This window comes from Telopea speciosissima, chromosome 9, assembly GCF_018873765.1.
Source record: "Telopea speciosissima isolate NSW1024214 ecotype Mountain lineage chromosome 9, Tspe_v1, whole genome shotgun sequence".
Taxonomy (NCBI): domain Eukaryota; kingdom Viridiplantae; phylum Streptophyta; class Magnoliopsida; order Proteales; family Proteaceae; genus Telopea; species Telopea speciosissima.
The window spans coordinates 28,718,462-28,790,550 of NC_057924.1; the positions used below are offsets into that span (position 1 = coordinate 28,718,462).

The 72,089-nt window shown below is 42.0% G+C and overlaps 2 protein-coding genes across 2 annotated transcripts; both read right to left on the reverse strand.

Moving 5' to 3' along the window:
- Nucleotides 1-23,220: 23,220 nt before the first annotated feature.
- On the reverse strand, nucleotides 23,221-25,537 carry LOC122638810. Its single transcript, XM_043831657.1, has 3 exons — nucleotides 24,982-25,537; nucleotides 24,364-24,821; nucleotides 23,221-24,225 (listed from the first exon to the last, which is right to left on the reverse strand). Exons 1-3 carry the CDS (start codon nucleotides 25,535-25,537, stop codon nucleotides 23,221-23,223), a joined length of 2,019 nt encoding a protein of 672 aa, XP_043687592.1.
- Nucleotides 25,538-25,687: 150 nt separating this feature from the next.
- Nucleotides 25,688-26,431, reverse strand: LOC122638811. Its single transcript, XM_043831658.1, has one exon. It carries the CDS (start codon nucleotides 26,429-26,431, stop codon nucleotides 25,688-25,690), a length of 744 nt encoding a protein of 247 aa, XP_043687593.1.
- Between the last annotated feature and the right edge of the window lie 45,658 nt (nucleotides 26,432-72,089).

Consider the following 72,089-nt stretch of genomic DNA (forward strand, 5'->3'; position numbering starts at 1 on the left):
AAAGGAAGCAATCAAAGAGGGGTTTGGGTCTAATATATGAGATTTAGATTTAGGGAGCATGAGCTGACATTTTAATTAAGTTAAACATCGATAACATTTGAAATCTAAAATGGTTTCCTGTTCAGAAACTTTAAAGAAAAGATTTTACAGGAAGAGATAGGGTTGCATGTTCATGGGTTTGGGTTCCTAAGCCTGAATACATGAAGGATTGAGCATGGGGTTTAAGAGGTTGACAATCTGAACTATAAAAGGGTAAGAATAAAAACTTAAAGAGAGGTTTCATGATCTGAAATTTTAAAGGAATACAAACAACAAGAAGGTTGGGCTGCATGCTTAAGGATTTGGGTTCTCAAGCTAAAATAACATGGGAAATTGGGCATGATGGTCAAGGGATTGGTGTTCCCATGGTCTGAACTTGAAATGGTACAAATCAGAACCTAAAGGGAGGTACAGGGAAAGGGAATTTCATGCGGTGTAGGGTTTACCTTGGATTTTCAAGGTCCAAGTGCTCTAAACCCATCTCTTCTTCTTCTTCTCCTCTTCTTCCTTCCTCCTCTCTTGCTTTCTTTCTCTTTTTCTCTCCAACGATAGGAATAGTAGAACAATGTAAATGGGGCTGGCCTCCCCCCTATTTATAGATCTTGTGGTACTAGGGTCTATTTGGCTTGGTACTCGCCTAACTCAAAATGCATTTTTAGCTGGATTCTTGCCCATTTTAGCCATATGGGTGGGGCCCACATGGATTCCAAGATAAGGGTGGTTCCTAAAATTCCAAGGTACATATTGGTGTTTGCAAGCAATATACTCAGTTCCCACAAGCTTAGAATGGAAAAATACAGGTTTCAACATCTCTAGAGCTTGCACTGGAGCTTTGGGCCAATCATCCAGTGCATCATCTAGAGAATGCAGCACTGCTGACTTTTTGATGTGGCTTCCACAGGGGTTGGTTCCTCCACATGGTACCTTCTAAGAAAATTCAGCTCTATAAGTCTAGTTTCTAAAAAAATTGGAATCAAAGGAATGAGGTTCGGATGCTGAAATTTTATTATTTTTATTAAACAAATGTCAATCTGTCCAACAGAAGGATTCGATTTTGGACAGCAACTTGAAGTGAAATTTCAGCTCACTTAGAGACTTAATTGGACAATGGTTCCTTCTAAGGAAATGTAGCTCTATGAGTCTAGTTTTTAAAAAAAATTGGAACTAAGGCAAATGAAGTTCGGATTATGGAGTTATATCATTTTAACTAAATGGGGGTCAATCTGCCAAAGCAGCAGAATTGGTATTTGTGTTGAGATTTAACATGCATGTATGAAATTGAGTTCTCATCTTCAAATCAAACATGTAAGTTGATGTTTGGTCTGAAAATGCTTTGACTCGAACATTCAAGGTGATGAGGGTCATCATTAGTTTAACCTAGAACTAGGATTAGGTCCTATGGTTGGGTTTAAGCATGCATGCAAAGAAATTGGGTTTATAATTAACCCAAAACAAGATAAAACATATGCAAGCATGATGGGTGTTAACTTCTCATCTTTAATTCCAGAATACCAACCAATCCTATGTTTAAAAATAGGTTGGGAGAAAGAATTTAACTAGGTTGGGGTCTTTACCTTAGAAATTGGGAGCCATATGATAAGATTTCGAGCTTAGCTTCTCACACTCAAGCTAAGTTTAGGAGCCTAGGCCTCTCTTTTATTCTTCTTTCTTCCTTAATGAAATAGTGCCGAATCACCCCGTTGTCTTCTTAATGGCATGTAGGTTCTCACCAACGGGGCTACCTCGTTAAATTTAACCATGGGATCAATGCAGCACATTATGCTGGTAGCTTTGACCTCGGGTTCAAGACCTTCAACAAAAGTTCAAATTAGCCTATATTTTTTGGCACAGGTTTAACATTCCCCCAACCTTATAAAAATTTCATCCTTGAAATTAAATGTGTCTGGAGATTCAAGTTGATGAGGATACTTTGACCGCCTTTCATCTTCTCGTCAATCGGACATCCCTTGATCGGGAAGACTACTCCACACAACCGTTACAACAAGATAATCCGGTTGTGGAGATTATGCTCCTCACACCCCATAATTCTCTCCGGATTTCTTTTGACAGGTCATGGCGACAGCAAGCCCAAGTGGTTCCTGAGTGAAGATATGAGTCGAGTCTGGGAGGTACTTCTTCAACATCGATACATGGAATACGTCATGGACTTTTGCCAATCATTACGCCATTGTTCGTGATTCTTGGATTTAACTTCCTTTTCTTATTGAACCGCATACCTGATCGCCCACGGCGCACTTCAGGTCCTTCTGTCTCGTATCAGCACAAGTCATTGCTTCGATTGAGCTACAAAGGTTTGGTTCTCAAACATATCCACCTCCCAATAAGTGATTTAATTCGCTCTCGGGTTTGGTTCATCTACTATTCAGCTTAACTATGAGGGTCTACGGGAAATCGAACTCAAAAATGTACCTTAAGCAATCATAATTTCGAACTATGTCTATGTATTTCATCTAGTAACTACACTCCTATAGTCTTGGGTCGTAAGGCATAAGTCTAAATTACCTGTGTTCGCACGACTTTTCCTATAAATACTTTCACTTCTGGTTTTCCAATATTTACTCAACTTTAGGATGAATTGGGATATTGGTGGAATCCCTATTGTTCACTCCCAATAACAGAGGAGACATTCGGTGACCCATTACCCCCTTCATACCTATTGTTGAGCAAGGTTTTGTCAAATCCTTCAGTTTCAATTTCTTTCTGTTCTCGACTGTTCTTGGTTATGCCAACACCCATTTCCGTCCTTTTCACCAACTTAAATTCTTCACATCTATTATTCACTTCTAACCACCTAGTATAGTTCACACTCTCCTGAATCCTACCTGGAATGTTTTATTCATTTGGTTTGTGGTATAACGATTTACGAAGAGCTAACTATGCACCTACAGTCTTTCACTATCTTTCAAAAAATCCAGATATGAGTATGGAATTTCCAAATGGACAGGGTCCATATGCTTCTTTTAAATTCACAACGTTTCAAGTAAGTACTAACCACTAATTTATGTTTTAAGTTATTCGAGGGCACAATTATCTTATCAACAAACTTAGTAGAAAGAAAGAGTGTGAGATGCTGCAATCAAATAATACTCAAATAGGTGAGGATGATACGGATAGAGTACCTATCATCATTCTGAATTCGCCTCAGCTTCCCCTGTGGTCAAGGCATATACTTGCCCTTGAACTCTGTCTCTATGGGGCTAGAAGACCGAGTAGCAGATTGGGATTGTGAAGGTGGACTGAATCTCCTACTGGCACAGTCCCTTGGTATGTGCCTAGGCTTGTTGCACATGAAACACCTAGTAAGTGCAGTGGGTTGAGGAGAGGCCTCACTCACTTGACTCAATGCCGGCTGAGGAGGTTGAAAAGTTTGTTCCATTTCTGGCCTACTATCCTATTGTGGCTGCTCCGGATAGATGACATTCAGACACGGCACGTACTGGGCTCCACGATACTGGCAAGCCCTGGCCATATGCCCCCACCGATTATAGAAGAGATATTGATTGTTTGACTTAGACGGCCCCAAGGCACAGTGGTGAACTGTGTCGATTGGCTAGGTCAATTTGTATCCTCCCCATCAGAGCATGCTAAAGTCGAATCAGGATAGGGTCCTATGGGTGTCTTATGAGGTTCTCCAAAATCTTGTGAGTTCATAGGTCTCTTCCTAGACCCATGTTGTGTTACACCATCAACTCCTTGTCCATCCTCCACAGACTTATTGGGTACAGGTGGTGTGTTAAATACAGGAGAAGTCCCTGGTACGGCATGTGCCCGCTTTGCAGCTTGAAGGTGTGCATTCATGTAAGTCATAAACTGTTTCTGCTGCTGTTGTATTGCGGTTACTAACTGAGTGGTCATATTGGCTAGCAACTCTTATTGTTGTTGCTGGATTTGCAATAGGATTTTTTATTGTTGTTACATGATCTGCATCATATTGGCCACGATGGTAGCCACCTCATTAGCAGTCATAACAGGGGGAGGTGTAGGTGCATGAGCTGGAGGGGCCTCAGGTGCAGATATAGGTGGAACTTTTATGTTCTGAGCAACAGGTTCATTGGGAGGATTAACTGGAAGGGTAACAGGAGGACATGCTCCATAAGAAATATTCCTGTTGCATCAAGTTTTCAGCATGATTGCTTTTTGAATTATTTGAATGGAACGATTTGGAACAAGAAGTTTGAAATGCATGGATGCGACGTTCTTAAGGCAGTGTTAAGCAAAATATGCACCCACATGCCCCCAATTCAGGAACTGGCCATCTTACTCCATCGACGTTGATACAGGTTGTTTGAGTCTGGAAGTATTCTATTTTCCTTTTAAGTACACAAAAGTCCCTGGCTGTCAGGGTTCGATTATAGTACAGCTGAATCTATAGTTATCTATGATTCATTGATTATCATTTCGAGCTTAAGGTTCAACTCAAGAGAAGACCTAGTTTTAAAATTTCTAGAATATAAATCTTCCATTTTATGTTCGTGTTTGTGTCTGCTTATTAGTTGTACTTCTATTTATGCTATATTTGTAAATAGAACTTTCGATTCCCTTCCTGAATGTAAAAGCGTATGTCTCTTCAATTATGATGTTATCAGCTTTTGCACCTAGCTAGTCTCCTATTGTAGTCTTCTATTTCTTAAAATTTGTGTTTTCTTGAAATTTTTATTTCTTTGTCTCTAGACCATCCACCATCCTACTTTCGTTGTTTGTGAATGTAAATAGAGCTTCTTGCTCTGATATCACTCTGTCACACCCAAAACCACCCCTGGGAGGATTTAGGCAAGTGAACCAGATATCCTCCGACATCCGCCAATCCCCAAGGATCCAGAAGTAATACTTACATATTACAAACCTTGTAATGAGGGTAAAAAGATAATAAATGAATATCAGAATGCAACGGAAGATCAAATTACCCACAGATGATTTATATCAATTATAATAAAATTCCAAATACCTATACACTCCAAGTCATCCTCAAGATGACAAAGATGTTTTGATGATAACAAATAAGACCACCCTTGGACTAATGCTTGTGTTTAAAGTTATTTAGATTTGAAGCATAGCACCAAGTGAGGGGGAGCGTATACAAATACACAAGAGCATACAAGAAGAACATTGCTCAAAGACATTTCAAGACTTGAAAGTTTAAACTTGAAGACTAAAGGCATTAAGGATTTTGAAGATTGAAGATTTGAAGACTTTGTATTTAAACTTGTGTAATAATTAAGTCACAATTGATGTAATGCACACACGCACGCATTCATCCATTTAGAATGTCCTTAGGTGGTTAATTGACCCCTTAGACATTGGACTTTTTGGTGTTGGAACCCTCCCAAATCATCCCCATATCATTACTGGACCATTTACCCTGAAAATGCTCAATCCGGCATACCGGATTCCCATCTGGCATACCAGATTAATGGGAATCTCAGGAAAAGTGGTCACAGTGGCTCACTTAAGCAAGCTAGATAAGGATCCAGCATACCGGATCCTATTTGCCTGCTTTTTGCCTTGATCCAGCATACTAGATCAGTGTAATACTGAGCTTAATTTGACCGTTATTCCTGTGTTTAAAATGGAAATTAGGTGATCCGACATTCCGGATTCCCATCCAGCATACCGGATTATATATGGCTTCTGGAATCCGATCCTTACTTAGATTCCTAATTAATTCAAGCCTCTTAGACTATCAATACCCACTTGTTTTAGGCTCTAATCATCACTATTATTCATAATCAAGAGCCTCCAAAAACAAGTCAATCTCAAATGAGAATTCAAGTACCAATCCAAAGCATCAAGTCTCACTTAGCTCCCTTCATACAACTTCCATTAAAGCTTCATAGTTTGAAAGGTAGCAAAGCTTCACTAAGGTTGAGGTAACTTTAATCTTAGTATTATTTACATTTTACATGTTGTTTTGAGTTCTCTTGCTCAGAATCAAGAGTAGGATGAGTCCTCTTGCTCAATAATCAAGATTAGCTGTTGTTGAGTTCTCTTGCTCATTTCTCAAGAGTTGTACGAGTCCTCTTAATCTTACTCAAGATTTAACATAGTGAAATTCTCTCTAAGGTGAGAGGAGTGGATGTAGGCAAGCTTGACCGAACCACTATAAATCCTTTGTGTCATTTCTAATTATTGTTTGTCTTAACTTTGGTGTTTTATTTTAATTTTCGTATAAGTTTTTATAATTCCCTAAGTTCACCTATTCACCCCCCTCTAGGTGAATTCACATTTGGTATCAAAACAGGAGCTCAAGACCGTGATTATTTTTTTTAATCCAACAAAGAGTTTTAAGACCATGGGATCCTCTGTCAACCGCAAGGTTGAAGGATATAACATTACCCGACCTCCTTTATTTGAAGGTGAAGGATTCTCCTATTGGAAGAATCGCTTCAAGAACTTCGTATGCGCCAATAATATTAATGCATGGGAAGTCATTGAGAATGGACCATACTCTGTAGACAAGCCCACGGAGTAGTGGACCCTAGCTGAAAAAGTAAAGGTTCAACTCAACTATGTAGCTATAAGCTATATTCAGTATGTCTTAGGGGAAAAAGAATATAACCGGACATGTATGTGTGACTCCGCTAAGGAGATATTTGATAAACTTATTATTACTTATGAAGGTACTTCTGAAGTAAAACAATCTAAAATTGATATGTTAGTTAATGAATATGAGCTGTTTAAAATGAAAAATGATGAAGACATATATGCCATGTTTACTCGCTTTACTAACATTGTGAACAAGTTGAAAGGTTTAGGAAAGGTTTATTCCAATGGTGTGAACGTTCGAAAGATTTTGAGATCTCTCTAAAAAAGAATGGAGACCCAAGACTACAGCAATAAAGGAATCAAAGGACATTGACAAGCTAAGTCTAGATGAGCAGTTGGGATCACTCCAAACTCATGAGATGGAGCTCAAACAAGACACCAAGGAGGATGAGCCTAAAGAACCAAAGAAGAAATTTGTTGCATTCAAAACCTATGACTTCAGCGATGATGATGGAGAACTCTCGGATGATGAGATTGCCTATCTATCCAAGAAATTTTCAAGATTCTTGAAGAACAAGGGCAAAACTTCTTTCAACTAGAGAAGATTTTCCAAGGACCAAAAAGGTAAGAGTATTTCTAAGGATAACACTAATACTTCTTCAAAAGATAATATAGGAAACTAGAACACTTTAGAGGAGATTACCCTAAAATGAAGAAATACAAGAAGACCTACAAAGCTGAACACACCTTTGATTCAAGTGATGAAGAAGAGGATAATGAAGAATCACAAGAAGAAGAGGAACAATCAAATCTTGCTTTAATGGCTACTGAAGATGAAGAAACCCAAAATGAGGTAACCCCTACTTCTCCTTCTCATAAAGATAAGGACTTTTTAGAATTGGAAGAATCTTTTGAAGATCTTTACCAAAGTAGTATGGAACTAGCTACTACTAAGAAAAATCTTTTAAAGGAGATAAACACCCTAAAAGACCAAAACACAACTCTAACTTCTCAAATAAATATCTTGGAAGAAAAAAAAGAGAAATTGTGTAAAGCCTTAGAGTCATTTACAAATGGTCAAAAGACTCTTGATATCTTACTTGAAAATGCCTCCAAAGCACCCTTCAACAAGGAAGGAGTAGGCTATAATATGAACAAATATTCAAATTACACCAAAGAGGTAAGTTCAAGTAAAATAACAAGTGAGAAAGTAAAGAAAAAATTTTGCAACTATTGTAGAAAGAAAGGACACTCAATTAAGGAATGTTATGCTAGAAAGAAAACTCCTCAATTTAGCAAATCAAATCCCAAAGGGAAGACTCCGTATAACCCTCAAATTGTTGTATGCAATAATTATAACAAAAAGGGACATACTATTTGGGAATGTCATCATATGAATTGATCCTTCCACCATCTTAGACGACCTTATAATGGTCAAAATAGAAGGAATCATCCAAAGGTACCAAAACCAACTAGAACTCCAACTAAGGTGCAAACACCACCTAATAACCAAGGTTCATATAGAATACCTCAAAACCAAAGACCTTGGAACCCTCAATCATACACAAGTTGGTATGGGAACTAAAAGGCAAATGATCACCAAATGATGTGGAGACCAAGAGGAATGTATAATACTAACAATGATGGACCCAACACTCAATGGGGACCAAAGTTTTATTAAGCATTCTTGTCTTGTAGGTGCACTTAAGCAACATGAAATGGTATATTGATAGTGGTTGCTCGAAGCACATAACTTCCAACCCAAAGCTGTTTTCGGAACTCAAGAAACAAAAAGGAGGATGGGTATCTTTTGGAGACAACAGCAAAGGAAGAATCATTGAAAATGGATCGATAAAATTTGGAGGTACAGTAATTTCTAACGTCAGCCTAGTTGATAACCTTAAGTACAACTTACTTAGTATAAGTCAACTATGCAATAATGGCTATTTTGTTAATTTTAATGCCTCCAAGTGTGAGATTAAAGATTCTAATGATAACATGATTCTTGAGGGTTGTAGGAAGAATAATATTTATATCTGTACTTTTAATGTCAACTTGCATGATGGTTGTCTCATATTTAAGTTTGATGATGCAACCTTATGGCATAGGAAATTGGGACATATTAATCCTAAGATTATTAAATCCCTCTCTTCCAAGAACTTGGTGAGAAACTTACCTAAGTTGAATTTTGATAAGCAACACACTTGTAGGGTATGTCAAAAAAGTAAACTTACAAAAGCTTCTCATAAGGCCATTAATTCTGTTGCTATTTCAAGACCTCTACAATTACTTCACTTAGACTTGTTTGGACCTATACAAACCACAAGCCTTGAAGGTAAGAAGTACACCTTTGTTATTGTAGATGATTACTCCCAATTCACATGGACCCTCTTTCTCAAACATAAATATGATGCATTTGCGAAAATTGTAGCTCTTTTCAAGAGAATACAAAATCAAAAGGGTTACTTGATCACTTCTATAAAAAGTGACCATGGAGGTGAATTTGATAATATAGAAGAATTTGGTGAGTTTTGTCGAAACCAAGGTATAACTCATAACTTCTCGGCCCCTAGAACACCACAATCAAATGGTGTGGTTGAAAGAAAGAATAGAATGATCCAAGAAATGGCTAGGACAATGCTCAATGAGTATTCCTTGCCTAAGTATCTTTGGGCCGAAGCTGTTCACACAGCTTGTTATGTGTTAAATCGGATTTTGATAAGACCTATCTTGTTAAAGACCCCTTATGAATTATTTTATAACAAATTGCCTAAAGTTGATTATTTCAAAGTATTTGGTTGTGGTTGTTTCATTCTTAATACTAAGGATAACTTAGGGAATTTTGAAGAAAAAGCTGATGATGGTATCTTTCTAGGCTACTCCATAAATAGTAGAGCATATAGAGTGTTTAATAAAAGAACACTAGTTGTGGAAGAGTCTATGAATGTTTGATTTGATGAATCTATGGCAAAAGAAAGGTATAAAGACCTAGAAGAAGATGATGAAGATGAAGTGCTTGAAATTAGGAAAAGAGTTGAAAAAGTTACTTAATATGAACCTAATGATCAAGTACATCAACTTCCTAAAGAGATTAGAACTGTTAAAGACCACCCTCTTGACCTTATCATTGGAAACCTAGATAAAGGTATACAAACTAGGAGTAAAATCCAAACTGTTTGTTCCAATGTAGCCTTCATTTCTACTATTGAACCCAACAACATTAAAGAAGCACTTTTGGATAGTAATTGGATAATTGCTATACAAGAAGAGCTTAACCAATTTGAAAGGAATCAAGTTTGGGACTTAGTGCCAACACCCTCGAACTCCAAGATTATTGGAACTAGATGGGTATTCAGAAATAAACTTGATGAAGATGGTAACATAACTAGAAACAAGGCTAGATTGGTTGCCTAAGGCTATAACCAACAAGAAGGCATTGACTTCGATGAGATCTATGCTCCTGTAGCCAGACTTGAATCAATTAGAATGTTGCTTGCATTTGCTTTTCATAAGAATATCATGTTACATCAAATGGACGTGAAGAGTGCATTTTTAAATAGCTTCATCAATGAAGAAGTACACGTCATCCAACCACCTGGATTCGAAGACCCAAAGTTTTCAGACCATGTATACAAGCTAAAGAAAGCCTTGTATGGCTTGAAACAAACTCCAAGAGCATGGTATGACAAGCTAAGTAAGTTTTTGATCGATGATGGTTTTACAATGGGTAAGATAGATACAACTCTCTTTGTAAAACATAAGAATAAAGACTTAATTCTTGTTTAAATTTATGTAGATGACATCATATTTGGATCTACAAATGAATCTCTCTGTCTTGATTTTAGTCAGAGTATGAGTAGTGAATTTGAGATGAGTCTTATGGGTGAATTGAATTTCTTTTTAGGACTTCAAATAAAACAAACCCCTAATGGGATTTTCATCAGTCAAACTAAATATCTTAAGGAACTATTAAAGAAGTTTGACATCAATGGACAGAAGTCATCTAGTACTCCAATGAGTACATCTATAACTCTATCTAAGGATGAAGATGGAATCCCAGTTGACCTGACCAAATATAGAGGTATGATAGGTAGTTTACTTTACCTAACGGCTAGTAGACCAGACATAATATTTAGTGTCTGTGCTTGTACTAGGTTCTAAGCCAAACCTATGCAATCCCATTTGAGTACTGTAAAGAGGATATTTAAGTACTTGAAAGGAACTCCAAGCATTGGCCTATGGTACCTTATGGACAATAACTTTAACCTTATTAGCTTCTCTGACGCCGACTTTGCCGGTTGTCATGTTGATCGTAAGAGTACAAGTGGATCTTGTCACTTCTTAGGATTATGTTTGATTTCGTGGTTTAGTAAGAAGCAAAATGCAGTTGCTCTATCTACCACTGAAGCTGAATACATCACCGCAGGACGATGTTGTGCACAAGTGCTATGGATGAGGCAAACTCTCCAAGACTATGGAGTTAAATTTGACACTTCCTTAATCCAATGTGATAACACAAGTGCAATTAATCTTAGCAGGAATCCAATTTTACACTCTCGAGCTAAGCACATTTACATTTGTCATCACTTTCTACGTGATACAGCTCAAAGAGGTGAAATCCGACTTGACTATATTGAGACTGAGAAGCAACTTGCGGACATCTTCACAAAACCCTTAAGTGAAGAAAGATTTTGCTCTCTTAGAAGAGAACTTGGTTTGTGTGACCCATTTGAATAACTGAAAATGATTTTTTTTTTTTTAAAACCATTACTGTTTTTTCACTATTTTTGCCTGAAACGGTATACCGGATCAGCATATCTGGCAGTTTTTTTACCGTTAATGCTTGAAACGGTATATCGGATGATCAATCGATATACCGGATAATTGGATTTCTGCCCATTTTATAGCTGTTACATTGGATTTCAAGCCTATATAAATCTCTCATTTTGTCATTTTCTGAATTACTATTCACTCCACCTTCACTCTCTTATCTCAATCTATCTTGCAACTTAAATTTCTCTTTCTCTCTCTTCAAACCTCTCTTGCAATATGAGTAGAAGAGGCAAGGATGTTATGCCCGACAGGCAACAACCATCCAAAAGGGGAAGAACCAGAAGCTCCTCGAGACAACCATATGCTCCAGGGGAAGATCGTCTCTTTCGCTCTCCAGAATGTCGTGTTAATTGGCCCCTCTACCTTGCTCAAAAAATCAAAGAAGGCCGTGAAGTCGACATTTTTTCCTTCAATAGTATTCGACTTGAGGATATGTTCAAAGATATTGGTTGGGAACCCTTTCTCAACATGGCTGAACCTTGCTACCCTCAATTGGTCAAATACTTTTACACCAATCTTTACTTCAGCGGGGCGGAAGATTCTTTGAAACTCCACTCTTATGTGAAGAGTGTTCACATAGAGCTTTCCATTGCCGATTTTGCTCGCCATCTTGGACTCTATTATGATGGACCTTGCATCTTTTGGACTCCAAAAAGCACTATCTTTAGGGACTTCATCAACCATGAAGAAGTCTACTCCTCCATCTTGAAGCAATATGATCCTCAAGCGGCAACCGTGGTAACTGGAAGACTTCGCCTTATTCCCCATGTCATTTCTTATACTATTCAACATAATTTTATTCCTCGGGGAGGCGATCGAAATAAGTGTCTCACCCCTCAAGCTTACCTCACTTATTGTGTGTATACCAATACACCCACTTGTCTTCCATATTTCATTATGAGGTATATGGAATCGTGTGCTCACCCCCAAAAGCATACCAATCTTTCTTATGGCCAGCTTCTCACTCGTCTCTTTCGAGTCTCTGATATTGATCTCACTCGAGAAGAAGAATCCATTTTGACCTTCCAACACATCACTCGTAATAGCTTTCATACTATTGCTATTCCTCCTCCCTCTGATGTGTTTGTTGAAGAAGAAGAAGATTTGGATGCAAATGTGCCTCCTCCTCGTCAAGATCTAGAAGGCATTCCGGCATCCTTACAAGAATGGGTTACAAGCATCAATGATTACATGGACGAAGTAAATACTCGTATCATGGAACTTGAATTTGGTCAATAACGAATTCAAGGGGATGTGACATCTCTCCGCAATGATGTGAGGACCAGATTTGACTCTTTAAATGTGCGCCAAGATAAAATCCTCAATGCTATTCATTCACTTGCTTTCAATCTTCATCATCTCTCTCTTGACACACCGGGAGCCACTCCTCAAGGAGTTCAACCACCTTTTTTCGGTGCCTCAAGCTCTATTCCACCCCTTCCACCCTTTGATCATAATGCATAATGTGAAATGCCCCTCTTTTTGACAATGACAAAGGGGGAGAAGTATTGGTCTTGGAATAAATAAATTGTAATGGATCCACATTGTTTAATATGAATGATGAAATTGTTCTTATACATTGTCTCTTATTTCTTTGCATTGTTATTTGCTCCACTATTTTATTTACATGGAGTATTTGTCATCATCAAAAAGGGAGAGATTGTTAGGGAAATGCAAATGGCCCTATACACTCCAAGTCATCCTTAAGATGACAAAGATGTTTTGATGATAACAAATAAGACCACCTTTGGACTAATGCTTGTGTTTAAAGTTATTTAGATTTGAAGCATAGCACCAAGTGAGGGGGTGCGTATACAAATACACAAGAGCATACAAGAAGAACATTGCTCAAAGACATTTCAAGACTTGAAAGTTTAAACTTGAAGACTAAAGGCATTAAGCACTTTGAAGATTGAAGATTTGAAGACTTTGTATTTAAACTTGTGTAATAGTTAAGTCACAATTGATGTAATGCACACATGCATGAATAAATCCATTTAGAATGTCCTTAGGTGGATAATTGACCCCTTAGACATTGGACTTTTTGGTGCTGAAACCCTCCCAAATCATCCCCTTATCATTACTGGACCATTTATCCTGAAAATGCCCAATCCGGCATACCGAATTAATGGGAATCTCAGAAAAAGTGGTCACAATGGCTCACTTAAGCAAGCTGGATAAGGATCCAGCATACTGGATCCTATTTGCCTGCTTTTTACCCTGATCCGGCATACCGGATAAGTATAATACTGAGCTTAATTTTACCGTTATTTCTGTGTTTAAAAATGGAAATTAAGTGATCCGGCATACCGGATTCCCATCCAGCATGCCGGATTATATATGGCTTATGGAATCTTATCCTTACTTAGATTCCTAATTAATTCAAGCCTCTTAGACTATAAATACCCACTTGTTTTAGGCTCTAATCATCACTATTAATTACAATCAAGAGCCTCCAAAAACAAGTCAATCTCAAGTGAGAATTCAAGTACCAATTCAAAGCATCAAGTCTCACTGGGCTCCCTTCATACAACTTGCATTAAAGCTTCATAGTTTGAAAGGCAGCAAAGCTTCACTAAGGTTGAGGTAACTTTAATCTTAGTATTTATTTACATTTTACATGTTGTTTTGAGTTCTCTTGCTCGGAATCAAAAGTAGGATGAGTCCTCTTGCTCAATAATCAAGATTAGTTGTTGTTAAGTTCTCTTGCTCATTTCTTAAGAGTTGTACTAGTCCTCTTGCTTTTACTCAAGATTTGACATAGTGAAATTCTCTCTAAGGTGAGCGGAGTGGATGTAGGCAAGCTTGGCCGAACCACTATAAATCCTTTGTGTCATTTATAATTATTGCTTGTCTTAACTTTGGTGTTTTATTTTAATTTTCGCATAAGTTTTTATAATTCCCTAGGTTCACCTATTCATCCTCCCTCTAGGTGAATTCACAATACCATATACATATCCATTTATGTTCGAAAAGTACATTGTCATGGTAATTATACTCCTTGAAAGAGAGAAACTCAAATAATAACAACACTTTCGTAGATCAACAACATGAGGAAGATCTACAGTTCCATCAATAGCTTCATCGTCCATTGGCAACCCAGTACCTGCAAAATCACCTAAAAGAGAATATACAAGAGTGTGAGCTCCACCAAGCCCATGAATGAAATATAACCATGCATGCACATGCAAGCACAACCAAATGTATATGAAATGAGGTTCTTTATTATTATTAAGCCACCTAGCATCAAAACTAAGACAGGTAAAAGTGCTATTACAATCCCCAATACATGTATCCCTGGTGTGGGCCTCTAACCCCTTCCTGTGATACACCCATTGAGTTATCGAAAAAGACTGGTTGGCTCCAGTATCCCTTCTCATGGTTAGCCTGACCAGTCCTCTAGGTTACCACTGTGCTACCACCAACCCTATTAACTGATTGGCCATCAAACATACCTGTCCTAGTGGCATGATGAGCCGACTGACCGAGTAATGCCCTTCAGGACATTGGCCTCACACTTTATGGTATCCAACGCCCAAATCCCTGTTGGTAAGGTATCGTAGCACGGGTGATGATACCCGAACCAAATGCATTCTATATGACATACTATGAGTCAGGTGGTGTCAACTGTATCCCATTCAACGGGCTACCACTGGCCTCATTTCTAAGCCGGCTACGGCATCCAATCTAGCATTTTCACTTGTATAACATTGGCATTTATAAGCAATTAAAATAAATAAAATAGTAAATATTTTTGTTATTGTTGTCATGACTCATCAGTCATACTACACCTACATCAATGGTGTAATTCCACTCACCTTGTGCAAATCCGGTTTGTTCTTCAACCGGCTCGGTCTCAGTTGGTGTCTGACACTGCACCTCGTGTTCGGGGTTATAACCTATGTTAAGACCATTAGAAAATGTCAAACACTGTCTCAAAAGGGTCTTAGAGTTCCAGGATTGGTTTAGGTTTGCTTATTCATTGTTCAGCAATTTTGGAAAATAGTAGCATGGTTCCTTTCCCAGGTTTGGCTTAGGTTACAGTGTGGGTTTCTGACCACTTTTTCAATCCACTGATACACTCAGGGTATGGTTATCAACAAGGATGGTTGGGGCAAGGCTTTGAAGTGATTTTCATGCACCCTATACTGTCCTAGGCCTGCGGCTGATGGTCCAATAGGCTAAGTTCAGTTTTGACCAAGTACAGCAACATTGGATGATTCACTGGACGTTTGGACCAAACATCCAGTGCATCATCCAGTCCCTATTGGACACGGGTTTCCTTGCTTAGGACTTTGTTTTTTGTTGTTGGATTCTTCCCATCTTTGATTTGGGATGATTTCAGGGGGTAGCATTACTTATAATTAAGCTAATGCAATGGCTTTATGGATTCCTAAATAGGGTTTACTAATTGGTTGATGGGTTGGGTTCAAACACCAAGTAATTTAAGCATGCAAGGCTGAGATCGATCATGCAGCCCCTCTTATTCCTATAAGTCACATAATAACAGTTATATATACCTATTACAGCAATGATCCTAAGCCATAACATGCTAAACATTGCATGCATGTAGAGATACATGCTCCTAGCTTATCATTTATGACAATTTACATATTTAAATGAAAAGATTGAACATGCATGCATAGGAATGAGTTCTATCTTACAAACCCATGGTTTGAACTCATTAATTACATGTTTAATTAGACATTTTCATGACTGCAACTTAGCATACATGATAAGTTCAAGTTCTGCAAATTTAAAGGAAGCAATCAAAGAGGGGTTTGGGTCTAATCTATGAGATTCAGATTTAGGGAGCATGAGCTGACATTTTAATTAAGTTAAACATCAATAACATCTAAAATCTAAAATGGTTTCATATTTAGAAACTTTCAAGAAAAGATTTTATAGCAAGAGATTGGGTTGCATGTTCATGGGTTTGGGTTCCTAAGCTTGAATACATGAAGGATTGAGCATGGGGTTTGAGAGGTTGACAATCTAAACTATAAAAGGGCAAGAATCAGAACTTACAGAGATGTTTCATGTTCTGAAATTTTAAAGGAATACAAAAAACAAGAAGGTTGGGCTGCATGCTTAAGGATTTGGGTTCCCAAGCTAAAATAACATGGGAAATTGGGCATGGGGGTCAAGGGATTAGTGATCCCATGGTCTAAACTTGAAATGGTACAAATCAGAACCTAAAGAGAGTTACAAGAGAAGGGAATTTCGTGGGGTGCAGGGCTTACCTTGGATTTTCAAGGTCCAAGTGCTCCAAAGCCTTCTCTTCTTCTTCTTCTCCTCTTCTTCCTTCCTTCATCCTCTCTTTCTTTCTTTCTCTTTTTCTCTCCAACGTTAGGAATAGTAGGAACAACTGAAATGGGGCTGGCCCCCCTATTTATAGATCTTATGGTACTAGAGTCTATTTGGCTTGGTAGTCCCCTAACTCAAAATGCATTTTTAGCTGGATTCTTGCCCATTTTAGCCATATGGGTGGGGCCCATATGGATTCCAAGATAGGGGGTGGTTCCTAAAATTCCAAGGTACATATAGGAGGTGTTTGCAAGTAAGATACTCAGTTCCCACAACCTTAGAATGGAAAAATACATGTTTCAGCATCTCTAGAGCTTTGGGCCAATCGTCCAGTGCATCATCCAGAGAATGCAGTACTGCTGACTTTTTGTTGTGGCTTCCACAGGGGTTGGTTCCTCCACATGGTACCTCCTAAGAAAATGCAACTCTATAAGTCTAGTTTCTAAAAAAATTGGAATCAAAGAAAATGAGGTTCGAATGATGGAGTTATATTATTTTTATTAAACAAAGGTCAATCTTTCCAACAGAAGGATTCGATTTTGGACAGAAACTTGAAGTGAAATTTCAGCTCACTTAGAGACATAATTGGACAATGGTTTCTTCTAAGGAAATGTAGCTCTATGAGTCTAGTTTCTAAAAAAATTGGAACCAAGGCAAATGAAATTTGGATTATGGAGTTATATCATTTTAACTAAGCTGGGGTCAATCTGCCAGAGTAGCAAAATTTATATTTGTGTTGAGATTTAACATGCATGTATGGAATTGAGTTCTGATCATCAAATCAAACATGCAAGTTGATGTTTGGTCTGAAAATGCTTTAACTCAAACATTCAAGGTGATGAGAGTCATCATTAGTTTAACCTAGAACTAGGATTAGGTCCTATGATTGGGTTTAAGCATGCATGCAAAGGAATTGGGTTTATAATTAACCCAAAACAAGATAGAACATATGCAAGCATGATGGGTGTTAACTTCTTATCTTTAGTTCCAGAATACCAACCAACCCTATGTTTAAGACTAGGTTGGGAGAAAGAATTTAACTAGGTTGGGGTCTTTACCTTAGAAAGTGGGAGCAATTTGATAGGATTCTGAGCTTGGCTTCTCACACTCAAGCTAACTTTTGGAGCCTAGGCCTCTCTTTTATTCTTCTTTCTTCCTTAATGAAACAATGTTGAATGACCCTATTGTTAATGTTTTCGCCTATTAACCTTCCCTAAATATTTCAAAGGCCTAATGTATCATGTACTTGGGTAGGGCCCTAGAAATCAAGGGATGGTACCTACCTTAGGTTGTACATTTGATGGCGAACTTTATAATTATAAGGAGTTGGTGTTCGCCTTCTTAATGGTATGTAGGTTCTCACCACGGGGCTACCTCATTAAATTCAACCATGGGATCAATGCACCATAGTGTACTGGTAGCTTTGACCTCGGTTTCCAGACCCTCAACAAAAATTCAAATTAACCCGTATGTTTGGACACGGGTTTAACACTTGGTATCAGAGCGTGGAGCTCTATTTGCAGTCGCAAGCGATGGAAGTAATAAAAATGAAATTTAGGATCAAGAAACTAAAATTTTTGAAGAATGTAAAAACAAATGGGGGTAGAAGAACACCATAGGAGACTAGTCAGTGCAAAAGCCAACAATATATATATATATATATATATATTGTTTCTCTCTTTTCCTTTTATCAGTTGTATTTTTTTTTAGTCCTGAAAACCTTATGTAAAAGCTTATGCTCTGGATTAATATATTACATCAGGTTTTCAAGAATAAAAAAACATACAAGTGAGAAAAGGAAAAGAGAAACAAGGCATAAGAATAACTAGAAAACTTCAAAAAATCTTAATGCCTAGGTCTACTCCTGAGGTGGGTCTTATGCTTGTGGCGGTGGACATGAATCAACCCAAAAATGGGCATCCCAGAAATCCAGCCTCCACTCCATTGTACCCAATTTGCCCTCCACTCTCACGAAGCCCTGATCCATCCGAATAGATATATTAACAAGCCCCATACCCAAGTTGCAAGGCGAGCCATCATGTCCTTCCAACCAAATGCTCCAACCGATAACAATGGTCCATGAGATGATGAGGCCCCAGCATGACTACCAACAGTAGCACCTTGATGTGGCCCTCCCTCCACATTGCTACCAGCCTTGTCAAACAATTGCATTCTTTTTAGAGTCATTGTGTTGGTTGGCTCTGTCCTCTCTCCACCTACTTCCTCCCCAGTGAAGTTAACCCTAAAGTGTTGAAAGACTTTGGAAAGAAGTCTCCCATAAGGTAGATTATTGTCCTCTGGATTCTTCGCACGGTATATCATAGTCTTCAGAAGAAAGTAGGGAAAACAAATCTTGGGCCCTCCTCTGCCCGCCATATATAGATAATATATAATGTAAGCCCTGAGAATGGCAATACCACTCCGATTCCCACGCTTTGGGCACACATTGTATTGGACAACAGGGCTCCAAATCCTTGGAGATGGTTTGTACTCCACCTCAGTGTCACACTCCTATCCCAAAACAAGGGCAATGTGATGGGAATACCCCTGTATTCCACACCTAACCACAGGATCGACACTTTGGAGTGCATGTTCACTGAAATTCCATAAGTAATAATTATAGGACAAATCAGAGTTGCAGCGGAAGTAATCAAAGATAATAATAATAATAAGATACTATTTGAATTCTAAATGATATCATAAGTACATATGTGGCATTTTATTCCAAGCAATCTAGATATTTCAAATCCCATTATATCCTATAAGCAAATATAAAGTATAAATGAGTACCACAATGCATCATCTAAAAGTTAATTACACATCCACAAAATTCTCTCATAATAAAATAATGTCTCATAGCCACTGGGCCTCTAGCCCAAACTACTAAGCCCCATGAGTATCCATTTCGCAAGTTTGCTCTTCATCATAGCCTTCCTTGGTGGGTCTCCCATAAATGCATGACCGGGCATAAGTGTCCAGCCAAGTATGGCCATCGGGACTCCTCATCAGTCTCCATATATTCTTGTACCATCATCTAAAAACAAATATTCCCGAGGGATGAGCTTCAACAAGCCCAGTGAGCGATTAAATCATACACAAACATACATCAATAAAGCATGCTAAAGTATGCTCATCACATATGATGCATGAATGCATTTGTTCATTTTGTCCCCAACAATAAGATTCTAAGTCAGGTAGAGTACTACTATAACACAGGTAGCATCATCAACAAACAATGTCGTAATCTAGATGAAATTTTGACAATGTCAAAACTCATGCCACAATGGAAGCCTGCGCGATCGGACCTCTTCACTAGGTTGTCCGCAAACCCCCGATATAAATCAAGTCCTGGTGTTCAGCCCGAACTATGGTCGGCGCCTGAACTTCACGGTGGGCTACCCCAAAAACACGATTGGGACCCATGGGCTTACCCGACACTTAAACCACTATCGGTAAGGGCGATAGTACTGGATAAGTTATATCCTAGCCAACAATCAACTACTGAGGTGCAAAGGTATACGCATGTGTAGCCTAGATAATAATAATATGGCAGATGTGATGCCAAAATACTGGTCAGCCGGTCATAACCCAACCCAATCCATCATACACGAATCATAATCATTATACATTCACAACACTCTCCTCACAACACTCACATGGCGATCACAAGTCTAGCGCCCACTCATGGCACTTGCATCCCAACACATATTCATATTTTATACCATTTATATCATCATTTATATAGTATCCAAAATTAAAGTTTCAGCCAAATATCAACTAACATAATTGTATCTCATCATGTTCACATTATTCCATAAGGCATAGCATGCATAGTAATCATACCACATCATTATGCATATCCTAAACACATGCCTAATGAGAAACATTCCATAAAATAGTTCATAAGTTCAATCCACTCACAATCGTCGAAGCATAAGTAATCATGGGTTCCGTGTAGTGCACGTCCTACGTCATAGGTGTACATTACCCTAAGATGTTATTAAGTAAACATATAATAGGTGAGAGAGGGTCTGAGTACCAAGTCAAGAGTCAAAACTCCAAGTCAACATCAAATGGCCTGAGCGGACGATAGATAGTACAGATTGTGCACATCGTCTGTAGGCCAGTGGACTGTACAGTCAGTGGGTTCACTGGGAAACAATGGATGATGCTTTGTTTTCTGAGCGGTATCATCCGCTTGTTGTATCGTCCGCTCAAGCCAAATTGGCAGCAATTTGGCTTGAGCTCGATTCATCTCTTGGCCAGTGGCCATGGGGCCTACAGGAGTCTATGAGAGGATGCTCCTAGCCTCCAAGGAAGCTATTATACCTAGGGATTTGATCCAATTAGAATTCCCTATGAGGGTTTGGGTTCTAAGCATCCAAATCCCCAAATTGGAGGCTCTTACATGGGGTTTCATGGTGGTTTGGCCATGAGTCAAGGAATTAGCCATTTGAGGTCTTCAATTGGCATAAAAATAATTCAATAGAAGTTCTCACTACTGTAAAGCAAGAAGCCCTCAGCTTAGGATAGAGATTAAGTGTTATTCCAATCAAATGCTAAGGAGATTAGGCTAGGAACTACATAGTCTAGCTTACTTACAATGAGGTGAGCTTGGCACAGCAAGGATGTAAGATTCTAAGCTGGATTTGAGCTTCAATCCACCTCTTCCACGAGCTCTAACTCCAAGGTAGGTGTATGGCAACCTAGAGGGAGTGAGATGAGCTCAAGGGTAGCTCAAAATGGGGTTGAGGTTCTTCTCTTTTACTTCGTCTTCTTCTCTTCTCCTTCTTCTTCCCTCCAAGCTGAGCTCTCTGAGTTTTCCTCTCTTCCTTAAGGTTTAGAAATGAGAGAAATGAGAGGAGGGGTAGGGTTTGGCTCAGGTTAACTAAGGAAGCTAGGGTGTATTTGGTTTGGGGGTGTTTTAATGCCCAAAATGTATTTTAAACACATAGGATCCCAAATGGGATGTAGAGTACCTATCTTGGGGTTAAGATAGTCACATTAGGTCATAAGGGAGTTGAGCTAACCTAGGGTGGAGCCCTAGGCTCGAGCCTTGATGATCTAAGACAAGACCATACGAATTTTGGGCATTTTACACAGAGCGAACGATAGGTCTACGAATGATATGCACCGTCCACTGGCTTCTGTTGCATGATCCACAAAGAGTAATTCAAGGGCAATTCCACTCCAATAGGAGTGGGGTCTTCTCGAGGGGGCTCATACACACATGGGGAGTATAATTAGGTATTATTAATGTGCAAACATTACATATAACTCATTAAGGTGTTGTTAGATTAGCATGGTTGGGGTACGGGTGTAATACTCAGACTTGGGGATTCGGTCAGTGCCTATGAGTTCTTGGTACGCTTGCTGGCGAGTTTCCAATGGAATGATGATCAAGGTGTCAATCCTTGGTCTGAAATAGAACTACTCCCCATCCATAGAAATAACCAATATAGTAGCCAACCGTCGTGAGGTAAGCAAAATGTGAACTCCTTTAACCTTACTCCTCAATCATAACCAGGGTGTCCATCACTTGTTGCAACACACAAATTGCAAGAAAAATGCCTCACCAAATTCAGGTAACAAGGAAATTCAAGTGACAACATGGGTGCCCAACCCAATGCGTTGAACCACTCATAAACCTTAAACCTCCTGAGATCCTCTACCTTGATCTCCTTACCATTCTCCACTTTCTTCAATCAGTAGTCATCCTATTTCTGTGAGTTTGGGTAACTTGAGAATCAAAACTCATCAAATTCACCCATTTCCTCTTCTTCTTCTGATGAAATATGGTATATCTCATCCTCGGATGATGAGGATGATGATGATGATGATGAAGGTGGCTCTTGCCGTCGGTGTTTGCTAGCCAAGGCGTTTCTTAAAGCACCACCGGCTCTACTTGAATACATGGCTATAAGAAAACAATAAGAGATAAAAAGAGTTAGAAGTTTTACAAATATATATATATATATATATATATATATACTAGCAAACTCGCACGTGCAAATGCACGTGTGGCATCATATATCTTGGGAAGATAGATTTTAGTAGAGGGGGAAATTGAAGAGAGAGAGAGAGAGAGATAGTAATCCATCTCAAGGTTGCCAAAACAATGGAGAAGAATATACATTCAAGGTGAGGCACTGGCAAGTGAACCCGCCTTGCTAGCTGCAAACAGATTTGTAAGTCCTCTACTGAGAACCTCTTCCGCCAGAACGAACAAGAGAGGAGAGAGGAGGTCCCCCTGCCTAAGCCCTCTTGTGGATTTGAATACCCAGTAGGCCCTGTGTCTAGCAGAATAGAGAACCAGTAATTTTGCAAGGTCTTTTCAATAAGGCGAATCCACTCCGTGCAAAAGCCGAACCTGCATAACACCTCCACCAAAAAACCCCACTCCAGTCGATCATAGGCCTTAGCCATATCCAGCTTCAAGATTACATTTCCACCTCGAGTGCTTCTATTAATCTCCTGGGTCACCTCCTGAACTAAGGCAATGCTTTCATGTATACATCGACCTTTAACAAAAGCTCCTTACTCCTTAGAGATAACATGCAGGAGCAGAACAGCCAGCCTAGAAGCCAAAACCTTGGCAATAATCTTATAAGAGAAATTGCATAAGCTTATCGGTCTAAAGTCTGCCATAGTTTCAGGTACCCCCTTCTTGGGGATGAGCGTGAGATGAGAAGACGTGAAGCTGCGAGGGACAAAACCTCCCTCAAAGAAATCTCTAACCGCTACCCAGACATCTGCTCCTACAATATCCCAACAAGCTGTAAAAAAATGCCCTGTGAATCCATCTGGACCTGGAGCACTATCCTTAGAAAGAGCGAAAACAGCCTCCTTAACCTCTTCAAAATGAGGCGAAGCCGTAAGCATCATGTTCTCCTCCGCCGAGATAATCACTGGGATGGCACTCAACATTTCCTCATTGTTCGTGGTTTGGCCCGAAGCAAAGCTATCCCTGAAGAATCTTATAGCTTTCGCCTTAACCACCTCCCAGTCCTGAATCCACTCCCCCTGCCCATTTTTAATTTTCCCAATGCCACTCCGTTTACATTTCACATTTACCACTGCATGGAAAAATTTTGTGTTTCTTTCCCCCTCCTTTAACCATTTAACTCTAGACTTCTCCTTCCAGAAAATCTCTTCCTGTAACAGGGTTAGATTTAAATTATTGCGGGTGCCCTGAAGTGCATTTTGAGCCTGCTCAGTAGGATCCGACTCAAAGTCAAACTCAGCTCTGGACACCGTATCCTCCGCACCATGGACATTCTGGTGGATGTTGCTAAAACACTCCCTATTCCATTCTTCGAGCCTGCCTCGAAGAAACTTTAACTTTAAAAACAACACAGAGAGAGGGGTCCCTACAAAACTCGCTCTCCAACAGTCTGCCACAAAGTCTCTGAATGACAGGTGATGGATCCACATTTGTTGGAACCTGAAAGGAGCATAAAAACGCGTCTGAGTTGTAGAAAGCTCCACACAAATAGGGGCATGATCCGAGCAGGTCCTGTTCAAATGTTGAACCCTCGACACCTGGAAAGAAGCAAGCTAAGCAAGATTACAGAGCACTCTATCTAGCCTGGCCCTAATCAAATTACCCCCTCCCTGCCCATTAGACCACGTAAAGCAGTTCCCCTCAAAGCCTGCATCCACTAAAGCACATCTACTCACAAAAGAACCAAAATCCTCCATCGAAGCCCCACAGGGAGGACCACCTCCAAGCTTCTCCTGGGGGTCCAAAACTGCGTTAAAGTCACCACAAACCGCCCAGGGGTAGTCCACTGAGACCAGCGCATTACCAAGAGCCTCCCAGACTAGCCTCCTATCCTCCAAGGAGCAAGGGGCATGGACCATAGTAAGACCGAATCTACCACTAGACCCAGTGGTTTCACAGGCCAAAGACACGAAGTGGGCCTGAATTCCCACCACCTCCACCTTGACATGTTCCTTCCAAAAGATCCACAGTCTATTCGCACCCTCCGGGCCATTATTCACACATTGCTGCATATTTAAACTTCTCATAACCTGAGATGCATTGTCAAAAGAGATCTTCGGCTCAGCAATTGCAACCAAATCCAGTTTGTACTCCTTAACCAACGGCTTCAACCTTCTAACCGTGGGCTTGTTGCCTATACCGCGATAGTTCCAGAATAAAAAATTCATTCTAAATATCAGGCAGGTTTCCTAATCCCTGGGCCCATGCTTCGGGTGATGCGACGCCCCTCGAGGGCTGGCTGAGATGTCGATACAGTGACCAGTGGGGCTCACCATACCCCTACTGATTATCACTCAGGAACCTGCTCACTCCATTAACCCTTCTCTGTAAGGAGCACCCAAAAGCTCTTAACGCTTGAAGCGTGGTCTGTCGGTCGCCCTCAATAGGGGGGCCCACCTCCAACCAAGTATCATCCTTAGGAGCCCCTGCACAGCCACGAAACTGAGCACACGGCGGCCTCTGTAGCAAACCAAGCTCATGCGAGTCTTCCACACCCTGGTCGAGAACAGTGCATAACTCCCCTTCTACGCACTCCGTCTGTAGCAGGCCCACGCCTTCCTTCTCTCCTACCTTAGAAGTCGACCCCTCAATACAAACACCATGATCCTGTGCCAACACCAACCAGGGCTCAGCCCTCTCCATACTAGTAGGATGCGACCGCGTGCATCCCTCCTCAAGAACAGCTTCAGGTAACGATTCTCTGTTAACCCCATCCCTCTGCACACCTGCCTGATTCCCAAGCGTGCGCAAGTCATTCTGCAGACGCGTGAACACAGTTGAGTGAGCCACCATTTCCCTATTGTCCACACCCGGAGTGCACCTCTCCATGCCCTCGACATTGTGTTCCATCTCCTCGCCCAACCCCCCATGGTTCACACCACCCCAGCCTTCAACCCCAATCGCCTCAAGGGGATCCCCCTCGCCAATGCCCCTCTAAACCACCTCCGTGTTTAAACCTTTCTCCTTATCGCTGACCAAGCCTCAATCAATACCCTTACCTTAGCCCCTCCTACAACTCGCCGCATAATGACCCACCTTGAAACACACACTGCAGTACACCGGAATGTGCTCGTATACGACCTTCTGGAAAAAACCTTCCGTTCCACAGCCAACCCAAACTCTATCCGGATGATGCTCTTGCAAGTCAAGCTCCACGCAAACTCTTGCCGCAACCGTGCACGAGCAACCCGCAGTCGCTCCATCTACCTTGATGGGTTTTCCAATCGCACCTGCCACAGAGAGCAGGAAATTGCCTTGATACAGGTTCACCGACATCCCCGGGAAAGAGATCCACACCGGGACGATGGGGGACTCATTGCCCGGCCTGAAGTGCCGAGTCCACTTGAAGAACCTAAACAGATACCCCTTTATGTGTAATTGTTCCTTCAACCAGACCTTCACGAAGTCGGAGCGATCCACAAATCGAAGCAGGAGGTGTCGCTGATCTAAACTGGAGATTGCCACATCCGCAGCCAAGTGAAGAGAAGCCTGAAACCCCGCCTTCACATCAAATAAGGATGGCCTTCCATATGTGCACTTGGCAATAAGGGAATGCCTAAAGGGGATTTTTGATCGGTCAATCACTTCTTGGGTGAAGATCATGGCCGGGCAGCCCATATGAGTGGAGGGACACCTCATGGGAACCATCGCAGGCTCAAGCGCCAAACCTCTGGACACCATAGATGCATACAAAGTGCGTTGCATGGAAGAATTAGGCCACTCCTCCCGAGGAGGATCCCCCATGGTCAACCCTGAGTCGCCTTGCGGCTAGGGTTTCCTGAAAGAGACGAAAGTCTTATCCTGTGCCTATAGAGCCCCACTTTAGCTAACATGCGCCAAAATCTCAGTTAGAACCTTCCATACTTGGAATATATACAGATTTACCAGACATGACACAAATGAGTATACATCAAACATTCATTTGGAAAGTAGAAAAGAAATATGAGATTGACCATAGTTTAAGTCATACAGTGACTATAACTTTTTTTCAAGGGTGGTTGTGAATGTAACAATCAGAAAGTTCCATCTGGCAAGACTTTGGTTCCAGAATAGGAAGGGCCTACCTAGGACTTGAATCACTTGGCATTTTGCATTAGCGCAACTTGGGATCGAATGTGTTTCAATTCCCATGATTCAAGGGTATTTTCTTAGTAGATTAGGATATAGTTTAGTTATAGGTGGCATTTTAGATTCCAATACTAATGGGCAAACTTTCATGTTTCATAGGTGTTAATACATCATTATAACGAATGAATTAAAATTACAGGATGCGCCTAAAACCCAATCAGAACCTCATATCAAACCCATTAGAAACAGAATTAGAAGAAACTAACAAACAAATTATAACTGAAATCAGAAATCTACGTGAATTCCGGTTTAGGAGAGGGAAAAGACACAACATATATGAGAAGTAATTTTTAAAAAAAAAAACAAAAAAAAAGAAAAAGAAAAAGACAAACCCATCTAAATGCTCAACCTATAAATCAGAAACTTCCAAAAATGAGCATGACAAGAAAAGGGAATCCATGGATGCACTGGTCGGATTCACAATTCTAGATCAAAGAGAAACATTCATCACAATTATAATTTTCGCAAATTGCTTCAGTAATTGATTGAGCCCCAAACCATATCAAAGCAAACTTTAATAACCTCTGGAATTGTACCTGACTTCTGAAGTAGAACTGTAGGGGAGTAAGTTAGAGAGAGGGATGGGGAAGGAGAGATAATAGAGACTTGAATAGGAAAAAAAGCCAGAAAACTTACATGTTGGATTCTGGTAACAGTGGGGAGATTGCAGCCGTGAAGCGGTGGCGACGAATATTACAACCCGCACATGCACGGATCATGCTGCGCTGATGGTGAAAGCCTGAAACAAATCAACTCTATCTTTGGCTTTCAAGATTTCTCGAGAGTTCGTTCGGTTTGGGAGTTGCAGCGGCAATAACAAGAACCCTAAAGATGACGGTCGCAGAGAGGAGCCCTGACTGAGGCGGGATTTCCAGCAGCGGAATAACCGTTGGGGAATCTGTCGAACGTTGCGGTTGAAGGATTGCAACGGAGTGTTTGGCATCGTTCTAGACTTCTGATTGAGAGAAAGAGGGAGGGGGACAACAGGGATTGTGTTTGGTTAACGGGTGCGATTGTTGAAAAGAGTCAATATTTCCAAACTGGGGGTAATAATTGTGTGGAGCTGCATATATATACATGCACATCTATGTACATATATATATACATATACATCACACAAATTTATTTTTTTTGTTTTTTTAAGTTCCACGGCACCGTGGACTTGGGCGGCACCGCTGCTCCATGGCATCGGGGTCACAGCACCATGGCCATGAGCACGGCACTATGGAGAATCCTCCACAGCACCGTGGGGGACTTTCCACGGTGCCGTGGAGGTTTCCACGGCGTCGTGGTCACGGCCCTGTCAGTCTTTAAATAGAGGCCCCCCCTCTATAACCTCCACGGCGTCGTGGTCACAGCCCTGTCAGTCTTTAAATAGAGGCCCCCCCTCTATTTCTAACCCTGTTTTTGCTGCCAGACCCTGCCAATTTTTTTTTGTATTTTTCCTATTTTCGAGTGAGACTTCTTCATGGCTTTCCGCAGACGTCCTCGACAGTCATCGCACGGTCCACTGCTAGATACGACCGACACAGATGATCAGGCGGGGTGGTACCCATCCACGGCGACCTTGAGGGACACTTCTCGACATATCTGCTGCGCCATCTGGGGGCAGTCACATGTGGTAAGCACACTTATCCTAACTTGTATTTACTAGCATTTATTTAATTATGTAGCGTTTGTTAAATACCACAGTAGAATACGGACTTAGGCATTCTAAGACACGCAAATCGAGGCAAAGCCGTGCAATACCAAAGTGGGTAATTTTTATGCGTAGATTGAGGCAAAACCCTAAAACACCAACTTACGCATTTTTTAGGCTCGTGAATTGAGGCAAAGTCATCAGATACCGAACCGGATATCTTTTGATGTGCAAATTGAGGCAAAACCCTGAAACACCAATTTAGGCATTTTTAGGCATGCAAATCGAGGCAAAACCCTAAAACACATACTTAGGCGTTTGCACGCAAATCGAGGTAAGACCGTCAGATACCAAACTAGGTATCTTTTGGCATGCGGATCAAGATAAAAATCCTAAAACACCAGCATGCATTTTTAGGTATGCAAACCGAGGTAAAGTCATCAGAAACCAAGCCGGGTATCTTTTGATGCACAAATCGAGGTAAAGTCGTCAGATACTAAACGGGTATCTTTTAGCATACAAATCGAGGCAAGGTTGTCAGCTACCAAATCGAATATCTTTTGGCCCATAAATCGAGGCAAGGCTATCAAATACCAAACTAGATATCATTTGGGGCACAAATCGAGGCGAAACCCTAAAACACCAGCTTAGGCATTTTTAGGCACGCAAATTGAGGCAAGGTCGTCAGATACGTCTTAGTTGGTGTTTTGGGGACTCGCCTCGATTTGTGTGCCAAAAGATACTTGATTTGGTATCTGACGGCTTTACCTCAATTTACGTACCAAAAGATACTCAGTTTGGTATCTGATGGCTTTTACTTCGGTTTGTGTGCCTAAAAATGCCTAAGATGGTGTTTTAGGATTTCACCTCGATTCGTGTGCCCAAAGATATCCGGTTTGGTATCTGACGGTCTTGCCTCGATTTGTGTGCCAAAAGATACCCGATTTGGTATCTGACGGCCTTGCCTCTATTTACGTGCCAAAGATACCCAACGTGTTATATGACGATGACTTGACCTCGATTCGTGCACTAAAAGATACCAATTTGATATCTGACGGCTTTACCTCGTTTCACGTACCTAAAAATGCCTAAGTTGGTGTTTTAGGGTTTTGCCTCGATCCGTGCACCAAAAGATACCCGATTTGGTATCTGATGGCTTTACCTCGATTTGCATGCCTAAAAATACCTAAGTTGGTGTTTTAGGGTTTTGCCTCGATTCAGGCGCCAAAAGATACCCTGTTTGGAATCTGACAGCCTTGCCACGATTCATGCAAAAGATACCTTGTTTGGAATCTGACAACCTTGCCTCGATTTGCATGCCTAAAAATGCCTAAGTTAGTGTTCTAGGGTTTTGCCTCGATTTGTGTGCCAAAAGATACCCGATTTGGTATCTGACAGCCTCACCTCGATTTGTGCGCCAAAAGATACCCGATTTGGTATCTGATAGCTTTACCTCAATTTGCTCACCAAAAGATATCCGGTTTGGTATCTGATGGCTTTACCTTGATTTGTGTGCCTAAAAAATGTCTAAGTTGGTGTTTTAGGGTTTTGCCTCAATTCATGCGCCAAAAGATACCCTGTTTGATATCTGACGACCTTGCCTTGATTTGCATGCCTAAAAATGCCTAAGTAGTGTTTTAGGGGTTCGCCTCAATTTACGTTCCTAAAAATGCCTAAGTCAGTGTTTTGGGGTCTCGCCTCGATTTGCGTGTCATAAGATATCCGATTTGGTATCTGGCAACCTTACCTCAACTTACACGCCAAAAGATACCTGGTTTGATATATGATGGTCTTGCCTCAATTTATGTGCCAAAAGATACCCGATTTGGTATCTGACGGCTTTACCTTGATTTGCACTCCAAAAGATACCCGATTTGGTATCTGACGACTTTACCTCGGTATGGGTGCCTAAAAATGCCTAAGTTGTTGTTTTAGGGTTTCGCCTCAATTCGCACGCTAAAAGATACCCGGTTTGTTATCTGACGGCCTTGCCTCGATTTGCATGCCTAAAAATTGGTGTTTTAGGGTTTTGCCTCGATTTGTGTGCCAAAAGATAACCAGTTTGGTATCTGACGGCTTTACCTCGATTTACATGCCAAAAGATACCGGATTTGGTATTTGACGACTTTACCTCGGTATGGGTGCCTAAAAATGCCTAAGTTGTTGTTTTAGGGTTTCGCCTCAATTCGCATGCCAAAAGATACCCGATTTGTTATCTGACGGCCTTGCCTCGATTTGCATGCCTAAAAATTGGTGTTTTAGGGTTTTGCCTCGATTTATGTGTCAAAAGATATCCGGTTTGGTATCTGACGACTTTCAACTCGATTTGCGTGCCTAAAAATGCCTAAGTCAGTGTTTTGGGGTCTTGTCTCGATTTGCATGCTAAAAGATACCATGTTTGATATCTTATGGCCTCGCCTCGGTTTGGTATCTGATGGTCTTACCTCGATTTGCATGCATAAAATGCCAAAGTTGGTGTTTTAGGGTTTTGCCTCAATTTGCGGGCCAAAAGATACTAGGTTTGGTATCTGATGGCTTTTGCCTCAATTTGCATGCCTAAAAATGCCGAAGTCGGTGTTTTGGGGTCTCGCCTCAATTTGTGTGCCAGAAGATACCCAGTTTGGTATTTGACGGCCTCGTCTCGATTTATGTGCCTAAAATGCCATGTTTTTCATTCACGAGCTCGGTGGAGCTCGTACTCTATTATATTTGTTTTTCTATTAGATGATCCTACAGGTGGATGTTACTGTGGCGGGGAGACTTATCTCCCGGAGGCAAGCTTTGGTGGTTATGACTCTATTGGTATGGACTCAAACGGAGGTCATACCGTTGGTGCGAGTGTTCTCGGTGATAGCTGAGGATGACCCGTGAAGGGTGTTGCTGCTAACTCTTTTTGTTTTGGGGGACTCCTTTTGTTTTTGTCAGAGTTTTTCCCCATTTTATTTTACAACTTTATTTTTGGGGCTTGGGTTATCTTGCCCTGTTTATGTTTTTTTGTTTAAGCGATGTATATGGTAGAGATAGGTACTACTGTTTCTGTGGGTGTGAGAGAGAGAAAGAACAAACATAGTACTGTATATATATTTTCTTTTCCTGTACTTCTACTCTTTTTAAATGTTTTAATGCAAATATAGCTTTCCGCAGCACTCTGAGTTTTACATGATGTATTATGATGGATGTGTGTGTCTGTAAATGGATTAACTGCTTTTAGATCCGTGGGATTTGGCAGATTGCTGACGTGCAATTCGGGTCACCTACCAAATCCTCCCAGGGGGTGGTTTGTGGTGTGACAGAGCTTGGTATTAGAGCGAGAAGCTCTTTCTACATTCACAAATAGCGGAATAGGATTAATAACTTACAAGAAAGTAAAACATATAATAATTAAAAGTTACAGGGGGCAAATGTAAATAAAAGATAGAACATAAACATTAAGCTTTAATCAGGACTTAAATATGGCCGAAGATACCCGGTTTGGTATCTGACGGCCTCGATTTTCATGCCAAAAGATATTTGATTTGGTATATGATGGCCTTACCTCAATTTGCGTGCCTAAAAATGCCTAAGTTGGTGTTTTAGGGTTTTGCCTCGATTTATGCATCAAAAGATATCTGGTTTGATATCTAACGGATATGCCTCGATTTATGCACCAAAAGATATCTGGTTTGGTATCTAACGGATATGCCTCGATTTGCATGCCAAAAGATACACGGTTTGGTATCTAACGATTTTACCTCTATTTGTGCGCCAAAAGATAACCGATTTGATATTTGACGATTTTACCTCAGTTGCGTACCTAAAAATGCCTAAGTTGGTGTTACAGGGTTTCACCTCGATCCGCATGCCAAAAGATACTTGGTTTGGTATCTGACGGATTTCTCCTCGATTTACATGCCTAAAAAAGCCTAAGTTGGTGTTTTAGGGTCTCGCCTCAATTTGCATGCCAAAAGATACTCGATTTGGTATCAGACAACTTTACCTCAATTTGTGTGCCAAAAGATACCCGGTTTGGTATCTGATGGCTTACCTCAGTTTACGTGCCTAAAAATATCTAAGTTGGTGTTTTAGGGTTTCATCTCGATTCGTGCATCAAAAGATATCCGGTTTGGTATCTGACGGCCTTGCCTCGATTTTACGTGCCTAAAAATGCCTAAGTTGGTGTTTTAGAATTTTGCCTCGATTTGTGCACCAAAAGATACCTGATTTGAATCTACCACTGGATATCTTTTGGCACACAAATCGAGGCGAGATCCCAAAACATCTACTTTGGCATTTTTAGGCACTAAATCGAAGCAAAAGCCGTCAGATATCAAACTGGGTATCTTTCGGAGCACAAATCAAGGCAAAACCCTAAAACACCAACTTAGGCATTTTTAGGCATGCAAATCGAGGCAAGGCTGTCAGATACCAAACCGAGGCGAGGCCGTAAGATACCAAACCAGGTATCTTTTGACGCATAAATTGAGTCGAGACCCCAAAACACCGACTTAAGCATTTTTAGGCACGTAAATCTAGTCAAAAGCCGTCAGATACCAAATCGGGTATCTTTTGGCATAGAAATCGAGGCAAAACCCTAAAACACCAAATTTGCATGCACATGCAATCACAACCATATGAGTCCTACATGAGGTGTAGTTCATTTTATTTATTTGCCACCTAACATCACAACTAAGGCAGGTTAGTGCTACTACAATCCCTATACATGTATCCTTGGTGCGGGCTTTTAACCCCTTCCCGCGATACACCCATTGAGTTGTCAGGGAGGACTAGTCAGCTCCCACATCAGTCACCAAGGTCAGCCCGACCAACCCTCTGTGATTAACCTCTAAGGCATCCATCCTTTTTATCACTTTTCTTTTCTCTGGCATATAGCCCATAATCACCTTTTCGGTGCAATAACATATCTTTCTTTCTTTTCTTTTCTTTTCTTTTCTTTTTCTCTTTCATATGGTCACTCTCACAGGCATCCAACATCTTGACCCCTGTTGGCAAGGGTGCGTAGCACGGGTGATGAAACTCTAGCCCAATGCATTTATATGGCATCATATAAGTCGGGTGGTGTCAACCGTATCCCATACTACGGGCTACCACAGGCCTCATTTCCAAGCCGGCTACGGCATCTAGTCTAACAATTCACATACAGCATTCAATGTCCATTCATAGACTCTAGCAGTCAACATAACTTTGTTTCAGATTCTAAAATTTATGAAATAAGTAAATAGCATAGTATTATTATATTATAATTCATTTCAACATATTAGTTATGTTACACTTACATACACGGTGTAATTTTACTCACCTTGATCTGGTCCTACTGGTTCAGTTGTTGGTTCAGTTCCGGCCGGTGTCTGGCTGTGCACCTCGAGCACGGGATCAAATCCTAATTTATTAGATCAAAAGTATGTGTCAATTAATATTCAAAGTTGTTTTAATAACCTAGTGCTGGTCTAGGCTCACTGGTCTGACTCGGTGTTCAGTCTGGTGTTACTTGGAATTCTCTGGGTCTTGCACTAGGCTTTCAGGTCTATGTCCCGGTGCATCATCCAGAGATGTGGAATAAGATCTGATTTGGTATATGGCAGTATAGTCAGTTGTACATGATCTAGATAGTTATACAAAATAGTTCCCAGGTCAGCAGTTCAGCTGGACCATCCCTGGCATGGTTACCTGGCCCTGTGGGACCCACTTGGGTACCCAAGGTATGGATATCAACAAACATATGTGGAGAGGGGTATTTTGGTCATTTACCACCTCCACAGACAATAAATAGTCCACTAGTGAAGGCCCATAGAGACTGGACAGCAGTACAGCCTAAAACATATCTCTGGGCGTTTCACTGGGTGATTGGGCCAATCGCCCAAAGCCTGCTTGAGACGAGTTCTGGGCTATTTTCTTGGATTTTACTGCATGGGCAGCCATGGGATCGATCTGGCATGCATGTATGATGGTTATGGACCACATTTGGAGTGGAATCCAATGGTTCCAATGGTTTTTGGCTTGGTTCACCCATTTGGAAACCAGGAGCTGTCCTGACAGCTCAGAGAACAGCAGCCTAGGCTGTGTTCCAACTCAGAGCCACGGTTTGGGCTGCATGCATGGGCAGTTTTACGTACACAGGATGCTGTTCCTACACTAATCTAAGCAAGGATCATCTTGCATGTACAGATCCATGCCCAGACTACCTGTTCTGGGTGTAACTGGGCAGTGCAGTCTGGCATAGAGAGTGGTTTCAGTCCCAGCTGTAAAACAGTAATGAAATCATGTATAAAATGCTCAGATCTTACATGTAACAACTTTGCATGTCAGATCTGATGCATCGCAAGGCAAGTCCAAGGTGTCCTGGGCTTTACTTAGCCAGAAACACCATCTCAGAGCAGGGATCCATAAGAAAATACTGAGAACAGTAGCATCAGGTGGTAAGGTTCATTACCTGGGGATGGATGTGCTGCAGGGACAGAGTGCAGGTAGACAGCTCAGTGATCCTCCTCCTCCCTTTCTTCTTCTTCTCCTTCTCTTCTTCTTCCTCTCTCTTCTCTTCCTCTCTTTCTCTCCTTTTCTGTTTTCATCTGGGGCAGTAAACGAATTATGTACTGCCCCCCTTCTAATTATAGTGTTGGCCCCTACTGGGGTCTGTTTGGTTTTGGGCCCCTCCTTCCAGAATGCATTTTTAACTAAATTATGGCCATTCTAGCTGCTCAGGTGGGGCCACATGATTTTAGGGGTGGGTAATGGTTCCTAAAATTTTCATCTACCCCTAGAGGGTGTTCATGGTCTATATGGGTGGTCCCCACATGTTTGGAGTCCAAAATACACAACTCAGCCACTCTGGGCGATTCTCTGGGTGATTGGGCCAATCGCAGTGCATCGCCTAGAGAATACAACAATGCAGTAAAGGCCCTGTGCTTGCACAGGTGCTTGGCCCAGGGCTTGGGCTTTGTACCAACACCTCATCCAGGGTTTAATACACATCTATACACGTGTGGGCCCCACATTTATGGATAAGAGAGAGAGTACTTGGGGTTGATGCAGTACATCATGTTGTGGGCAGTGCAGCTGCATGGGCTTGCAATCCATCTTTTGATAGGTATATAGGCGGACATCCTCGAGGGTTCAACCAATGCAGTGATGCTGCATAGTGTGCTTGGGTGACTAGTCAAAGGTCCCTGCCCTTCATCCAAAATTCCAGTCAGTTAGGGGCAGGCTTAACATTTATAGGGGGTGCCCCGTGGAGGACTTATCCATGGTGTCGTGAATGAACTCAGCAAGCTGACATCGTAGCCCTCCGCGGCGGCGTGGTTTTGTACCCTACTGCCGTTGAAAGCCTCCATGGGGCCATGGGGAACTGTCCATGACGTCGTGGATCGTGTGGTCCCCCTCTTCGTACTTTTTGAGCCTTAAATGGGCTTTCTTGGGGTTTTGGGTGTGTCTAGGCCTGTGGGCCTTGTTACTTGGGATTTAAGAAAAGGGGGAATGGTGTGATGTTCATTGTCCGTGTCCCGTTGTCATCATTGCCAGAGGTGGTGGCAAAATTTCAGTGTCTACAGTTTGCCCCTCTTTAGTCGAGGCCTGTGCCAACAACTGAAGGGTAAAGACAAAAGACTAATTGATTTTGTCACCAAGAGCATGTACTGCTAACGCCTTGCTCAAGGGCGGCAGAGTTGCGAAAACCACGTGATGAAATCTTTCGATAAACCTCAAAAGAAAAGGAATCAAACAGGCGGCCATAATCCTTTGTTAAACCACAAAGGAAAAAAACATGCGATTAATCACGATGAGATCTTTCGATATTCCTTGAAAGGGAAATCACTCTTGTGGGCATCTACCTAGAAACTTATGGTGTTGAAAATCCGGGCGTCTACGCATGCGGGCATGCATATGTGTGTATTTTATTTCATTTTATTCATTTTTATTTATTTTATTTTATTGTTATGCACATTTATATATACTAGCAAACTCGCACGTGCAAATGCACGTGTGGCACCATATATCTTGGGAAGATAGATTTTAGTAGAGGGGGGAATTGCAGAGAGAGAGAGAGAAAGAGATATAGTGATCCATCTCAGAGTTTCCAAAACAATGGAGAAAAATATACATTCAAGGTGAGGCACTGCGAAGCGAAGAATCCAATAGCTTTCTGTAAATCGCACCACTAACTCCTTCGGAGTGTGAAGCGATCATTCTTTAATTTTTTGGACTTGGGTTTTTCTAAAAAGTGTCCTTATCTCTTATTAGACGTGTGGATGCAATGTTGCATTTTATGACCGACGAATCGATACCTATTTCGATATATGTTTTTTTTTGGTTTAAACCAGACCGGGTGGGTAGTTTGGGGTTATTTGGGGGCATTTCTGTACTTTTTTGGGTTTTGTGTTTTCTAAAAAGTGTCCTTATCTCTTATTACACGTATGGATGCGATGTTGAGGGTCGTGACCTTCGAATCGATACCTATTTTAGAATATGTTCATTTTCGATTTAAATCAAACTGGGTGGATCGTTTGGGGTTATTTCCAAGCATTTCGATTCTTTTTTGGGTTTCGTATTTTCTAAAAAGTGTCCTTATGTCTTATTAAACGTGTGGATTCGACATTGAGGGTCGTGACCTTTGAATCGATACCTATTTCGATATATGTTCTTTTCGGTTTAAACTAGATCGGGTGGGTCGTTTGGGGTTATTTGGGGTCATTTCTGTATTTTTTTGGGTTTAGGATTTTCTAAAAAGTCTCCTTATCTCTTATTAGACGTGTGGATACGATGTTGAGGGTCATGACCTTCGAATCGATACCTATTTCGGCATATGTTTAGTTTCGATTTAAACCAGACCGAGAGGGTCGTTTGGGGTCATTTGGGGGCATTTTTATACATGTTTGGGTCTGGGATTTTCTAAAAAGTGTCCTTATCTCTTTTTAGATGTGTGGATGCGATGTTGAGGGTAGTGATCTTTGAATCGATCCCTATTTTGGCATATGTTCATTTTCGGTTTAAACTAGACCGGGTGGTTCGTTTGAGGTTATATTAGGGCATTTCTGTACTTTTTTGGGCTTTGGATTTTCTAAAAAGTGTCCTTATCTCTTATTAGACGTGTGGATGCGATGTTGAGGGTCGTGACCTTCAAATCCATACCTATTTCGGCATATGTTTATTTTTGTTTTAAACCAGACCGGGTGGGACGTTTGGGGTTATTTAGGGACATTTCTGTACTTTTTTGGGTTTGGTATTTTCCAAAAAGTGTCCTTATCTCTTATTAGACGTGTGGATATGATGTTGAGGATCGTGACCTTCGAATCGATACCTATTTCGGCATATGTTCATTTTCGGTTTAAACCTGACCGGGTGGGTTGTTTGGGGTTACTTGGTGGCATTTCTGTGCTTTTTTGGGTTTGGTATGTTCTAAAAAGTGTCCTTATCTCTTATTCGATTTGTGGATGCGATGTTGGGGGTAATAACCTTCGAATCGATACCTATTTCGGCATATGTTCATTTTCGGTTTAAACCTGACCGGGTGGGTTGTTTGGGGTTACTTGGTGGCATTTCTGTGCTTTTTTGGGTTTGGTTTGTTCTAAAAAGTGTCCTTATCTCTTATTCGATTTGTGGATGCGATGTTGGGGGTAATAACCTTCGAATCGATACCTATTTTGGCATATGTTCATTTTCGGTTTAAACCGCCGGTGGGTCGTCGGGTTATTTGGGAAATTTTTGTACCTTTTCGGTTTGGGATTTTCTAAAAGTGTCCTTATCTCTTATTCGATTTGTGGATGCGATGTTGGGGGTAATAACCTTCGAATCGATACCTATTTTGGCATATGTTCATTTTCGGTTTAAACCGTACCGGGTGGGTCGTTCGGGGTTATTTGGGAAATTTTTGTACCTTTTCAGGTTTGGGATTTTCTAAAAAGTGTCCTTATCTCTTCTTGTACGTGTGGATGCGATGATGAGGGTCGTGAGCTTCGAATCGATACCTATTTCGACATATGTTCATTTTCGGTTTAAACTAGATCGGGTGGGTCATTTGGGGTTATTTGGGGGAATTTCTTTAATTTTTTGGGCTTGGGATTTTCTAAAAAGTGTCCTTATCTCTTATTAGATGTGTGGATGCGATGTTGCGTTTTGTGACCTTCGAATCGATACCTATTTTGACATATGTTTATTTTTTTGGTTTAAACCAGACCGGGTGTGTCGTTTGGAGTTATTTGGGGGAATTTTTTTACTTTTTTAGGCTTGGGATTTTCTAAAAAGTATCCTTATATCTTATTAGACGTGTGGATGCGATGTTGCGGGTTGCGACCTTCGAATAGATACCTATTTCGACATATGTTTATTTTCGGTTTAAACCAGACTGGGTTTGTCATTTGGGGTTATTTGGGGGCATTTCTGTATTTTTTTGGGTTTGGTATTTTCTTAAAAATGTCCTTATCTCTTATTTGATGTGTGGATACGATGTTGAGGGTCATGACCTTCGAATCGATACCTATTTTGGCATATGTTCATTTTTGGTTTAAACTAGACTGGGTGGTTCGTTTGGGGTTAGTAGGGGGCATTTCTGTACTTTTTTGGGTTTGGCAATTTCTAAAAAGTGTCCTTATCTCTTATTAGACGTGTGGATGATATGTTGAGAGTGGTGACCTTTGAATCAATACCTATGTCAACATATGTTCATTTTTTATTTAAACCAAACCAGGTGGGTCGTTTGGAGTTATTTTGGATCATTTTTGTACTTTTTTGCGCAGGGGATTTGCTAAAAAGTGTCCTTATCTCTTATTAGGCATGTGGATTTGATGTTGAGGGTCGTGACTTTCGAATCGATACCCATTTCGACATGTGTTCATTTTCGGTATAAAGAAGACCGGATGGGTCGTTTGGGGTTATATTAGGGCATTTCTGTACTTATTTGGGCTTTGGATTTTCTAAAAAGTGTCCTTAACTCTTATTAGTCGTGTGGATGCGATGTCGAGGGTAGTGACCTTCGAATCAATCCCTATTTTGGCATATGTTCATTTTCAGTTTAAACTAGACCGAGTGGTTCGTTTGGGGTTATATTAGGGCATTTCTGTACTTTTTTGGGCTTTGGATTTTCTAAAAAGTGTCCTTATCTCTTATTAGACGTGTGGATGCGATGTTGAGGGTCGTGACCTTCGAATCGATACCTTTTTTTTTTTTCGATAGGTAAGTTGTGTGTATAAAGAAGGAAAGAAAGATATAAAAGAAGGCAGCCTTCTCCCACCCCTTAGACAGACCTAAGGAGGAGGAAGAGGCCCCACACCGCCAAGGACAAACCCCTCGTAACTACAAGGAAAAGCCACCCAACCCAATCACGGAGGCCTAAACTGGACCTTACCAGAAGCATCATCAAGGATCAGCCGCATCAGGTCATCATGAAACTCAGGAGGATACAAAATAGCTTCCCCATCCCCACAATTAATGGAAGCAATAAAATCTGCCGGCTGGTTCAATTCCCTCCAAACATGCCTCACTTCATAGTGAGTCAACTGGTTTAGACTAGAGATGATTTGGTTTTTCAAAACATATACATTCCAAGGGCAACTGAACACACCAGTGAGAATCTCAACTGCCAACTTCGAATCAGATCTAATAGAAACATGTCGAAGATTCCTCTCTAAACACAGTGCCACCCCCTGTGAATGGCTAACAACTCCATGCTAAGAACCGAAGCCTCCACACCTTTACCAACATAAGCCAGGATCGGATCTCCTGTGGTATTACGAACAAGACCGCCATAAGAAGCTCTATCTCCACTCAAGGACCCATCACAATGGAGCGTGACCAAGTGAGTAGGGGGTTTCGGCCAAGAACAAGCTTTGGGGGCCGAGACTGCCCATCGCACCTGGATCCCCCAAATATCAACCAAGAACTGATTTCTAGGGGTATGGGCAGCCAAAATCGGACAATGAGAACCTTTAGTGACCACATCAAAGTTGATATCTTGAAGGATTTTATCATAAGACCTTGATTGATTACTAAAGAGGCGTTGATTTCTCTCCCACCAAACATGATAAACTGTAGCACAAAAAGCCAACTTGGGGATAACATCTAACTTGTCATTAGCACAAACCACATGAGAGAGCCAATTAACCACATCAAAAAAACCAGTAGGTCCTTTACCACTTTGAGAGCACTTAGAACTAACCCTATCCCAAATGGTCTTAGAAAAGGGACATTCAAAAAATAGATGGGCATGACTCTCCAAACCCCCCCAACACAGGACGCAATTCTGCCCAACTCCAATATTCCTTCTAATAAGTTGGTCCTTTGTTGGGAGCCCACCCATAAAACATCTCCAGGTAGTACAGGAATGCCTAGGTAAAAAACTAGGAAACCAAACAAGGCTATGCCAAACCACCTTAGTAGCACTGCTTCTCACAAGTTCCCAACCCGACTTAGTAGTAAAGAGGCCATTAGGGGTTTCCTTCCAAATAATAAGATCCTCCTCCCCATTCACAATGGGAATACTAGGGAGATCCCTAGAAATAGTAATCAGATCAAAAGAGCCCTGGGGGGGCAAATGCCATAGACCACCTCTAATAAAGTCTGAAACCAAGGCAAGCCGGGTAGAACCAACATCATACCGAACCCGACCCACAAACCTTTTAATCAAAACCCCTTTAGGATGCCAATTATCCAACCAAAGTCTAGTAGATTGGCCGTTCCCAATAATATGATGGATGTGAGGCTCAACCAAATCTCTAAACTTGAGAACTTTCCGCCAAACCCAAGAGCAGTTTTGGGGAATCTTAACAGTCCAAATAGAGTCATTTTTTAGATAGCGGGTGTAAACCCACCTAACCCAAAGACTGTCCTTTTTAGAGGCAATCCACCAAATTTGCTTAAGAATACCCGCCGTATTCATATCTGAAATTCTTCTAATACCAAGGCCCCCTTCAGCCTTAGGTTTGCAAATCCTCTCCCAAGAAATATAATGTACCTTACGTTCAAGAGACGGGCCAGACCAAAGGAAATTGGAGAAGATGGACTCTAGCTTTCTCTTGAGAGCACCAGGCAGTCCAAAAATCCCTGACCAATAAATGTAGCAGCCTTGAAGAAAAGAGCTCAAGAGTTGTAACCGCCCTGTAAAAGATAAAAGATGCGCTTTCCAACCATCAAGCCTATTCCGCACCCGATCCAAAATAGAGGAGCAATCTGCAAAAGCCAGCTTCCGAGAGATAAGTGGAACACCTAGGTACCGGATAGGTAACTTGGTATCCACAAAATTCGTTAATTCCAAAAGTTGCATTCTGGCCGTGGGGGTAAGGTCCCCTAAAATAATAGAGGACTTAGCCCTGTTGAGCTTCAACCCAGAGTAGGTATGAAACTCATCCAAGGCCCCCAGGTAGGCCAAAATAGAGTCCGTAGTAGCCTTCACAAAGATCATCAAATCATCTGCAAAGATAAGGTGAGAGAGGTGGGAGCTCTTACATCTGGGGAGAAGACTGATCCTACTCTCAACCTCCAACTTCCTCATCAAGGCTGAAAACCCCTCCATTGCAATAGTGAACAAATAGGGAGACATGGGGTCCCCCTGTCGAATTCCCTTTCCCCCTTTAAAATAGCCAGCTGGACTCCCATTTAATAAAATGGAAAAACGGGGAGTATCAACACAAGCCTTCACCCAACCAATGAACTTCTGAGGGAAACCCATTCTTTTCATCATCTCAAACAAGAATTTCCTACTAAGGGAGTCATAAGCTTTATGAAGGTCAATCTTTAAAACTCTGTAGGACTAGTGCCTTTCGCTCAATCCTCGGACCACATCATGACAGGACAAGGATGTTGTCCACAATAGACCTTCCTCGATAAATGCAGATCGAGAATCACTCACCACCTGCCCAACCACTCCTTGTAATCTATTAGATAAGATTTTTGTGATGATCTTATAAAAAGATTGCAAAGGGCTATGGGCCTATAACAAGAAAGGAAGAGACATCCCCGTCTTTGGAATAAGACTAATAAAAGTAGCATTAATCGAACTAGGGAGGCAAGACTTCTCAAGAACCATTTCACCGCTAGAGTCAAATCTTCACCAACCACATCCCAAGAATGTTTGAAAAAGCAGCCCCAAACCCATCCGGTCCTGGAGCTTTGTAATTTTTCATAGCAAACACAACCTCCATAATCTCCTTATTGGACACCCTACCAATAAGACTTCCTGTTGAGAGAGGGACAGGCCATTCCGCAAGGGGACCGAGTTGGGAAAACAACCACCATCCACCGAATCAGATCCAAACAACTTCTTGTAGAAAGAGACAGCTTCATCTTTGATCTGGCTAGGATCCTTAACAATTTCACCTCCTTCCCCTTTAATCTCAAGAATATGCTTCCTATTCTGCCTACAAATCATGGACTTGTGAAAGAAACTATTATTACCATCCCCCAGCTGAATATGTTTCACCATAGACTTCTCCTTCAAGAACTTTTCTTCAATGACCAAGGCTTCCCATAACTTCACCTTAGCTTGAGTCTCCAAAAGAACCAGATTCGGATCATCAGGGTGGTCCCTAAGATTGCATTGAGTTTGGTACAACTCAGCCTGTGCAGCCTTTACCGCAATAAAAACATCTCCAATGCACTCTTTATTCCACTTTTTTAGCTCTTTTTTAACATTCCTTAACCGGCATATGTTCATTGTTTATTTAAACCTGACCGGGTGGATCGTGTGGGGTTATTTGGGGGCATTTTTGTACTTTTGGGGGTTTGGGATTTTCTAAAAAGTGTCCTCATCTATTATTAGACGTGTGGATTTGATGTTGAGGGTGATGACCTTCAAATCGATACCTATTTCGGCATATGTTCATTTTCGGTTTAAACCTGACAGGGTGGGTCGTTTGGGATTCTTTGGGGGCATTTCTGTACTTTTTGGGGTTTGGGATTTTCTAGAAAGTGTCATTATCTCTTATTGTACGGGTGGATGCAATGTTGAGGGCCGTGACCTTCGAATCGATACCTATTTCGACATATGTTCATTTTCAATTTAAACCAGAGCGGGTGGGTCGTTTGGGTTATTTGGGAGCATTTCTGTATTTTTTTGGGCTTGGGATTTTCTAAAAATTGTCCTGATCTCTTATTTGACGTGTGGATGTGATTTTGAGGGTCGTGAGCTTCAAATCAACACCTATTTTGATATATGTTCATTTTTTATTTAAACCAGACCGTGTGGGTCGTTTGGGGTTATTTAGGGGCATTTTTGTACTTTTTTGGGCTTGGGATTTTCTAAAAAGTGTCCTTATCTCTTATTAGATGTGTGGATGTGATTTTGAGGGTCGTGAGCTTCGTATCGATACCTATTTTGACATATGTTCATTTTTTGTTTAAACTGGACAAGGTGAGTCATTTGGGGTTATTTGGGGGCATTTCTATACTTTTTTGGGTTTGGTATTTTCTAAAAAGTGTCCTTGTCTCTTATAAGACGTGTGGATACGATGTTGAGGGTCCTGACCTTCGAATTGATTTCTATTTTGGCATATGTTCATTTTCGGTTTAAACCAGACAGGGTGGGTCGTTTGGGGTTATATTGGGGCATTTTTGTACTTTTTTTGGCTTTGGATTTTCTAAAAAGTGTCCTTATCTCTTACTAGATGTGTGGATGTGATGTTGAGGGTCGTGACCTTCGAATCGATACCTATTTCGACATATGTTCATTTTCGGTTTAAACCAGACCGGGTGGGTCGTTTGGGGTTGTTTGGGGTTATTTGGGGGCATTTCTGTACTTTTTTGGGTTTGGAATTTTCCATAAAGTGTCCTTATTTCTTATTAAACGTGTGGATGCGATGTTGAGGGTCATGACCATCAAATCGATACCTACTTCGGCATATGTTAATTTTTGGTTTAAAGCTGACCGGGTGGGTCGTTTGGGGTTATTTGGGGGCATTTTTGTACCTTTGGGGGTTTGGGATTCTCTAGAAAGTGTCCTTATCTCTTATTGTACGTGTGGATGCGATGTTGAGGGTCGTGACTTTCGAATCGATTCCTATTTCGACATATGTTCATTTTCAATTTAAACCAGAGCGGGTGGGTCGTTTGGGGTTATTTGGGAGCATTTCTGTATTTTTTTGGGCTTGGGATTTTCTAAAAATTTCCTGATCTCTTATTTGACGTGTGGATGTGATTTTGAGGGTCGTGAGCTTCAAATCGACACGTATTTCGACATATGTTCATTTTTTATTTAAACTAGACCGGGTGGGTCATTTGGGGTTATTTGCGGGCATTTCTGTACTTTTTTGGGCTTGGGATTTTCTAAAAAGTGTCCTTATCTGTTATTAGATGTGTGGATGTGGTTTTGAGGGTCGTGAGCTTCGTATTGATACCTATTTTGACATATGTTCATTTTTTATTTAAACTGGACAAGGTGAGTCATTTGGGGTTATTTGGGGGCATTTCTGTACTTTTTTGGGTTTGGTATTTTCTAAAAAGTGTCCTTGTCTCTTATAAGACGTGTGGATACGATGTTGAGGGTCTTGACCTTCGAATCGATTTCTATTTTGGCAAATGTTCATTTTCGGTTTAAGCCAGACAGGGTGGGTCGTTTGGGGTTATATTGGGGCATTTCTATACTTTTTTTGGCTTTGGATTTTCTAAAATGTGTCCTTATCTCTTATTAGACGTGTGGATGTGATGTTGAGGGTCATGACCTTCGAATCGATACCTATTTTGGCATATGTTCATTTTCGATTTAAACCAGACCGGGTGGGTCGTTTGGGGTTATTTGGGGGCATTTCTGTACTTTTTTTGTGTTTGGAATTTTCCATAAAGTGTCCTTATTTCTTATTAAACGTGTGGATGCGATGTTGAGGGTCATGACCATCAAATCGATACCTACTTCGACATATGTTAATTTTCGGTTTAAACCTGACCGAGTGGGTCGTTTGGGGTTATTTGGGGGCATTTTTGTACTTTTGGGGGTTTGGGATTTTCTAGAAAGTGTCCTTATCTCTTATTGTACATGTGGATGCGATGTTGAGGGTCATGACCTTCGATTCGATACCTATTTCGATATAAGTTTTTTTCGGTTTAAACTAGACCGGGTGGGTCGTTTGGGGTTATTTGGGGTCATTTCTGTATTTTTTTGGGTTTGGGATTTTCTAAAAAGTGCCCTTATCTCTTATTAGACGTGTGGATACGATGTTGAGGGTCATGACCTTTGAATCGATACCTATTTCGGCATATGTTCATTTTCGATTTAAACCAGAACGAGAGGGTCGTTTGGGGTCATTTGGGGGCATTTTTGTACTTTGTTTGGGTCTGGGATTTTCTAAAAAGTGTCCTTATCTCTTATTGGACCTGTGGATGCGATGTTGAGGGTAGTGACCTTCGAATCAATCCCTATTTTGGCATATTTTAATTTTCGGTTTAAAGTAGATCGGGTGGTTCGTTTGGGGTTATATTGGGGCATTTCTGTAATTTTTTGGGCTTTGGATTTTCAAAAAAGTGTCCTTATCTCTTATTAGACGTGTGGATGTGATGTTGAGGGTCGTGACCTTCTAATCGATACCTATTTTGGCATATGTTCATTTTCGTTTTGAACCAGATCGGGTGGGACGTTTGGGGTTATTTGGGGGCATTTCTGTACTTTTTTTGATTTGGTATTTTCCAAAAAGTGTCCTTATCTCTTATTAGACGTGTGGATGCGATGTTGAGGATCGTGACCTTTGAATCGATACCTATTTCGGCATATGTTCATTTTCGGTTTAAACCAGAACGGGTGGGTCGTTTAGGGTAATTTCTTTACTTTTTTAGGCTTGCAATTTTCTAAAAAGTATCCTTATGTCTTATTAGATGTGTGGATGTGATGTTGCGGGTTGTGACCTTCGAATCGATACCTATTTTGACATATGTTTAATTTTGGTTTAATCCAGACCGGGTTTATCGTTTGGGGTTATTTTGGGGCATTCCAGTGCTTTTTAGGGCTTGGGATTTTCTAAAAAGTTTCCTCATCTCTTATTAGACGTGTGGATTTGATGTTGAGGGTCGTGACCTTCGAATATATAGCGATTTCCACATATGTTCATTTTCGGTTTAAACTAGGCCGGGTGGGTCGTTTGGGGTTCTTTGGGGGCATTTCTAAACTTTTTTGGGTTTGGGATTCTCTAAAAAGTGTCCTTATCACTTATTAGAAGTGTGGATGTGATGTTGAGGGTTGTGGCCTTCGAATCGATACCTTTTTTGGCATATGTTCATTTTTGGTTTAAACCAGACCGGGTGGGTCGTTCGGGGTTATTTTGGGACAGTTCTGTGTTTTTTTGGGTTTGGTATTTTCTAAAAAGTGTCCTTATCTCATATTAGACGTGTATATGCTATGTTGAGGGTCGTGACCTTCGAATCGATACCTATTTCGGCATACGTTCATTTTGGGTTTAAACCAGACCGGGTGGAATGTTTGGGGTTATTTGGGGGCATTTCTGAACTTTTTTGGGTTTGGTATTTTCCAAAAAGTGTCATTATCTCTTATTAGACGTGTGGATGCGATGTTGAGGATCGTGACCTTCGAATTGATACCTATTTCGGCATATGTTCATTTTCGGTTTAAACCTGACTGGGTGGGTCGTTTGGGATTATTTTGGGGCATTTTTGTACTTTTTGGGGTTTGGGATTTTCTAGAAAGTGTCCTTATCTCTTATTGTACGTGTGGATGCGATGTTGAGGGTCGTGACCTTCGAATCGATTCCTATTTCGACATATGTTAATTTTGGTTTGAACCAGACCGGGTGAGTCGTTTGGGGTTATTTGGGGGGCATTTCTATACTTTTTTGGGTTTGGGATTTTCTAAAAAGAGTCCTTATCTCTTATTAGACGTGTGGATGCGATGTTGAGGGTCGTGACCTTCGAATCGATACCTAATTTGATATATGTTCATTTTTTGTTTAAACCAGACCGGGTGGGTCGTTCGGGGTTATTTTGGGGCAGTTCTGTATTTTTTTGGGTTTGGTATTTTCTAAAAAGTGTCCTTATCTCATATTAGACGTGTCTATGCGATGTTAAGGGTCGTGACTTTCGAATCGATACCTATTTCGGCATACGTTCATTTTGGGTTTAAACCAGACCGGGTGGGACGTTTGCGGTTATTTGGGGGCATTTCTGTACTTTTTTGGGGTTGGTATTTTCCTAAAAGTGTCCTTATCTCTCATTAGAAGTGTGGATGCGATGTTGAGGATCGTGACCTTCGAATCGAAACATATTTCGGCATATATTCATTTTCGGTTTAAACCTGACCGGGTGTGTTGTTTGGGGTTACTTTGTGGCATTTCTGTACTTTTTTGGGTTTGATATTTTCTAAAAAGTGTCCTTATCTCTTATTTGATTTGTGGATGCGATGTTGGGGGTCATAACCTTCGAATCGATACCTATTTCGGCATATGTTCATTTTCGGTTTAAACCGTATCGGGTGGGTCGTTCCGGGTTATTTGGGGAATTTTTGTACTTTTTCGGGTTTGGGATTTTCTAAAAAGTGTCCTTATCTCTTCTTGTACGTGTGGATGAGATGATGAGGGTCGTGACCTTCGAATCGATACCTATTTCGACATATGTTCATTTTCGGTTTAAACCAGACCGGGTGGGTCATTTGGGGTTATTTGGGGGAATTTCTTTAATTTTTTGGGCTTGGGATTTTCTAAAAAGTGTCCTTATCTCTTATTAGATGTGTAGATGCGATGTTGCGTTTTGTGACATTCGAATCGATACCTATTTTGACATATGTTTATTTTCGGTTTAAACCAGACCGGGTGGGTCGTTTGGGGTTATTTGGGAGAATTTTTTTTACTTTTTTAGGCTTGGGATTTTCTAAAAAGTATCCTTATATCTTATTAGACGTGTGGATGCGATGTTGCGGGTTGCAACCTTCGAATCGATACCTATTTCGACATATGTTTATTTTCGATTTAAACCAGACTAGGTTTGTCATTTGGGGTTATTTGGGGGCATTTCTGTACTTTTTTGGGTTTGGTATTTTCCTAAAAATGTCCTTATCTCTTATTTGACGTGTGGATGCGATGTTGAGGGTCATGACCTTCGAATTGATACGTATTTCAGCATATGTTCATTTTCGATTTGAACCAAACCAGGTGGTACATTTTTGAGGGTGTCCTTATCTCTTATTAGGCATGTGAATATGATGTTCAGGGTCATGACTTTCGAATCGATGCCCATTTCAACATGTGTTCATTTTCCGTTTAAAGAAGACTGGATGGGTCATTTGGGGTATTGGGGCATTTCTGTACTTATTTGGGTTTGGATTGTCTAAAAAGTGTCCTTAACTCTTATTAGCCGTGTGGATACGATGTTGAGGGGTGTGACCTTCGAATAGATACCTATTTTGGCATATGTTCATTTTCAGTTTTAACCAGACCAGGTGGGTCGTTTGGGGTTATTTGGGGGCATTTCTGTACTTTTTTCGGCTTGGGATTTTTAAAAAATTGTCCTTATCTCTTATTAGACGTGTGGGTGTAATTTTGAGGCTCGTGACCTTCGAATCGATACCTATTTCGACATATGTTCATTTTCGGTTGAAACCTGACCGGGTGGGTCGTTTGGGGTTATTTGGGGGCCTATCTGTATTTTTTTGGGCTTGGGATTTTCTAAAAATTGTCCTGATCTCTTATTTGACGTGTGGATGTGATTGTGAGGGTTGTGGGCTTCGAATCAACACCTATTTTGACATATGTTCATTTTCAATTTAAACCAGACCGGGTGTGTCGTTTGGGGTTATTTGGGGGCATTTTTGTACATTTTTTGGCTTGGGATTTTCCAAAAAAGTGTCCTTATCTCTTATTAGATGTGTGGATGTGATTTTGAGGGTCGTGAGCTTCGTATCGATACCTATTTTGACATATGTTCATTTTTTATTTAAACTGGACCAGGTGAGTCATTTGGGGTTATTTTGGGGCATTTCTATACTTTTTTGGGTTTGGTATTTTCTAAAAAGTGTCCTTGTCTGTTATAAGACGTGTGGATACGATGTTGAGGGTCCTGACCTTCGAATCGATTTCTATTTTGGCATATGTTCATTTTCGGTTTAAACCAGATAGGGTGGATCATTTGGGGTTATATTGAGGCATTTTTGTATTTTTTTGGGCTTTGGATTTTCTAAAAAGTGTTCTTATCTCTTATTAGACATGTGGATGCGATGTTAAGGGTCGTGACCTTCGAATCGATACCTATTTCAGCATATGTTCATTTTTGGTTTAAACCAGACCGGGTGGGTCGTTTGGGGTTATTTGGGGGCATTTCTATACTTTTTTGGGTTTGGAATTTTCCACAAAGTGTCCTTAATTCTTATTAAACATGTGGATGCGATGTTGAGGGTCATGACCATCAAATCGATACCAATTTTGGCATATGTTCATTTTCGGTTTAAACCTGACCGGGTGGGTCGTTTGGGGTTATTTGGGCGTATTTTTATACTTTTGGGGTTTGGGATTTTCTAGAAAGGGTCCTTATCTCTTATTGTACGTGTGGATGCGATGTTGAGGGTCATGACCTTTGAATCGATTCCTATTTTGACATATGTTCATTTTGGTTTAAACCAGATCGGGTGGGTCGTTTGGGGTTATTTGGGGTCATTTCTATACTTTTTTGGGCTTGGGATTTTTAAAAAATTGTCCTTGTCTCTTATTAGACGTGTGGATGTGATTTTGAGGGTCGTGACCTTCGAATCGATACCTATTTCGACATATGTTCATTTTCAATTTAAACCAGACCGAGTGGGTCGTTTGGGGTTATTTGGGGGCCTATCTGTATTTTTTTGGGCTTGAGATTTTCTAAAAATTGTCATGATCTCTTATTTGACGTGTGGTTGTGATTGTGAGGGTTGTGGGCTTCGAATCAACACCTATTTCGACCTATGTTCATTTCGATTTAAACCAGACCGGGTGTGTCATTTGGGGTTATTTGGGGGCATTTCTGTACATTTTTTGGCTTGGGATTTTCCAAAAAGTGTCCTTATCTCGTATTAGATGTGTGGATGTGATTTTGAGGGTCGTGAGCTTCGTATCGATACCTATTTTCACATATGTTCATTTTTTATTTAAACTGGACCAGGTGAGTCATTTGGGGTTATTTGGGGGCATTTCTATACTTTTTTGGGTTTGGTATTTTCTAAAAAGTGTCCTTGTCTGTTATAAGACGTGTGGATACGATGTTGAGGGTCCTGATCTTCGAATCGATTTCTATTTTGGCATATGTTCATTTTTGGTTTAAACCAGATAGGGTGGGTCATTTGGGGTTATATTGAGGCATTTTTGTATTTTTTTGGGCTTTGGATTTTCTAAAAAGTGTTCTTATCTCTTATTAGATATGTGGATGCGATGTTGAGGCTCGTGACCTTCGAATCGATACCTATTTCAGCATATGTTCATTTTCGGTTTAAACCAGACCGGGTGGGTCGTTTGGGGTTATTTGGGGGGCATTTCTATACTTTTTTGGGTTTGGAATTTTCCACAAAGTGTCCTTAATTCTTATTAAACGTGTGGATGCGATGTTGAGGGTCATGACCATCAAATCGATACCAATTTTGGCATATGTTCGTTTTCGGTTTAAACCTGACCGGGTGGGTCGTTTGGGGTTATTTGGGGGTATTTTTATACTTTTGGGGGTTTGGGATTTTCTAGAAAGTGTCCTTAACTCTTATTGTACGTGTGGATGCGATGTTGAGGGTCATGACCTTTGAATCGATTCCTATTTTGACATATGTTCATTTTGGTTTAAACCAGACCGGGTGGGTCGTTTGGGGTTATTTGGGGTCATTTCTGTACTTTTTTGGGCTTGGGATTTTTTAAAAATTGTCCTTATCTCTTATTAGACGTGTGGATGTGATTTTGTGGGTCGTGACCTTCGAATCGATACCTATTTCGACATATGTTCATTTTCAATTTAAACCAGATCGGGTGGGTCGTTTTGGGTTATTTGGGGGCGTTTCTGTATTTTTTTGGGCTTGGGATTTTCTAAAAATTGTTCTGATCTCTTATTTGACGTGTGGATGTGATTTTGAGGGTTGTGGGCTTCGAATCAACACCTATTTCGACATATGTTCATTTTCGATTTAAACCAGACCGGGTGGGTCGTTTTTTTTTTTTTCGATAAGTAAGAAGGTTGTATTAGAAAAGGAGGAAAAAACTACAAAAGAAGGCATTCTCTAAGAACCCGACAAGGGGAAGAGAACCCAAAGCACGATGGGACAGGCCCCATCAAACAAGAACCGAGCCAAAAAGGCTACGGCCTGTAATAAGTGACAAAATCCGAGTCCTGCTCAAGGTAGTCAATAAGGGCAGGGGGGAAATCTCCAGGATCCCAAACTACCCCATGTGAGTCGCAAGGGACTGCAGCCATAAAATCTGCTGGTCGATTTTGTTCTCTCCAAACATGGGTGAATTCTTTCATTCTCAAATCATTAGCTAAAGCAAGGATTCTACTCTTGAGAGGTTGTACTTTCCAAGGTCCTACGACCGGGTGGGTTATTTGGGGGCATTTCAATACTTTTTTGGGCCTGGGATTTTCTAAAAGGTGTCCTTATCTCTTATTAGACGTGTGGATGCGATGTTGAGGGTCGTGTCCTTCGAATCGATACCTAATTCGATATATGTTCATTTTTGGTTTAAACCAAACCAGGTGGGTCGTTTGGGGTTATTTGGGGGCATTTCTATACTTTTTTGGGTTTGGGATTTTCTAAAAAGTGTCCTCATCTCTTATTAGACGTGCGGATTTGATGTTGAGGGCCATGACCTTCAAATCGATACCTATTTTGACATATGTTCATTTTCGGTTTAAACCAGACCGGGTGGGTCGTTTGGGGTTATCTGGGGGCATTTCTATACTTTTTTGGGTTTGGAATTTTCCAAAAAGTGTCCTTAATTCTTATTAAACGTGTGGATGCGATGTTGAGGGTCATGACCATCAAATCGATATCAATTTCGGCATATGTTCATTTCCGGTTTAAACCTGACCGGGTAGGTCCTTTGGGGTTATTTGGGGGCATTTTTATACTTTTGTGGGTTTGGGATTTTCTAGAAAGTGTCCATATCTCTTATTGTATGTGTGGATACGATGTTGAGGGTTGTGACCTTTCAATCGATTCCTATTTCAACATATGTTCATTTTGGTTTAAACCAGACCGGGTAGGTCGTTTGGTTCTATTTGGGGGCATTTCTATACTTTTTGGGCTTGGGATTTTTTAAAAATTGTCCTTATCTCTTATTAGACGTGTGGATGTGATTTTGTGGGTCGTGACCTTCGAATCGATACCTAATTCGACATATGTTCATTTTCAATTTAAACCAGACCGGGTGGGTCGTTTGGGGTTATTTGGGGGCATTTCTATATTTTTTTGGGCTTAGGATTTTCTAAAAATTGTCCTGATCTCATATTTGACGTGTGGATGTGATTTTGAGGGTTGTGGGCTTCGAATCAACACCTATTTTGACATATGTTCATTTTCGATTTAAACCAGACCGGGTGGGTCGTTTGGGGTTATTTTGGGGCATTTCTATACTTTTTGGGCTTGGGATGTTTAAAAAATTGTCCTTATCTCTTATTAAACGTGTGGATGTGATTTTGTGGGTCGTGACCTTCGAATCGATACCTAATTCGACATATGTTCATTTTCAATTTAAACCGGAGGGGTGGGTCGTTTGGGGTTATTTGGGGGCATTTCTCTATTTTTTTGGGCTTGGGATTTTTCAAAAAATTGTCCTGATCTCTTATTTGACGTGTGGATTTGATTTTGAGGGTTGTGGGCTTCGAATCAACACCTATTTCGACATATGTTCATTTTCGATTTAAACCAGACGTGGGTCGTTTGGGGTTATTTGGGGGCATTTCAGACATTTTTCGGCTTGTGATTTTCTAAAAGTGTCCTTATCTCTTATTAGATGTGTGGATGTGATTTTGAGGGTCGTGAGCTTCGTATCGATACCTATTTTGACATATGTTCATTTTTATTTAGACTGGACCAGGTGAGTCATTTGGGGCTATTTGGAGGCATTTCTGTACTTTTTTGGGTTTGGTATTTTCTAAAAAGTGTCCTTGTCTCATAAGACGTGTGGATACGATGTTGAGGGTCCCTGACCTTAGAATCGATTTCTATTTTGGCATATGTTCATTTTCGGTTTAAACCAGATAGGTGGGTCGTTTGGGGTTATATAGGGGCATTTCTGTACTTTTTTAGGCTTTGGATTTTCTAAAAAGTGTCATTTTCTCTTATTAGACGTGTGGATGCGATGTTGAGGGCCATGACCTTCAAATCGATACCTATTTTGACATATGTTCATTTTCGGTTTAAACCAGACCGGGTGGGTCGTTTGGGGTTATCTGGGGGCATTTCTATACTTTTTTGGGTTTGGAATTTTCCAAAAAGTGTCCTTAATTCTTATTAAACGTGTGGATGCGATGTTGAGGGTCATGACCATCAAATCGATATCAATTTCGGCATATGTTCATTTTCGGTTTAAACCTGACCGGGTAGGTCCTTTGGGGTTATTTGGGGGCATTTTTATACTTTTGTGGGTTTGGGATTTTCTAGAAAGTGTCCATATCTCTTATTGTATGTGTGGATACGATGTTGAGGGTTGTGACCTTTCAATCGATTCCTATTTCAACATATGTTCATTTTGGTTTAAACCAGACCGGGTAGGTCGTTTGGTTCTATTTGGGGGCATTTCTATACTTTTTGGGCTTGGGATTTTTTAAAAATTGTCCTTATCTCTTATTAGACGTGTGGATGTGATTTTGTGGGTCGTGACCTTCGAATCGATACCTAATTCGACATATGTTCATTTTCAATTTAAACCAGACCGGGTGGGTCGTTTGAGGTTATTTGGGGGCATTTCTATATTTTTTTGGGCTTAGGATTTTCTAAAAATTGTCCTGATCTCATATTTGACGTGTGGATGTGATTTTGAGGGTTGTGGGCTTCGAATCAACACCTATTTTGACATATGTTCATTTTCGATTTAAACCAGACCGGGTGGGTCGTTTGGGGTTATTTTGGGGCATTTCTATACTTTTTTGGGCTTGGGATGTTTAAAAAATTGTCCTTATCTCTTATTAAACGTGTGGATGTGATTTTGTGGGTCGTGACCTTCGAATCGATACCTAATTCGACATATGTTCATTTTCAATTTAAACCGGAGGGGGTGGGTCGTTTGGGGTTATTTGGGGGCATTTCTCTATTTTTTTGGGCTTGGGATTTTTCAAAAAATTGTCCTAATCTCTTATTTGACGTGTGGATTTGATTTTGAGGGTTGTGGGCTTCGAATCAACACCTATTTCGACATATGTTCATTTTCGATTTAAACCAGATCGGGTGGGTCGTTTGGGGTTATTTGGGGGCATTTCTGTACATTTTTCGGCTTGTGATTTTCTAAAAAGTGTCCTTATCTCTTATTAGATGTGTGGATGTGATTTTGAGGGTCGTGAGCTTCGTATCGATACCTATTTTGACATATGTTCATTTTTTATTTAGACTGGACCAGGTGAGTCATTTGGGGCTATTTGGAGGCATTTCTGTACTTTTTTGGGTTTGGTATTTTCTAAAAAGTGTCCTTGTCTGTCATAAGACGTGCGGATACGATGTTGAGGGTCCTGACCTTAGAATCGATTTCTATTTTGGCATATGTTCATTTTCGGTTTAAACCAGATAGGGTGGGTCGTTTGGGGTTATATAGGGGCATTTCTGTACTTTTTTAGGCTTTGGATTTTCTAAAAAGTGTCATTTTCTCTTATTAGACGTGTGGATGCGATGTTGAGGGCCATGACCTTCAAATCGATACCTATTTTGACATATGTTCATTTTCGGTTTAAACCAGACCGGGTGGGTCGTTTGGGGTTATCTGGGGGCATTTCTATACTTTTTTGGGTTTGGAATTTTCCAAAAAGTGTCCTTAATTCTTATTAAACGTGTGGATGCGATGTTGAGGGTCATGACCATCAAATCGATATCAATTTTGGCATATGTTCATTTTCGGTTTAAACCCGACCGGTAGGTCCTTTGGGGTTATTTGGGGGCATTTTTATACTTTTGTGGGTTTGGGATTTTCTAGAAAGTGTCCATATCTCTTATTGTATGTGTGGATACGATGTTGAGGGTTGTGACCTTTCAATCGATTCCTATTTCAACATATGTTCATTTTGGTTTAAACCAGACGGGTAGGTTGTTTGGTTCTATTTGGGGGCATTTCTATACTTTTTGGGCTTGGGATTTTTAAAAATTGTCCTTATCTCTTATTAGACGTGTGGATGTGATTTTGTGGGTCGTGACCTTCGAATCGATACCTAATTCGACATATGTTCATTTTCAATTTAAACCAGACCGGGTGGGTCGTTTGGGGTTATTTGGGGGCATTTCTATATTTTTTTGGGCTAAGGATTTTCTAAAAATTGTCCTGATCTCATATTTGACGTGTGGATGTGATTTTGAGGGTTGTGGGCTTCGAATCAACACCTATTTTGACATATGTTCATTTTCGATTTAAACCAGACCGGGTGGGTCGTTTGGGGTTATTTTGGGGCATTTCTATACTTTTTTGGGCTTGGGATGTTTAAAAAATTGTCCTTATCTCTTATTAAACGTGTGGATGTGATTTTGTGGGTCGTGACCTTCGAATCGATACCTAATTCGACATATGTTCATTTTCAATTTAAACCGGAGGGGTGGGTCGTTTGGGGTTATTTGGGGGCATTTCTCTATTTTTTGGGCTTGGGATTTTTCAAAAATTGTCCTAATCTCTTATTTGACGTGTGGATTTGATTTTGAGGGTTGTGGGCTTCAATCAACACCTATTTCGACATATGTTCATTTTCGATTTAAACCAGACGGTGGGTCGTTTGGGGTTATTTGGGGGCATTTCATGTACATTTTTCGGCTTGTGATTTTCTAAAAAGTGTCCTTATCTCTTATTAGATGTGTGGATGTGATTTTGAGGGTCGTGAGCTTCAGATCGATACCTATTTTGACATATGTTCATTTTTTATTTAGACTGGACCAGGTGAGTCATTTGGGGCTATTTGGAGGCATTTGCACAATACTTTTTTGGGTTTGGTATTTTCTAAAAAGTGTCCTTATCTCTCATAAGACGTGTGGATACGATGTTGAGGGTCCTGACCTTAGAATCGATTTCTATTTTGGCATATGTTCATTTTCGGTTTAAACCAGATAGGGTGGGTCGTTTGGGGTTATATAGGGGCATTTCTATACTTTTTTAGGCTTTGGATTTTCTAAAAGTGTCATTTTTCTTATTAGACGTGTGGATGCGATGTTGAGGGCCATGACCTTCAAATCGATACCTATTTTGACATATGTTCATTTTCGGTTTAAACCAGACCGGTGGGTCGCTTGGGGTTATCGGGGCATTTCTATACTTTTTGGGTTTGGAATTTTCCAAAAAGTGTCCTTAATTCTTATTAAACGTGTGGATGCGATGTTGAGGGTCATGACCATCAAATCGATATCAATTTAGGCATATGTTCATTTTCGGTTTAAACCTGACCGGGTAGGTCCTTTGGGGTTATTTGGGGGCATTTTTATACTTTTGTGGGTTTGGGATTTTCTAGAAAGTGTCCATATCTCTTATTGTATGTGTGGATACGATGTTGAGGGTTGTGACCTTTCAATCGATTCCTATTTCAACATATGTTCATTTTGGTTTAAACCAGACCGGGTAGGTTGTTTGGTTCTATTTGGGGGCATTTCTATACTTTTTGGGCTTGGGATTTTTTAAAATTGTCCTTATCTCTTATTAGACGTGTGGATGTGATTTTGTGGGTCGTGACCTTCGAATCGATACCTAATTCGACATATGTTCATTTTCAATTTAAACCAGACCGGGTGGGTAGTTTGGGGTTATTTGGGGGCATTTCTATATTTTTTTGGGCTTAGGATTTTCTAAAAATTGTCCTGATCTCATATTTGACGTGTGGATGTGATTTTGAGGGTTGTGGGCTTCGAATCAACACCTATTTTGACATATGTTCATTTTCGATTTAAACCAGAGCGGGTGGGTCGGTTGGGGTTATTTTGGGGCATTTCTATACTTTTTTGGGCTTGGGATGTTTAAAAAATTGTCCTTATCTCTTATTAAACGTGTGGATGTGATTTTGTGGGTCGTGACCTTCGAATCGATACCTAATTCGACATATGTTCATTTTCAATTTAAACCAGAGGGGGTGGGTCGTTTGGGGTTATTTGGGGGCATTTCTCTATTTTTTTGGGCTTGGGATTTTTCAAAAAATTGTCCTAATCTCTTATTTGGCGTGTGGATTTGATTTTGAGGGTGGTGGGCTTCGAATCAACACCTATTTTGACATATGTTCATTTTTTATTTAGACTGGACCAGGTGAGTCATTTGGGGCTATTTGGAGGCATTTCTGTACTTTTTTGGGTTTGGTATTTTCTAAAAAGTGTCCTTGTCTGTCATAAGACGTGCGGATACGATGTTGAGGGTCCTGACCTTAGAATCGATTTCTATTTTGGCATATGTTCATTTTCGGTTTAAACCAGATAGGGTGGGTCGTTTGGGGTTATATAGGGGCATTTCTGTACTTTTATAGGCTTTGGATTTTCTAAAAAGTGTCATTTTCTCTTATTAGACGTGTGGATGCAATGTTGAGGGTCGTGACCTTCGAATCGATACCTATTTCAGCATATGTGCATTTTCAGTTTAAACCAGACCGGGTGGGTCGTTTGGGGTTATTTGGGGGCATTTGTATACTTTTTTGGGTTTGGAATTTTCCAAAAATTGTCCTTAATTCTTATTAAACGTGTGGATGCGATGTTGAGGGTCATGACCATCAAATCGATACCAATTTCGGCATATGTTCATTTTCGGTTTAAACCTGACTGGGTGGGTCGTTTGGGGTTATTTGGGGGTGTTTTTATACTTTTGGGGGTTTGGGATTTTCTAGAAAGTGTCCTTATCTCTTATTGTATGTGTGGATGCGATGTTGAGGGTCGTGACCTTTGGATCGATTCCTATTTCGACACATGTTTATTTTGGTTTAAACCAGACCGGGTGGGTCGTTTGGGGTTATTTGGTGGCATTTCTATACTTTTTTGGGCTTGGGATTTTGTAAAAAGTGTCTTTATCTCTTATTAGACGTGTGGATGCGATGTTGAGGGTCGTGACCTTCGAATCGATACCTAATTCGATATATGTTCATTTTCGGTTTAAACCAAACCAGGTGGGTCGTTTGGGGTTATTTGGGGGCATTTCTGTACTTTTTTGGGTTTGGGATTTTCTAAAAAGTGTCCTCATCTCTTATTAGACGTGTGGATTTGATGTTGAGGGTCATGACCTTCAAATCGATACCTATTTCGGCATATGTTCATTTTTGGTTTAAACCAGACCGGGTGGGTCGTTTGGGGTTATTTGGGGGCATTTCTATACTTTTTTGGGTTTGGAATTTTCCAAAAAGTATCCTTAATTCTTATTAAACGTGTGGATGCGATGTTGAGGGTCATGACCATCAAATCGATACCAATTTTGGCATATGTTCATTTTCGGTTTAAACCTGACCGGGTGGGTCGTTTGGGGTTATTTGGGGGCATTTTTATACTTTTGGGGGTTTGGGATTTTCTAGAAAGTGTCCTTATCACTTATTGTACGTGTGGATGCGATGTTGAGGGTCGTGACCTTTGAATCGATTCCTATTTCGACATATATTCATTTTGGTTTAAACCAGACCAGGTGGGTTGTTTGGGGTTATTTGGGGGCATTTCTATACTTTTTTGGGCTTGGGATTTTCTAAAATGTGTCCTTATCTCTTATTAGACGTGTGGATGCGATGTTGAGGGTCGTGACCTTCGAATCGATACCTAATTCGATATATGTTCATTTTTTGTTTAAACCAAACCAGGTGGGTCGTTTGGGGTTATTTGGGGGCATTTCAATACTTTTATGGGTTTGGGATTTTCTAAAAAGTGTCCTCATCTCTTATTAGACGTGTGGATTTGATGTTGAGGGTCATGACCTTCAAATTGATACCTATTTCGGCATATGTTCATTTTCGGTTTAAACCTGACCGGCTGGGTCGTTTGGGGTTATTTTGGGGCATTTTTGTACTTTTTGGGGTTTGGGATTTTCTAGAAAGTGTCCGTATCTATTATTGTACGTGTGGATGGGATGTTTAGGGTCGGGACCTTCGAATCGATACCTATTTCGATATATGTTCTTTTCGGTTTAAACTAGACCGGGTGGGTCGTTTGGGGTTATTTGGGGTCATTTTTTGTATTTTTTTGGGTTTGGGATTTTCAAAAAAGTGTCCTTATCTCTTATTAGACGTGTGGATACGATGTTGAGGGTCATGACCTTCGGATCGATACCTATTTTGGTATATGTTAATTTTCGATTTAAACCTGACCGAGAGTGTCGTTTGGGGTCATTTGGGGGCATTTTTATACTTGTTTGGGTCTGGGATTTTCTAAAAAGTGTCCTTATCTCTTATTTGACGTGTGGATGCGACGTTGAGGGTAGTGACCTTCGAATTGATCCCTATGTTGGCATATGTTCATTTTGGGTTTAAACAAGACCGGGTGGTTCGTTTGGGGTTATATTGGGGCATTTCTGTACTTTTTTGGGCTTTGGATTTTCTAAAAAGTGTCCTTATCTCTTATTAGACGTGTGGATGCGATGTTGAGGGCCATGACCTTCAAATCGATACCTTTTTTTTTTCGATAAGTAAGATGTATGTGTATAAAAGAAAAAGAAAGAAAACAAAAGAAGGCAGCCTACTTCCAACCCTTAGACAACTCTAAGAGGGAGGAAGGGCCCCACACGCCCCGAGGACATGCCCCTCGGTAATACATGAGAAAGACACCCGACCCAATCAAGGAGGTCTAAACTGGACCTTACCAGAGACATCATCATAAATCAACCGGTTAAGATCCTCAACAAAACCCGAAGGATATAAAATAGTCTCCCCATCACTAAGATCAATAGAAGCAATAAAATCCGCCGACTGATTCAACTCCCTCCAAACATGCCTTATCTCATAACGAGCCAACTGGTTTAGGCTAGACAAAATCTGGAACTTCAAGGTATATACACTCCAAGGGCAGCTGGAAACACCTGTAAGAATCTCGATAGCCACCTTCGAATCAGATCTGATGGACATATGGCGAAGCTCTCTCTGTAAGCACAGAGTAACCCCCCTGTAAATGGCTAGTAACTCCATATGAAGAACTGAGGCCTCCACACCTGTGCCGACATATGTGCATTTTCGGTTTAAACCTGACCGGGTGGGTCGTTTGGGGTTATTTGGGGGCATTTCTGTACTTTTTGGGGTTTGGGATTTTCTAGAAAGTGTCCTTATCTCTTATTGTACGTGTGGATGGGATGTTGAGGGTCGTGACCTTCGAATCGATACCTATTTCGATATATGTTTTTTTCGGTTTAAACTAGACTGGGTGGTTCGTTTGGGGTTATTAGGGGGCATTTCTGTACCTTTTTGGGTTTGGGATTTTCTAAAAAGTGTCCTTATCTCTTATTAGACATGTGGATACGATGTTGAGGGTCATGACCTTCGAATCGATACCTATTTCGGCATATGTTCATTTTCGATTTAAACCAGACCGGAAGGGTCGTTTGGGGTCATTTGGGGGCATTTTTATACTTTTTTGGGTCTGGGATTTTCTAAAAAGTGTCCTTATCACTTATTAGATGTGTGGATGCGATGTTGAGGGTAGTGACCTTCGGATCGATCCCTATTTTGGCATATGTTCATTTTCGGTTTAAACCAGACCGGGTGGGTCGTTTGGGGGCATTTGGGGGCATTTCTATACTTTTTTGGGCTTGGGATTTTCTAAAAAGTGTCCTTATCTCTTATTAGACGTGTGGATACGATGTTGAGGGTCGTGACCTTCGAATCGATACCTAATTCGATATTTGTTCATTTTCGGTTTAAACTAGATCGGGTGGGTCGTTTGGGGTTATTTTGGGGCATTTCTGAACTTTTTTGGGTTTGGGATTCTCTAAAAGGTGTCCTTATCACTTATTAGATGTGTGGATGCGATGTTGAGGGTCGTGGCCTTCGAATCGATACCTTTTTTGGCATATGTTCATTTTTTGTTTAAGCCAGACCGGGTGGGTCGTTCGGGGTTATTTTGGGGCAGTTCTGCGTTTTTTTGGGTTTGGTATTTTCTAAAAAGTGTTCTTATCTCATATTAGACGTGTGTATGTGATGTTGAGGGTCGTGACCTTCGAATCGATACCTATTTTGGCATACGTTCATTTTGGGTTTAAACCTGACCGGGTGGGTTGTTTGGGGTTACTTGGTGGCATTTTTGTACTTTTTTGGGTTTTGTATTTTCTAAAAAGTGTCCTTATCTCTTATTTGATTTGTGGATGCGATGTTGGGGGTCATAACCTTCGAATCGATATGTATTTTGGCAGATGTTCATTTTCGGTTTAAACCAGACTGGGTGGGTCGTTTGGGGTTATTTGGGGGCATTTTTGTACTTTTTGGGGTTTGGGATTTTCTAAAAACTGTCCTTATCTCTTCTTGTACGTGTGGATGTTGGGTTGTTTGGTGTTACTTGGTGGCATTTCTGTACTTTTTTGGGTTTGGTATTTTCTAAAAAGTGTCCTTATCTCTTATTTGATTTGTGGCTGCGATGTTGGGGGTCATAACCTTCGAATCGATACGTATTTTGGCATATGTTCATTTTCGGTTTAAACCAGACTGGGTGGGTCGTTTGGGGTTATTTAGGGGCATTTTTGTACTTTTTTGGGTTTGGGATTTTTTAAAAACTGTCCTTATCTCTTCTTGTACGTGTGGATGCGATGATGAGGGTCGTGACCTTCGAATCGATACCTATTTCGACATATGTTGATTTTCGGTTTAAACCAGACCGGGTGGGTCATTTGGGGTTATTTGGGAGAATTTCTTTAATTTTTTGGGCTTGGGATTTTCTGAAAAGTGTTCTAATCTCTTATTAGATGTGTGGATGCGATGTTGCGTTTTGTGACCTTCGAATCGATACCTATTTTGACATATGTTTATTTTCGGTTTAAACCAGACTGGGTGGGTCATTTGGGGTTATTTGGGGCACTTTCTTTACTTTTTTAGGCTTGGAATTTTCTAAAAAGTATCCCTATATCTTATTAGACATGTGGATGCGATGTTGCGGGTTGCGACCTTCGAATCGATACCAATTTCGACATATGTTTATTTTCGGTTTAAACCAGACCGGGTTTGTCATTTGGGGTTATTTGGGGGCATTTCTGTACTTTTTTGGGTTTGGTATTTTCTTGAAAATGTCCTTATCTCTTATTTGACATGTGGATGCGATGTTGGGGGTCATGACCTTCGAATCGATACCTATTTCGGCATATGTTCATTTTTGGTTTAAACTAGACTGGGTGGTTCGTTTGGGGTTATTAGGGGGCATTTCTGTACTTTTTTGGGTTTGGTATTTTCTAAAAAGTGTCCTTATCTCTTATTAGACGTGTGGATGATATGTTGAGGGTCGTGGCCTTTGAATCAATACCTATTTCAACATATGTTCATTTTCGATTTAAACCAAACCAGGTGGGTCGTTTTGGGTTATTTTGGGGCATTTTGTACTTTATTGCGCTGGGGATTTGCTAAAAAGTGTCCTTATTTCTTATTAGGCGTGTGGATTTGATGTTGAGGGTCGTGACTTTCGAATCGATACCCATTTCGACATGTGTTCATTTTTGGTTTAAAGAAGACCGGATGGGTCGTTTGGGGTTATATTGGGGCATTTCTGTACTTATTTGGGCTTTGCATTTTCTAAAAAGTGTCCTTAACTCTTATTAGCAGTGTGGATGCGATGTTGAGGGTCGTGATTTTCGAATCGATATCTATTTTGGCATATGTTCATTTTCGATTTTTACCAGAGCAGGTGGGTCATTTGGGGTTATTTGGGGGCATTTCAGTACTTTTTTGGGCTTGGGGTTTTCTAAAAAATGTCCTTATCTCTTATTAGATGTGTGGATGTGATTTTGAGGGTCGTGAGCTTCGAATCGATACCTATTTCGACATATGTTCATTTTCGGTTTAAACCGGACCAGGTGGGTCATTTGGGGGCATTTCTATACTTTTTTGGATTGGGTATTTTCTAAAAAGTGTCCTTATCTCTTATTCGACGTGTGGATGCGATGTTGAAGGTCCTGACCATCGAATCGATACCTATTTTGGCATATGTTCATTTTTGATTTAAACCTGACCGGGTAGGTCGTTTGGGGTTATATTGGGGCATTTCTGTACTTTTTTGGGCTTCGGATTTTTTGAAAAGTGTCCTTATCTCTTATTAGACGTGTGGATGCGATGTTGACGGCCGTGACCTTCGAATCGATACCTATTTTGGCATATGTTCATTTTCGATTTAAACCTGACCGGGTGGGTCGTTCGGGGTTATTTGGGGGCATTTCTGCAATTTTTGGGTTTGGGATTTTCTAAAAAGTGTCCTTATCTCTTATTGTATGTGTGGATGCGATGTTGAGGGTCGTGACCTTCGAATCGATACCTATTTCGACATACGTTCATTTTTGGTTTAAACCAGACCGGGTGGGTCATTCAGGGTTATTTGGGGGATCGTCTATACTTTTTTGGGCTCGGGAGTTTCTAAAAAGTGTCTTTTTTTCTTGTTAGACGTGTGGATACGATGTTGAGGGTCATGTCCTTCGAGTCGATACCTATTTTGACTTATGTTCATTTTTGGTTTAAACCAGGCTGGATGGGTCGTTTGGGGACATTTGGGGGCATTTCTGTACTTTTTTGGGCCTGGGATTTCCTAAAAAGTGTCCTTATCTCTTATTAGATGTGTGGATTTGATGTTGAGGGTCGTGACCTTCGAATCTATACCTATTTTCACATATGTTCATTTTTTGTTTAAACCAGATCGGGCGGGTCGTTTAGGGTTATTTGTAGGCATTTTTGTACTTTTTTAGGTTTGGGATTCTCTATAAAGTGTCCTTATCTCTTATTAGACGTGTGGATGCGATTTGAGGGTCGTGACCTTCGAATTGATAACTATTTAGGCATATGTTTATTTTCGGTTTAAACCTAACCAGGCGGGTCGTTCGGGGTTATTTAGGGGCATTTCTATACTTTTTTTGGTTTGGAATTTTCCAAAAGTGTCATTATCTCTTATTAGACGTGCGGATGCGATGTTGATGGTCGTGACCTTCAAATCGATACCTATTTCGGCATATGTTCATTTTCGGTTTAAACCTGACCGGGCAGGTCGTTTGGGGTTATTTGGGAGCATTTCTGTACTTTTTGGGGTTTGGGATTTTCTAAAAAGTGTCCTTATCTCTTATTGTATGTGTGGATGCGATGTTGAGGTTCGTGACCTTCTGATTGATACCTATTTCAACATAAATTCATTTTTTATTTAAACCAAACCGGGTGTGTCGTTTGGGGTTATTTGGCGGCATTTTTGTATATTTGTGGGGTTGGTATTTTCAAAAAAGTGTCCTTATCTCTAATTAGACGTGTGAATACTGATGAGGCATAAGACATCCCACCTATCAGAGGCTGCCACGTGGCCGACCCGACCTCAGTCCGAGAACCGAGTTGGGCCGAGCAGGAAATTGGGCCGACCCCATATCCGATAAGTCACTTGACGAAGCCTGGTTTGAGCGAGCTGGCCGGTGGCTGAGGCCGAGATTACACGGGTCAGCCATAGACTCCTAGCCGACCTCATGGCCGAGACCAACCTCCTCCCGGGCCGACCTCCATTGCCGACCCCACGGGCCGACCTCGTAGGCCGAGCCCTCCTCCATTGAGGCTCTCATAGCACCCCACCGGGGATCTCCGGGCCACGACAGCACATCCCGAGAATCACGGGATAAGGACCGAGCCACGATCCCAGGGCAACACAGAATCACGCTCTACATGGACTCTTACCTTAATAAGAGTCCGACCCCGAAAATAACTCTCCACTCCGCTCTACGCGAGAGAACCTTCCGAAAGAAGGACTCCTACCATACTAGGACTCTCCCAGCCGTCTCATCTCCTCCTTACTCTATAAATACCCAGGTATTGAGCTCTATTCGACATCTTGCTTTTTACTACGCAGTTACGCTGTCGCGTTGAAGACCTGACTTGAGCATCGGAGAGTCCTAGGCCGGAGCCACACCGGCCCTCTTGCGCTCATTGCTTGGTTTTTGCAGGTTCATCCACGGGCGAACCAAGTACCGGAGGTTTTCACACGCAACAGATTTGGCGCCGTCTGTGGGAACGACATCAGCAAGCATCGTCGTTTCTGCCAATTCCTAGAACAATAATAATGGTGCATACGAGGTCAGGGCAGCATGGCTCTACTTCCCGTACGGAGGAGCCGCAACCCGTTGTGCCGACGAGACGATCACCGCCCCCCGAAGCCTCTCGGCAGGGGATAAACAGAAGACCCCCTAGGGCAGGTGGTGCGCAGCCCATCATGGGCACCATTCCACCTCCAGAGAGCGGGAATGGAGGAGGTGCACTAACCACGGCCGCGGCTAGCCGGGTACAGGCCGAGCCAAGTTTGGACGGGAATGTCCTACCTGCACCGCCACCCTTGCCGGAGAGTTTGGACCCAGAAGCCCCGGCAAATAATCGACAGGTTATGGATTTACAGCTACAGATGCTCCACACCAACGAGATGCTGCGCGCCTTCATGAACCAGATGGCCCGAGGCGGGCTGATGGGTCAGCCGCCGGCCGCGCTCCCTCCAGCTCCGGCCCGCGCTGAAAGAAACTTGCAGCAAAATGGTGGCCGGCGTAGGGCCGAGCCGAGTCGGGCTGCATCCTCGCACCCGTCTCGTCAGAAGACTCCACCTCCGCGCCCCAGTAGAGGCGCTCGACGGGGTGAACAAGAACATCGCCAAAGCCCGCGAACAGGGCAGGAAATTGAACCAGCCGGCTCTGTAGCAAGGAGGTCGGTATTTTCTGGACGGATCGGAGAGGACGAACCGCCGAGGATATTCCGAGAACAAAGGAAAGACCCGGTTGAAAGGCGCGCACCGAGACACGGACAAGGATCGCGTCATACTCCCCGGCGTCAGAGCTCACCTCCCCAAGAAGAACAACAGGGGAGCCCCCGAGGGTCCAACTTCCAAGAAGAAAAAAGAACAAGGAAGGATGGTGAGGACCGAGCTGACCAGAATGGCCGACTACAGCTGGACGACCGACCATATCAACCCCGGGCCGAGGAGCCGGTTGGCCGAGCACCTGAAACCGAGCTGGAGAAGCGGCTACGAGATTTGGCCGAGCAAGTGGAGGGGTTGAAGAAACAAGCGACCCCGGATGCCTACTCTTTGGTCGGGCGTCACCCTTATCCTCCCGAGATCATGACCGCGCCGCTACCGCATGGTTTCAAACCTCCCCCGTTCGACAGGTATGACGGGACGACCGACCCGACAGATCACATCAACTACTTTAATGCGATGATGACCATGTACGGGGGAACCGAGATCGTTTCTTGCCGAGCCTTCCCTGCATCCCTCAAGGGCGCGGCGACCTCATGGTTTTCCTGGTTGCCGCCGAATTCCATAAAAAGTTTCGCTCAACTCTGTCGGGCCTTTGTCACGCGCTTCCAGAGTAGTATGAAACATAAGAAGACCACGGTCAACCTCCTCAGTGTGAAGCAAAGGCCCGACGAGTCGATCCGAGCATTCGTCTCCCGCTTCAACAAGGAATCCTTAGATATCAAGGATTTGGATGAGGCCACGGCCCATACGGCTATGAGCAACGGATTGGCCGACATGGACCTTATCAAGGACTTGGCCCGGAAGCCGACAAGAAACCTGGCCGAGCTCTTGGAGAGGTGCAACGAGTTCGCAAATATGGCCGAGGTCCTCCAAGCCCGGAAGGGCAACGAAGGTGGTACCGACAAGAAAAGGCCGACAACAGACGACCGAAGAGAAGACAAAAGGCCAAGGACGGATCGCCGAGCTGACAGGTCGGATCGAGCTCGGAGCCCCGACTACACGCCATTGAATGCATCTCGCGAGGAGATCCTGATGCAAATACAAGATGGGGGGTACATCCGCCGACCCCGACCGATGCAAGCGGGGTCATCTCGGAATCCCAACAAATATTGCCAATTCCACAAGGACATCGGTCACGACACCGAAGATTGTTATCAGCTGAAAAGAGAAATCGAAGAGCGATAAAGCGGCCACTTGAAGCGATATGTCAAAGGAGGCCGAGAAGATTGTGGAGGTCGGCGGCACGATGACCGAGATCAAAGAAGAGCCGAGCCTAAGGCCGAAAACAGACGAGTTGAAAGAGATGATGACAAGGTCCGAGCCGAGAAGAAGGAAGACGGATCCGGGCCGAGCAATGACAAGGGAGCCCCCATATACACTATCCTCGGAGGGCCCGGGCAAGAGAGTACTCGAAAGGCTAAGGCAAACGGTCGCTTCGTCGGAGTAGCCGAGATGCCCGCCAAGAAACTCAGGCCGGCGGTGACGATATCCTTCACGGAAGCCGACCTCGAAGGTATAAGTTTACCTCATGACGATGCTTTAGTGGTGCAGGTAGAAATTGCGAACAGACCCGTACACCGTGTATTAGTCGACACCGGCGCATCCGTGGACCTTATGTCACCTGGAAGCGCACCGACAATTTGGCTTCGGCGACGAAGCGCTTAAGCCCGAAGGAACCTCGCTTCACGGGTTCTCGGGAGCGGCCGCGACCATCAAGGGCTCGATCGATCTACTAGTCACAATTGGGCAAGCTCCATGCCAGGCGACGATCCAAGTCAAATTCATGGTGGTACGGTCGGTAGTGGCTTTCAACGCCATACTCGGCCGTCCTTCATTGACCGCCCTCCAAGCCATCATCTCCCCGACTCACTTGAAGATGAAGTTCCCCACCGAGAATGGTGTCGGCGAGGTCCGAGGCGACCAAAAGAAGGCACGAGAGTGCTACGCTACTTTCGTCAAGCAAAACAAGGGTAATGTTCGAGGAATGGCCATGTGCGTCGTACATCTCCCCGAAGATCAGCGGGATGAGCTTATCGAGAGAAGAGGGCGACCCGTGGAAGACCTGACCCCACTTCATCTCAGCGAAGATGACCCAGCCAAGGTGGTCCAGCTCGGATCACTACTAAGTGAAGATCAGAGGAGGCGGCTCGGAGTTTTCTTAAAAGCGAACGCCGATGTCTTCGCCTGGTCGGCCGCTGACATGTCGGGCATACCCAGACATATAGCGGAGCACCGACTCCATGTGGATCCGGGTCGGAAACCAATCCGGCAGAAGAGAAGGAACTACGCACTTGATCGGCAAACTGCAATCAAAGAAGAGGTGGAGAAGCTTCGCCGATCAGGATTCATCCGAGAAGAGAAATTCCCGACCTGGTTGGCTAACGTCGTCATGGTCCCTAAACCGAACGGGAAGTGGAGAATGTGTGTCGACTACACCGACCTCAACAAGGCCTGCCCAAAAGATGAGTACCCACTACCTCGGATCGACCTCTTGATCGACGCCACGGCAGTCACGAGATGCTGAGTTTCATGGATGCGTACTCGGCTACAACCAAATCATGATGCATGAGGAGGACCAGTCGTGCACGGCCTTCCGAACTGACCAAGAGAATTTCGCTACAAGGTCATGCCGTTCGGATTGAAGAACGCCGGAGCGACATACGCGCCTCGTGAACTATATATTCAGCGAGCAGATCGGAAAGAACATGGAAGTCTACGTGGGACGACATGTTGGTGAAAAGTTTGAAGGCCGAGCACCACTTGACCGACCTGGAAGAAGCCTTCGGTGTATTGAGGAAGAACCAGATGAAGCTGAATCCCGCCAAGTGTGCATTCGGCGTAACCTCGGGAAAGTTCCTCGGCTTCATGGTCTCGTCGAGGCATCGAAGCCAATCCGGCAAAAATCAGAGCCATCTAAGAGATGAGTCCTCCAAGGACGATCCGAGAAGTACAAAGGCTAAACGGACGTGTGGCGGCGTTGGCGCGATTCATGTCGAGATCGGGCGACAAGTGCCTACCGTTCTTTAAAGCCCTAAAGAATATCGGAACCCAAAAGATTTTATCTGGTCATCCGAATGCCAAGAAGCTTTTGAAGAGTGAAGAAATATTTGGAGAACTCCGCCTCTTCTCACCGACTGAACCAAAAGAGGAGCTTCAAGTCTACTTAGCCACCACTCCCGTAGCGATCGGTGCGGTGTTGATCAGGGAAGAGAGTCGAACTCAAAGGCCGATATACTATATCAGCCACGTTCTTGTTGATGCCGAGACAAGGTACTCCGGGTTCGAGAAAGTAGCATTCGCTCTAATCACGGCTGCAAGGAAACTAAGGCCGTACTTCCAAGCTCATCCGATCGTGGTACTGACCGACCAGCCACTCAAAAAGATATTACACAAACCCGACGTTTCGGGACGGCTGATTTCCTGGGCAGTTGAGCTAAGTGAATACGATATAAGCTATCGATCGAGGACGGCGATAAAAGGACAAGCCCTGGCCGACTTCATCGCCGAATGCACGGGGCCCGAACATGAGGTTGGAGAAGAAAAGACAGTCGAGGAGGTCGGGGCTACGGCCGACCCGATTTGGACCATGAATGTTGATGGCTCAAGCAATTCCGGAGGAAGCGGGGCCGGCCTAATACTTGTAAGCCCCGAAGGCTTTCTGGTCCAATACGCCCTAAGGTTCAAGTTTCCCGCCTCAAACAATGAGGCTGAGTATGAAGCCCTTCTAGCTGGACTTTGAGTCAGCAAAGCTATGGGCATAAAGCGGTTGAAGGTGCGAGGAGACTCCCAACTCGTGGTCAACCAGGTCAACGGAGACTACGAAGCAAAAGACGAAAGGATGATAGCATACCTGGGTCGAGCCCGAGATCTGATCTCCGAGCTCGAACACTTTGAGATGACTCGAATACCGAGAAAAGAGAATGCCGCGGCGGACTCCTTATCTAGGTTGGCCGAGGCCGACCTCCAATATTTGAGCCGGTCGGTATACATAGAAATATTGGAGAAGCCATCCTTACAAGAAGAAAGCATAAAGCACATTGAAGAGGATGGGCCGACCTGGTTGGACCCCATTGTTAACTACTTGGAGAATGACTGCTCCGGGGAACCGAGACGAAGCAAGGAAGGTCAAGATCCGATCTTCCAAGTACTCGATGATCGATGAGTACTCTACAAAGGGCAATCTCGGCCCCTCTTCTCCGATGTCTGGGACCGAAGGGGGCCGAGTATGCATTAGCCGAGGTGCATGAGGGAATATGCGGGAGTCACATGGGCGGCCGAGCTCTTGCATACAAGATACTTCGGCAAGGATTCTATTGGCCAAGAATGCAAGAAGAGGCCATGAAATATGTGAAGACATGTGAGAAGTGCCAACTGTTCGCGCCAATCCCAAGCCGACCAGCAACAAAATTAACCTCAATGCTGAGCCCAATCCCATTCGCTATGTGGGGAATGGACATTCTCGGAGATTTCACCCCGGCATCGGGAAACAGAAAATACGTAGTAGTGGCGATCGATTACTTCACCAAGTGGGTGAGGCCGAGCCCCTTGCCACCATCACTTGAGAAGAACATGGAAAAATTTTTCCGAGATAAGGTCATCTACCGGTTCGGGCTGCAAAGTTCTCATCACCGATAATGGCACGCAATTCAACAACCCGGCCTTCCGAGAATTCTGCGAGCACTTCCACATTGACTTCCGACCCATCTCGGTAGCTCATCCACAAGCAAATGGACAAGTAGAAGTGTCCAACCGAACATTACTTGCCGGCATTAAGAGGAGGTTGGATGAGGCCAAGGGGAGATGGGTGGAAGAACTCCCAAGCGTCCTATGGGCATATCGGACGACTGTAAGAACTCCAACCAGGGAGAGTCCATTTCGCCTCGCTTATGGGACCGAAGCCCTCGCACCGGTTGAAGTTATGGCTTCATCGTACCGAGTGCTCAACTTCGATGAGAGGACCTATGAAGATGGGCTGAGAGCCAATCTTGACTTCCTCGATGAAGTCCAGAAAATGCCCTACTCGAAGCGCGGCGTACCAGAGAAGACGGCAAGCTACTATGATTCAAGAGTCAAAGAGCGGCATTTTCGTCAAGGGGACCTTGTTCTAAGAAAACTCAGCGCATCCCGCCGAGGCAACAAGGAAAATTAGCACCAAATTGGGAAGGCCATTACATAGTCTCCAAGCAAATTCGCCTGGCACATATCGCTTGGACTCAGGGGGCAAGAAGGTACCGAGACCTTGGAACTCGGAGAATTTGAAAAAGTTTTTCAATAATTGAACATGCTTGTATTCGGTTTCAGTTCCGACATTTGATTCAATAAAGTCTTTTCTCCAACACTCAACGTATTGGCAAGCTCCCAAGTCGAAATCATAAGACCGGTCCTCATAGACCAGGCCGACATCAAAGACCGACCCTTATAGGTCGGCAGCCAAGTCATAAGACCAGTCCTCATAGACCAGGCCGACATCAAAGACCGACCCTCATAGGTCGGCAGCCAAGTCATAAGACCGGTCCTCATAGACCAGGCCAACATCAAAGACCGACCCTCATAGGTCGGCAGCCAAGTCATAAGACCGGTCCTCATAGACCAGGCCGACATCAAAGACCGACCCTCATAGGTCGGCAGCCAAGTCGTAAGACCTGTCCACATAGACATGGCCGACCTCTCAAGGGCCGACATCCCTATTTGGCCGAGCCTAACGAAGTACAAAA

Bases quoted from the DNA above. Each gene is read 5' to 3' on its own strand.
- LOC122638810 (XM_043831657.1), bottom strand. From the start codon at position 25,537: ATGGAACACAATGTCGAGGGCATGGAGAGGTGCACTCCGGGTGTGGAC. The intron at 24,822-24,981 runs GTGATAATCAGT...ATCGCGGTATAG, and splicing joins TGGAGTGAGCAGGTTCCTGA to GCAACAAGCCCACGGTTAGA. The intron at 24,226-24,363 runs GTGAGTAGATGT...GCTTCTTTCCAG, and splicing joins TGGAGGATTTTGGTTCTTTT to GTGTCGAGGGTTCAACATTT.
- LOC122638811 (XM_043831658.1), bottom strand. From the start codon at position 26,431: ATGGGGGATCCTCCTCGGGAGGAGTGGCCTAATTCTTCCATGCAACGC.